General features: G+C 53.4%; 3 protein-coding genes, 4 non-coding genes and 1 pseudogene across 7 annotated transcripts; 7 read left to right on the forward strand and 1 right to left on the reverse strand.

The window, feature by feature from the left end:
* The first annotated feature begins 1838 nt into the window (after positions 1-1838).
* On the forward strand, positions 1839-5061 carry KLK4 (kallikrein related peptidase 4). Its single transcript, XM_065899168.1, is given in 5 exon segments — positions 1839-1899; positions 3247-3409; positions 3832-4079; positions 4167-4303; positions 4909-5061. Coding segments are annotated over 5 exon segments (762 nt in total).
* Positions 5062-17833: 12772 nt separating this feature from the next.
* KLK1 (kallikrein 1) lies at positions 17834-22269 on the forward strand. The gene is made up of 5 exons (XM_065899167.1): positions 17834-17917; positions 19495-19654; positions 20929-21215; positions 21362-21498; positions 22066-22269. The coding sequence occupies exons 1-5, from the start codon at positions 17872-17874 to the stop codon at positions 22219-22221; spliced, it is 786 nt and encodes a 261-aa protein (XP_065755239.1). The 5' UTR covers positions 17834-17871; the 3' UTR covers positions 22222-22269.
* Positions 22270-40275: 18006 nt separating this feature from the next.
* On the forward strand, positions 40276-40368 carry LOC136141567 (small nucleolar RNA SNORD88). Its single transcript, XR_010657743.1, has one exon. It is a non-coding gene; the product is annotated as a small nucleolar RNA SNORD88 (small nucleolar RNA).
* Positions 40369-41790: 1422 nt separating this feature from the next.
* LOC136141568 (small nucleolar RNA SNORD88) lies at positions 41791-41886 on the forward strand. The gene has a single exon (XR_010657744.1). It is a non-coding gene; the product is annotated as a small nucleolar RNA SNORD88 (small nucleolar RNA).
* Positions 41887-42784: 898 nt separating this feature from the next.
* On the forward strand, positions 42785-42873 carry LOC136141569 (small nucleolar RNA SNORD88). The gene has a single exon (XR_010657745.1). It is a non-coding gene; the product is annotated as a small nucleolar RNA SNORD88 (small nucleolar RNA).
* A 391-nt stretch (positions 42874-43264) lies between these two features.
* Positions 43265-43356, forward strand: LOC136141566 (small nucleolar RNA SNORD88). The gene has a single exon (XR_010657742.1). It is a non-coding gene; the product is annotated as a small nucleolar RNA SNORD88 (small nucleolar RNA).
* A 121-nt stretch (positions 43357-43477) lies between these two features.
* LOC136140982 (uncharacterized) lies at positions 43478-44547 on the forward strand (annotated as a pseudogene).
* Positions 44548-46629: 2082 nt separating this feature from the next.
* Positions 46630-51221, reverse strand: ACP4 (acid phosphatase 4). Its single transcript, XM_065899525.1, has 11 exons — positions 51120-51221; positions 50943-51047; positions 50783-50869; positions 49487-49633; positions 49084-49182; positions 48795-48890; positions 47958-48090; positions 47795-47877; positions 47247-47366; positions 46836-47044; positions 46630-46753 (listed from the first exon to the last, which is right to left on the reverse strand). The coding sequence occupies exons 1-11, from the start codon at positions 51219-51221 to the stop codon at positions 46630-46632; spliced, it is 1305 nt and encodes a 434-aa protein (XP_065755597.1).
* Positions 51222-69158: the final 17937 nt, after the last annotated feature.

A 69158-nucleotide genomic window follows, 5' to 3' on the forward strand; every position in this document is an offset into this window, starting at 1 on the left:
TCCACGCGGGATGTTTTTGAAACATAAATAAGATCGTGCCCCTCCTACCTCGTGCTTAAAATCCATTGCACTGAAAATAAACCCAAACTGTTTCCCCTGGCATGCAAATCCCTGCACAGTCTGCCCCGTTCCTCGCCTTACTCTGTCTCATACACACCAACTTTCTCTCTCTCTCTCTTTCTCTCTCTCTCTCTCTTTTTCCCCAGGCTTCCGGGATCTTATTTCCCCCAGGGATTGAACCCGGTCCACCTCAGTGAAAGCGCCATGTCCTAACCACTGGACCTCCAGGGAATTCCTCCAACTTCTCTCTTTTTCCTGCAAAGCTCACTGCCTCTCAGCCTCAAAGTCGACTCCTCTGAGACTCCCCGACCACCCCCTCATCTGCAGTCACCCCACCCAATCCGGGTCACTCTCTAGTATCACCCGTGGTCTCTGTACACACATTACTACCAGATATTTGCTTGTCCCTGTAGTTTTTCTGTTTGTCATTCTCCCCTGCTGGGACGTGAGCCCCAGGAGCGCCGGAATCTGCTTGTCCCTTCCCGCATCTCAAGTGCGGACAGCAGAGCTCAGAGCGTGACAGGTGCCCTTTGTTGAGCAATGCCTGCTCCCACTAACTGGGCGCCTAGGACACTCCTGGCACTTTGTCCGGGCGTTTTCCCTGCATTATCTCTTTGGATGCATTTTGGGAGAGAGGAAAAATGGTTACCCCGATTTTACAGATGAGAAAACGGAGGCTCACAGGGGTGCAGTCACCGGGCCAAGGCTCCAAAGGTAGAACATGACGCTGGGGATTTGAATCCGGGAAGTTTTGCTGGGGAAGCACAGCCGGGAGAGAGAGGAAGGGAGGGAGGATGAGAGAGATTTAATGAGAGAGAGAATAAGAAAAAAAGAAAATGAGAGATAGAATGTGTGTGTGTGTGTGTGAGAGAGAGAGAGAGAGAGAGAGAAAGAGAGAGAAGAAACCTGACAGAGATCCAAGAAAGAAGGGGAGAGTGAGGCCAGGGTCTCCCAGCCCCTCTGGCTCCCTGGCCGCAGGTGGGCACAAGGCAGCCTGAGAGCGCTGAGCTGGAAGCTGGGAGCGCCTGACCCCAGGAATGTGTCCCTGGGGGGCAGGCCGGCCCAGCTGGGGATGCTTATAAGCCCCATCGGGGCCCCTGTTGGACGTAGCAGGCAGGAGCTCAGCCCAAAGCAGGATCCGGGAGCCCAGAGACAGCCAGGTGAGTGGCCCCCAGGTCCCCACTCACTGCGCCCTAAGAGCACGCAGTCTTTGTGACCCACTGTCCCTACAGCTCCGTGTCCCTGTGACTCTCAGCATCCGGACCTTGTGTCTCCAGGTCTCTTCTCCAAACAGGTCTCTAGTTAGGAGTGTCTCTCCAGTTCTCTCTCTGTCTCCCCTGGTCTCTCTATTTCCCTGAATCTCTCTCTCCCTGCCTCTGCCTCTCAGTCTGTCTCCGATGATCTCTCTTAAGTACTCCATCTTCCCTCCATCCCTGAGAGTCCAGTCTCCTCCATCCTCCTACCTCGCCCAGTTTATAGACGGAGAGACGCTTTCTCCATCCCTTCCTCTCCACCTAGTTCTCTCTCTCTCTCTCTCTCTCTCTCTCTTTCCACTTCACTCTCCCTCTCTCTTTTTCTCTCTCAGCCTCTAAATCTCTCTAGGCTGTGGGTCTCTGGGCCATGATCTCAGACCCTATGGCATGTGTGTGTCGGGGGAGGGGTGGTATAGGTCCTTGTTTGCCCAATAATATCCTGGGAGGGCAGGAATGGAGAAAGAAAGAGACAGATGCAGGGCCCCCGGACTCACCTGAGGCTGACCCTCACGCAGGTGCTGAAGGATGTCCATGGCAGGAAACCCCTGGGGCTGGTTCCTGGGCCACCTCCTCCTCAGTGTCACAGGTATGTGTGTGTGTGTGTGTGTGTGTGTCTGTGTGTGTGTGCGTGTGTGTGTCTGTGTCTGAGGCACAGTGTTTGTTACAGGCATGACTCAGTATCCTCCTGGATGTGCCTGAAGCTGCGTGGGTGACAGTACTGTGTGACCGTTGCTCTCCACATGCACACTTGTGATTCCTGGTATCACAGGGAGTTTGCATGTGTGCTGCCTGTGTACTGGGTGTGTGTGGCTTTGCATGCCTCTGTGTGTGACATAGTATGACAGGGTGTGTGGTCATGCCCGTGAGAGTCGGTGCATGATTGGGTGAACAACTCTGACAGTCTGTGCCTCTGAATATCCTGCAGAGTGGCAATGCTGTGAGGACCTGTGGAGCCTGGGGTGCCGCTAAAAGGGAGATGGTGCTTCTGGGGGAGTCACCCGTCGCTGGCAATCTGTGCCTGCTTCCTGGGTCTCCGATCCTCGGGCCCCCAGACAGCCACATCACGGGACGGTGTGATAGGGTTTCTGTGTGAGCCGGCTTTTTGCTGCTATGGGGGAGGCTGAGCCAGGGAAGGAGAGACTTGGAGGGCCATAAAGTGTGGCACTGCCTCGAGTGTCTGGCTGTGTCGCCCTTGCCTCTGCCACCTTGTGTGAGGGGGTCTACTTGTGCTGGGAGGCTCATAGCCCCAGTAGTGCACTGTCGAGGCGCGCGCGCGCGTGCGTGTGTGTGTGTGTGTGTGTGTGTGTGTGAGAGAGAGCGAGAGAGGTGACATGTGGGTCCCAGAGATATATATGACACACTTACAGCTGAAAGTCTCCTCTTGACAAGTGACCCCACTTCCTATACCCTGATCTCCGCCTCGTGAATCCTAACCCACCCCCAAAGAATCTGATCCGTGGAGTAAAAGGCCTGCACTGTGATCCCACCCCCTTCTCACTCATTCTTGATTCCGCCCCTAAGAGCCTGACTGCCCTCAGGATCCCAGACCCCATCCCTGCGGTCCTGACCACACCGCCTGCACTGTGACCCCGCCCCCAAGTGGCCTAGTCCTGCCTCCTGAGTCTGTCCCCCAGCCCTGACCACGCCCCCCTGGACCGAGGTTTTCCCCCCACCCCCCACCAAGCTCTCACAAGCCCTGGTTCCACCCTGAGCCCATCCCCCTGACCTCGGAAGCCCTGATCTAGCCCCTGCACCGTGGCCACGCCCCTGCTCTGTGGCCACGCCCCCGAAAGCCGTGACCACGCCCCCAGGAGTAAGTGTCCAGCCTTCTGGGCCTTTTCCCCAGGCCTGACCACGCCCCTGCACCGAGCCCCGCCCCCAGAAGCCCCCGTTCCCCTCTGAGCCCGTCCCCCAGCCCTGAATCCGCCCTCAGGATCCCTCGCCTAGGGTGGAGGCAGCGACATCATAAACGGCGAGGACTGCCACCCGCACTCGCAGCCTTGGCAGGCGGCACTGTTCTTGGAAAAGGAATTTTTCTGCGGGGGCGTCCTGGTGCATCCTCAATGGGTGCTGTCAGCCGCACACTGTTTCCAGAAGTGAGTGCAGGGCGGGCCGGGGAAGGGGGCGGGGCCTGGGTCCTAGGGAGGACCCGGATGTACGGTGAGCTGAGGGGAAGCGCTTAATAGGTTCCATCTCTGCGTACTAAAAGTGAAAACCAGTGTGAAGGAAGGCTCTGCGAGGGAGGCGGGAGCTATGTGTTGCTTTGGAAAGACTCAAGAGTCCTGGGTTGAAATCCCAGCTCAGCTGCTGAGTTACTAGTGACTTAAGGCAAGTTCTCGTCCCTGGATTATGATCGTGCCTTAGGCTGGGTAGCGCTTAGCGCAGTGCTTAGCAAGGAAGATGGGGCTAGGGTAAGGGGCTGGAGATGGGGTTGTGATTGAAGGCAAGAATGGACATAATGGTGTAGTAGCCACAAAGCTATTCTGTCCCCACCCCACCCCCACCCTGTGGCCCTCAGTTCCTATACCATCAGGCCGGGCCTGCACAGTCTTGAGGACGACCATGAGCCAGGCGGTCAGCTGATGGAGGCTCACCTCTCCATCCAGCACCCAGAGTACCACAGACCATCTTTCGCCAACGACCTCACGCTCATCAAGTTGGAAGAATTGGTGCCCCAGTCTGACACCATCCGAAACATGGGTGTCTCACAGTGCCCGACCGCTGGGGATTCTTGCCTCGTTTCCGGCTGGGGTCGGCTAGCGAATGGTGAGCTCGGGAGTGTGGGTGTGTCCGGCCTTTCTGAGGGGGTTCTCTGCCCAGCCAGAGAGGCTAATCCGATGCTCTGCGTCCCAGGCAGACTGCCCAAAGTGCTTCAATGCGTGAATATGTCAGTGGTGTCGGAGGAGATCTGCAGTGAACTCTATGCCCCTGTGTACCACCCCAGCATGTTCTGCGCTGGCGGAGGCCAGGACCAAAAGGACTCCTGCCATGTGAGAGATGGGAGAAGGGAAGAGGGGAGAAGATCCAGGGAGCGATGGAGAAGGGAGGGGACAGGGAACCGTGGTGAGAAACAGAGATACGGGAAGATAGTGTGACAAATGGGGAGAGAGACTGAAAGAGAGAAGTCGACACAGGAATAAGGAGAAGCAAAGAAAGACAGAAACAGAAATAGAGAAAGACAGATTCAGTAAGGCAGAAACACACACGCACACCCACAGAGAAACGTATACACAGACGCGTAGAGATGAAATGCCAAGTGAAATAGGAAAAAAAACAAAAATAGAATATACAAAGAGATGCAGAGAGGCACAGAGACTCCAGGGGTCGTTGAGACAGAGAAATAAGCTACAGGGGGAAAAGAAGAAGGAGGGACAAAAACAGAGACAGAAACAAACCCAAGAGAATCTACCAGCTGTTAGGATATAGGGGAGCAGAATTGGTGCGGTCAGGGCTCTAGAATGGAACGTTTAAGGAATATGTTGCTATCTTTTTTTTCCCCCTCTCCTGCCATTGCTTCTCATTTGGTTCCTTTCTGACCTCACATCTATCTCCATCTCTCTGTGTTTTGGATTCTTTCTCTGTCTCTCCACAACAGGGTGACTCTGGGGGCCCCCTGGCCTGCAACGGGTCCCTGCAGGGCCTTGTGTCCTTTGGACAATCCCCCTGTGGCCAGCCTAACGTGCCAGGCGTCTACACCAACCTCTGCAAGTTCACAGACTGGATACAGAAAACCATCCAGGCCAGTTAACTCCAGGGACTGGGACCCATGAAATTGAACCCCCAAATATAAGCTGCTGAAGGAATTCATGAATCTGGGTTCCCAGTGCCTTCTCCTTCAGACCCAGGAGTCTAGACCCCCTCCCCCATCCCCAGTAGTCCAGTCCTGCTAAGAATATCTTCCTGTACACAGTGCCCCCTAGTGGCACAATGTTGACCCCGCCTTACCATTGGTAGAGAAAGTTGGGTTTTCACCGTCATTTGTTCCTTCATCTAAGCCCAGAAATAAAGTTTAAGAGAAGCACGGACTCGGCTCAGACTCTCCTCCGTACTTCCCTTCCCACCCAAGGGATTCCAGCAAATAGCTTTCCCTCCTTGTGCCTCAGTTTCCCCATCTGGGAAATGGGAGCCTTGACCAGGAGTGACACAGGATCCCCAAGGAACGAGACATAGCTGGAAGGTTAAGAGAACTGATTCTGTGGATGTTGTCCAATTTCTGAAAAGTCAAATCAGCAAACGGCAAATTAATGGAATTTACTTATTTAGTTTATGTAGCTTTCACTGACTTATTTTGGTTTGGTCTTCTTAAATGCATTTTAAGAATTCTCGATTTGTAGCTGCCTCAGGACCCTCCTGCTGTAGCTGAAGACTGGTGGGAAGAATCTGGGGGGCGGCGGGGAAGGGGGGGTCTGAGGACAGAGAGAGGGGAGACTGGGGACCCAAGAATATAAGGAATTGTTATTATACCATAATAATTGTTATTATACTAAATAGAATATACTGATGAGAATTTATATTCATAAATATATTCATAAATATACTGTGAATCTATTCTTAAGGAAATATTTAAATTTTTATGTATCTCTTAATGTATCCTCAAATATATAAAAAGTGAAATAACTGGGCTTCCCTGGTGGCGCAGTGGTTAAGAGTCCGCCTGCAGATGCAGGGGACACGGGTTCGTGCCCCGGTCGAGGAAGATCCCACATGCCGCGGAGCAGCTGGGCCCGTGAGCCGTGGCCGCTGAGCCTGCGTGTCCGGAGCCTGTGTTCCGCAACGGGAGAGGCCACAACAGTGAGAGGCCCGAGTACCGCAAAAAAAAAAAAAAAAAGTGAAATAACTAAAAGTAAGATAGACAAATCCCCACTCATAAAAGAGGATTTTGGGGATTCCCTGACGGTCTAGTGGTTAGGACTTGGTGCTTTCACTGCCAAGGGAGCAAGTTTGATGTCTCGTTGGAGAGCTAAGATCCCGCAAGTGGCGAGGCGTGGCCAAAAATTTTTTTTTATTAAAAAATGTTAAAAAGAAGATTTTAAGGTGACTCAAAAAAATAATAGAACAGACAAGATAAAAATGGATAAGGACATAGATGATTTGAACAATGTGATTAACAAACTTTACTTAATGGTCATATATAGAACATTTCACCCAGTATCTGAAGAACATACAATCTTGTCAAAACACAATACCTACCAGAATGGCTAAGATTAAAAAGATGGACAGTGGGCTTCCCTGGTGGCGCAGTGGTTGAGAGTCCGCCTGCCGATGCAGGGGACACGGGTTCGTGCCCCGGTCCGGGAAGATCCCACATGCCGCAGAGCGGCTGGTCCCGTGAGCCATGGCCGCTGAGCCTGCGCGTCCGGAGCCTGTGCTCCGCAACGGGAGAGGCCACAGCGGTGAGAGGCCCGCGTACCGCAAAAAAAAAAAAAAAAGTCTCAGAGTAAAGTAAGCTGTACTTGGGGCGTTCCCCCTGCTCGATGTCACACTCTTAAGCTGGGGCCTCACACACCTGTTTTCTCTCCCTGGGCCTCAGTTTCCCCATTTGTAAAACGGGGGTCTTGATAAAGGGGTTTCAAAGAGAGATGCCAAAACTGAGAGATGGAGAGGCTTTGGCAAGTCCTTATCTACTGCTGCCTGACTGTGTCCTCTGAGAAAGACCCCACAACCACCGCTCCCCAGCATTCTGGGAAAACAGGCCTGATAACGGCCTGGGATTACTCAGCACTGATTAAGTGTCAGGCACGAATTTCAGGCACTGACGCCTCAAAACACTCCTACGAGGCAGAAACAATGATTATTCTCATCTTACAGAGGAGGAAATGGAGGCACAGGAAGGCCGAGTGGCTTGCCTAAAGCCACACAACATTATGTGTTGGAGGCAGGATTCGATCCTGGCTGCCTGGAGCCAGAGTCCACGTCTGACTCATGTCCTGGGTTAACCCGTCTTTCACGCACCAGCCTAATTTCGATTTACACACCTGCTCTGTGCATATTACCTCATCCAACCCCACCCATTTCCACTCCTCCCCCACTCTAAGACCCCATCACGGGTGTGCACTGATAACCAGAGAGGTGATGTTTCACACTCAAGGAAGCACAGGACTTCCTGGACCATTCTCTTGTCCCTCCCCCCAGACTTCTGCAGCCTGGATGACCTTGAGCATGGGGGGCGGGGGGGCTCTGTCCTCGCCACCGTCTGCTCATGTGTGTGGAATTGTTTACTGTGTGCTCTTAGCTCCTTCCACGCACTAACTCTTACTCCTTGCAGAACTCTGTGGTTTTATCTGATTATTATTAAATAAAATTATCTGATTTTAAGGATGAGAAACTGAAAGCGCTTACCAGAATTTCCAAAACATCAAGTAGTAGAGCAGGGGTCTGAGCCCAGGACCCTGAAACTCCACTTTTGACTGGTTCCATAATGAAGGGGGAGGGGGGGTTGTGGTGAGATGAAATTAGAGGAGTTCCCTGGGGCATCGAGAGTCCAGTCACCCTCCCAGGGTGGGCAGGATGCAGTGACTGTCTCCCTGGGGCAAGGGTTCCAGATGAGGTTTGTTCCCTCAGGGGGATCCAAAGGGGCTCAAACACCAGGCCGAAGGCATTTGTCCAGGGGTGACGGGGAGTCTCCATGGAAGGGTTGTGAGCAGGGAAGGGGCAGGGTCATCTCTGAGTGTAAAGAGAGACCCTCTGAAGCCAACTAGTGGTGGACAGGAGGGGACAGACTGGAGGGTGGGAGGCCGCGGTGGAGGCTGGGGTGAGGGTCCAAGAATAGAGGGGAACACCTGAGCCAGACCGAGGGGACAGAGAAGAGGGACAGGGCTGGGTACCGCTGGGCTGTAGGGGATGAGGGGAGGGAAGGGGTGGAGACAGCGCCCTCGGGGATTTGGCCACATGACTGAGTGGACAGTGGGGGCCGTCCCTGGGATGGGAAACATGAGAGGAAGCGGGAGGAGAGTTTGGGGAAAGAGAGAAATGTGTTAGGTCACAGTGAGTGAGAGGGAGCTGGAGACCCCGGGCAGGGGTGGGTGTCTCCCGGGAGCAGGTAGCTGCCCAAGACTGGAATTCAGGGTCAGATGGAGGAGAACTGCTTGGTTGGTGGTTGAACCATGGAGGTGATGAGAGAAGGACTCTAGGGAGTGTTCCCAGGAGGAGGAATAGGGCAGGACTCAGGCCTTAGTGGAGGGGAAGGACGTCTGGGGAGATGCCCAGGAGGACGTTGGTCACCCAAGTCTAACTCGGCCAGAGTGGGCGGGCGGTGCGGGGGAGGGGCGTTGACACCGTGTCGAGGCGCGAGGCGCGGCGCCCTCCCGAGGAGCCTGCGCACAGGTCAGGTAAGAGCCTGGGCTGCGCTCTGGCATGATTTCAGAGTCCCATCCGTGTCACGGAGACGGTTACAATACCTGCCTGTGTGGGCTGGTGGGAGGAGCATGTGTGATCTTGATGGAAAGCGCTTAGCCTGGCACCCGGGAAGCCCTCGTTACGATCACCCCTCACCACCACCCGGCTCCAACAGAGGGAGGTACCTCCAGGGGTGGAGATGAACAGACCAACTAGGTGTTCCCAAAGACAGACACTGGATTCTTCCCACCCTCTGTCGTGACCTTTGCTGTGATGCCCCTCTCTGGGTCTCAGTCTCCTCTATATTAAGGAGGAAGGACTTCCCTGGCAGTCCTGTGGTTAAGACTCCATGCTTCCAACGCAGGGGCCACAGGTTCGATCCATGGTCGGGGAACTAAGATCCCACGTGCCAGCACTAAGACCCTACATGCCGGCACAGTCAAAAGAGAAAAAAAAAAAAAAAAGGAGGAAGCCATCCATAATAAACACCTCACGGGGCTGTCAGAAGGATAAATGAGATAATGCAAGGCCAACACTCCATAAACAGAGACTGCTCAATTGAAGCTGTGACCCACTGTGAGTCCAAAGACTTTGAGCACGAATTTGTGGCAAACTGAAGGGACAAAGTAGTTCTAGAATAGCTTCTAGCCTGGGAAGCCAAATTATCTGGGGGTCCCAGAACATCTGAAGATAATAGGCTTCTAGAATGTCTAGAGATCTGTGGTTTTAGACTATTTTACCGTCTTGGGTTCTAGAGCATCTGAGGACCTAGATTTCCAGAATATCTCAGGCCCTTCTATTCTAGAATCTGAAGGTCTGGTATTCTAGAGCTTTTGAAGGTCTGTGGTTCTAGAACGACTGAGACCCCAGGATTCTGGAATAACTAAGGGTCTATGGTTCTGGAATGTCTGAAAGACATCTGGGGGCTTAGACACCATCATTTTCCCATATTATCTGTGAGGAAGTCAAGTGCCAGGGACCCCTAGGCATTGGCCACTGATGTCCTTAACAGTCAGCCCCAATCATGCAGCCCCTTCCTATATATGTGATGGATTTCCAGAAACAGGGAGAAACTATGCTTATAATAGGTCCCATCTTTCACTGGGTGATCTGAGGTCAGTATTTCCTTCTACTGTGCCTCTTCACTATTTAGACAAGCCACGATAGACTCTAGACCATTTCCCAGGGCCCTCTATGGTCCCGAGACACTGGTAAACAAACTTAAATTCCCAAAGCGTTGGGTCATCTCAATGATGATCTCCAGTCTCCAGAAAACAGAATCCAGATTTCAAGCCTCAAGATGCAGAATGAAGACTGCAAGATCCAGAATAAAGACTCTAGTCTCCCGGTCTCTAAAGTCATGCTCTAGAGTCAAGAGTCTAGGAATCTCAGAATCATGGAAGCCAGGTCCCTGTCTCCTAGTCCAGTCGCTTAAATATGCAATGTAGTTTTTTGGGGGTTTTGGGGGGGGGTTTGTTTTTGTTGTTTTGGCTGCGCCAGCTCTCAGTTGCAGCAGGCGAACTCTTAGTTGAGGCATGCATGCAAGATCTAGTTCCCCGACCAGGCCCCCTGCATTGGGAGCGCAGAGTCCTACCCACTGGACCACGAGGGAAGTCCCCTCAATGCAGATTTGAAACTCCGTACTTCACATTCCAAAGTCAATCCATGAACCCTCAGAGTCCAGACCCAGACTCTAGAATCCAGGCCCCATAACTCAAAATCCAAAATCTACCATTCATATTCCAGGCCCCCAAACCTCAAGTCCTAGAGTCCAAACATCAGACTCCAGATTCTTAGTCTGGACTCTAGATTCAGAGGCCCTGGATCTAGAATCCAAGACTGAGACCTGTCACTCAAAGGCCAGAGTCCAGGATCCAGATTCCAGACCCAAACTCTAGAAGTCGCATTCCAAAATCCACTCCCGACTTCAAGTCATGAGTGGCCGATTCTAGGCCCCAAACTCAGAATCCAGAATTGGAGATCCAGAATCAAAGATGAAGATCCAGAAAGATCCAGAACCCAAAGTTGGGAGGTTCAGACTCCAAGATCCAGAATTGGGGTTATATATCCAGAACCCAAGGTCCAGAATTGGATATCCAGACCCAGGATCCACTGTCCAGAATCAGAGATCCAAGATCCAGAATCCAGAAGAGCGGGTTCCGAATCCAGAATCAGGATCCAGAATGGGGGGATCCTGGTCCAGCTCCAGAATCCAAGATCGAGACCCCTAATCCAGGCACAAGAAGTGTGACTCTAGAATCCGGTTTCTACACTCCAGACCCCAGATTCCAGGTCCCATGCTCCAGACTCCTGGTTCTATGTTTTGATCTCCTCCAATTTTCTGCTCTTGCCCTACTGTCTCCTCCCCCTTGACAAACTACCCTTGGTAGGGAAATTCCTCCTCAGAGACTCAGACAAAAGCTTCAGCCTAATAAATGCTCAGCAGGTCTTGTCCCCCACCCCAGCAGCCACTTAGGCATCCCTGCCTGTAAACCTGACTCTCAGCCACTTCCCACCTCACCCTATCCCCCTCCCCCAAGACCCGGGTGGGGCTGGGAGCTTATAAATTCTGGCATTCATGTGCCTGCTCGTTTTCTTCTGGCTTCCAAGCTACCCCAGATGCTGCTGGAGGATCTGGAGGGGGGTGAGATCTTTGAGATGGGGCAGGGGGTTTGGAGTGAGGAGAGACGCAGGTCTTCCCTGGTCTAGGGGAGACATGGGATGCCCTGGTTCCAGGGAGCAGACATGGACTGCCCTGAGGGATTTGCACGTCAAGGGCACCTGGGTAGGTCCATGTGTTGTTTGCTGAGACACGGAGTTGAGCCTGAACCAAGAAAACGTCCTGGAGATGCAAGAGGGAGCTGCAGCGGTGAGGTGGGGGAGGGCACGGAGTAAATCAGGAGGACGTCTTCTAAAGCACTTGTACCAGAGCCAGGAACAAGGTCAGGAGTTATCACGCGTGCAGGTCAGCTCAGCACAATCTCCCTGAGGCCTCCTGTGTGCCCGGCCCCTGGCTGGGCAGTGCTGGGGACACAGAGAGGACCTGACCTGAACACTCCTGGGGGTGGAACCAGAACAGGCACTATAGGACCCAGAAGAGATACCTGTTAGGTAACGGGGTCTCCCAGAAGAGGTGAGGGCTGAGCCTCAGAGGACAAATAGGAATTTGGAAGATGCGGGGGGGAGAGGGCTTTAATTCAAGCCCAAAGCTTGCCTAGCTCTGGGCAGTGCTGGGGATCCAGAGTGCAGTCAGGCTGGGCTCGCCCTCAGGGAGCTCTTGGTCTGGAAGGGGAGGCAGACACCGCTGACTCAGGGAGGTCAGAAAAGGCCTCCAGGAGGAAGTGGACCTTGAAGGGACTGGCATACCTGGAAGGAGGAACGGCCTGAACAAAAGTGTGGAGGCATGAAATTGCAAGAAGGAAAATGGGAAGAAATAGCCTAGACGCGCAAGGTCACGAGAGACCCGGCCAGAGGGGCTAGAAGGGGAGAAGCCACCCATGGCCTCGCAAGTGAGGCTGAGGGACTGGGACTTTATCCTGGGGGTGCCGGGGGTCTGCGAGGGCTGTGAGTGGAAAAGGGATCTGGTCAGCTCCGGGTGTAGGGGTGTCCTGTGGAGCCAGGTAGGGGTACAGGCTGTGAGGAGTGTGGGACTTGAGTGGAGGGACAGGCTTGGTAAGGACCCAAGAGGCCAGATAAGAGGCTGGTGTGGGGTTTGGGGAAAGAAGATATCCTGAGCTAAAGCTTTGGGGTAAGTGGATGGTGTCGGGCTCTGCCAGGCTGTGGGTGTACCTGGGAGTCTGGAGAAACAGCAGACCCTTGGGAGATGGAGAGCCCGGGAGGAAGAGCAGTTTGGGGTGGGGAACAAGGATGGTGAAAAGGGGGTTCTTAAGAGCAGGTGGGATGAGTTTGTGTCTGGAGGGATCCAGGTGGGGGCAGGAGGGTCCACCCTCACACCCGCTCACTCTCTCCCCTCCCCAGACATCAGCAGAGCCCTGGTCCCTCCTTCGCAATGTGGCTTCTCCTCACCTTCTCCTTCCTGCTGACCTCTGCAGGTGAGGTGGGCCCAGGTCAGGTCCGGGTCAGTGGGAGTGAAGTGCCACCTAATCCCCCAGCCTAACTGGGTCCTGCACTCTGCCAGCAGCGCCTCCCTCACTCGGGGACCATCTACTGATCCTTCCCCCACACCCACCTCAGCCACATGGCGACATCCCTGGGTCCTCACCCTACCCCAAGAGCTGTCAGGGGCCTGGGGCTGCTCTGGAGTCCCCATGACAATGAACATGGCCCTTGGGTGACACAGACCTGAGTTCGAGTTCTGGGACTGCCCCTTCCTTGCTGTGTGACCTTGAGGAAATTGCTTCACCTTTCTGGTCCTTCAGTGCCTTCTTTAGAAGACAGCACCCACCTGCAACAATAACGGTAAGGGCTCAATAGCACGATGTAGGTAAAGCTTATACTGAGCATTAAATACATGTTGGGAAGCTCAAGAACACAGACTCTGGGTTCAAATCCTGCCTCTGCCGCTTTCTAGTTACTTAACGTCTCTGTGACACAGGTTCCCTAACTGTACCGCGGAGATAACAACAGATGCTCTCTCATAGGGTTGTTGTGAGGACTAAATGCGGTCCCGGCCCACGGTACCGCCCTGTAAAGGTGTGTTAGCACTGCTGGGCACTTGGTATATTCCAGACACGGTGCTCAGCGCTCATCTAAACCTCTGTGGCTCAGAGAGGGGCAGCCACTGGGTCAAGGTGACCCCAGGTGGCAGGAGAGCTCCAGACCATGTTCAGCCACCACCCGTGGAGAAATTAACTGTAACCTGATGCCTCTACCCTGGAGAAGTTGAAGGTGGACTTTTATTAACCCCCCCCACATGACCCTCGCTCCTGGGGGCCCCTCAGACCTCCCCGCTGCTGCCAGCCTCCCCTCAGGCTCTCTCTGTGCTCTTTCCTCCCTGCCCCCACCCGCTGCCCGCTGCACCCAGCTAGGGCCTCCGCCCTCCTCCGGCTTGGACTGGCCAGGGGCGGCCTCAGTGCCCAGCTGTTCAACCCGCACCCTCTGTCCTTCTCTGTAGGACGACCCCACCCTTCCCTTGTTAAGCCCCTTATCCACCACATCCGCGTTCCCCCGGCCTTGCCAGGGCCCTTGGCCCAGTTCCTGACCTTGGCAGGTAGAGTGTGGGCATTTGGTGTGGCTGTGTACATCTTGCCCCACTGTGGGTGTCTGTGTGCCTGGCTGTGACCCTGAGGGGACATATCCACGTTGCCCAGTGTAGGGGGTCATTGTCCTATGATCTTGACGCATCCCTGTGCATGTCCTTGTGCATGGTGCAGTGTGGGCAAGGGGAGTGTGTGTGTGCAGAGTCCTTCGTGTCTACATCCCGCCCACATGTCTGAACCAGGTCCTCAACTGTGAAACTCAATTAGTGACCCTGAACACCAAGTGAGTGACTTGGGGGCTGATCTAGAGATGGATAAATAAGTCCTGGCCTGGCTGCCTGTGTCTTGAGCGATGTGTCTTTGACCTTGAATGCCACCTTTGTGTCCCATGTTTCCCTGGGTCTGATCTAGTGGGTCCACATCTGAGCTCTGGCCCTCTGGGTCGGTTTTATAACTTTGAATCTCCACAAAGTGACTTGGGAATGAATAACAGTTTTGACCTTGACGATCTTTACCTGGGTCTGCACATACGTCTGGCTTACTCTGGCTAAATATTTGTCCACAACCTGAACATCCACACATACGTCTACATAAATAAATCTATATGTCCTTTGTTTAAAATAACTGTTATTTTTAAAGCAGTTACAATATGCCAGGCATCATACACACACACTCTCTCTCTCTCGTGCTCTCTTTCCCATTTAATTCTTACAACAATCCCGTTATACAGATGAGGAAATAGAGGCACAGAAAAGTCTGTTTGCTCAAAGTCTCACAGATAATATGTTTGGATCCAGGATTTTTTACTCTATCGCTTCAGATTTAACCACCATACTATAGACCCATGTTGGTGACAAGTCTTTTGGGACCTGAGTGTGTATCGGCGTCTCTCCCTGTGTACCCTTACTAAGGACCTCACCCTGTTGTTCAGACCCCGTGTGCAAGTGTGCAGATCTGTGGCCTAGTATATGCAGATCCACGCTGGAGACTGTAACTTTAGGTCTGAGCTTCTATGTCCAAACCTGTTTCTGTGAATGTGTGTGTGAATATTCTGTGAATATACACACACATGCTTGTGCCTTAATTATCCTATTCACATACACATATGACGTTCTGTGCTGCGATTCTTGAAGCTGCAACCCATGTACAAGCAAATGAATTTCAGCTGAAAGTGCTGTCCATATCAGTTCCTAAGTTTGGAAGACTGGCTGTGCCTGTATGTTTGCCCATGACCTTGTGTGGCTACATCTGTGTCCTTGTAAGATACTGCATTTGGCTGAGATGTCCAGACTCTGGGGCCAAGAATGTGTGTCCCACAGATTGAGTGGCCGCACCCTTTTGGTGTCTGTGACAGCTCGGTGAACTTGAATGGCTGGTTCCAAGTGACCATCTGTCTGGACCTGTATCCATTGTCCTTGTCTCTACTCCCAATCCCAGAGGACTGCCTGCCCTCTGGTCCTCTCCCTGTCCTCTCTCTCCCGGAGTCCTATAGCAAACGAGTGGGGGCCGAGGGCAGAGGGACAGTTCTGGGGAAAACAAGCAGCAGTTGTAAAAGCTAGAGAGAAGGCGGTGCTTAAATTTCAACAGGAGGGACATCTTAAGAAGTTGGGGAAAGGCAACATGTGGAAAATGTGTAGTGAGGTCAGGGTACAAGGAAGGTGTAGGGTGCAAGGGAGAGGACTCTGTCCTCGGGGATCTTCCTCTGCCTCCTCTCTCAGTGGCCCAGGATGACAGTGACAAGGTGCTGAGTGGTGATGAGTGGGCGCCCCACTCCCAGACATGGCAGGTGGCCCTCTTCGAGCATAGACGCTTTAACTGCGGTGGTTCCCGCATCTCCCCGCACTGGGTGCTCTCTGCAGCCCACTGCCAAACGCGCTATGAAGGCTTAGGGTCCTGAGGGGCCGTGGCGGGAGGGTCTAAGGGATCTCACAATCATGGATTCTGAGGAAAAGAGCTGGAGCCTGGGGACTGAGTTCCAGGTGTGTACATGACTTTGGCACCTCGGTCTCTAAGAGGCAGAGGCTGAAACTATTGGCTTCGGGGTCTTGCGGAAAGGCTGATGGGATCTCCAGATTCCCAGAGGGTCAGGGGACCCAAAGTTGCCCACTCTTTGATCTTTCCGTCCACTCCTCACTCCATTTGCAGCTAACCACTCGCCCGCACAGCTCCACGAGAGTGCGCTTAGGCGAGCACAACCTGCACCAGCACGATGGCGCGGTGACTTCAGGGGACCCCTGGTCTGTGGGGATGTCCTGCAGGGCACTGTGTCCCGGGGTGATGTCCCCTGCGACACAACCACCAAGCCCAGTGTCCGTACCAAAGTCTGCAGCTACTTGGAGTAGATCAAGGAAACCATGAAGAGGAACTGACTATTCCGGGCTACCACCTGTGTCCCTGACTACACAGAAGCCCCCATGGCTGGCCAGCAGCCCCATCTTGACCTGGAACAGAACTGGGCCATCCCCCAAGGCCCCGTCCAAGACCCAGAGGTTAGCCAAGGACTTGCCCCTCTGAGGCCAGAGCTGGTGCTTCAGGTCACCTGTTTGGTACCAGAATAACAGAAAACACTGATGCAAGTTTCTCTGTGGAAGTTTCTGCAACTTACTTCTGGGGATGAAGGGAATTGGGGGCCACAGACTGGGTGGGGAACTCACGGCCACTATATACTGTTCCTTTTCACCCACTGCCCTGACGTTCATTCAGCATCTAGGACCGGCTATTTCATCTTGAGCGCAAGACCCAACCTCAGTCAGCCTGGGTTTCCCCCATCTCATGTTGCTTTCCTCAGAGGGCTGCTGTGAGGATTAAATGAGGTGATTCCTAGGAACTGATTTGAATAATGTCTGGCACTGAGAAAATACTCTGTGTTTCTGGACCCCAGTGAAAGAACGCAGCACACACTAGATGCTCAAGAATGACTTCATTTTCTTCAAGATCTAGGCTTCCTGGTCGCCATGGCAAAAAGGCAAAAGCTCTCCTTTCCTTAGGCAGGTTCCCGACCTACAGCAGAGGCTGGGCCCCCCATGAGCTGCTTTGATTTTACTGAAGAGCCAGGAGAATGGGTTGGAAAGCTTAGAAATGGATTGGGTTTATCATTGAGGCTGCAGGAATCTAGCTCCTGGCCCCCAAAATGTGATTTTTCAAGGTCACTGAACGTCAAGGTGCAGGAACCTGGCTCTTGAGACCTAAATAGTTTATGGAGGGGAGGGTGGATTGGAATTTGCAGAGACGATCTCGTGACCCTCTTTGGGACTTTGGAGGACATGACCTTGAGAATCCAGATTTGGGGGACAAGGAGGAGGTGGGTATTGCGGCCCAACATTGTTTAGGGAGGGCATTAGATTTTGAAATGCTAGGAAATTTACACTGGGAACCGTTGAAACTTCATATTCCTGCATCTGGGGATGCTAGGATTGGGTGACGGGTGCCTAAGATTTTATTATGAAAGGAAGAGTAGATTTAGGGGCCTGGACCCCAAATCTAGGAGTGCAAGAGTCAGGGCATTCTGAAAGCAAAGGCTTACATTTCAGGGGGTTCTAGAAGCTGAGAAGCTGGTATCTTTGGCCACAAGTGGTGCAGGGAGAAAGGAATCAGAGCCCCACTGCTGGTATTTGAGGGTATAATGGGTCTTGGGGGTACATAGCCTTACTTGGGGTTAAGGTAGATGGGGTTTTGTGTTGAAGGTCAATGGTTCTTCCACCTTTGCCGTTTCTGCTCCCGCCTGCCCCACCTCCACCTCCCCTCACTGGCTCTGTCCCCAAGAGCAAGGTCTCAGGAGCTCCAGGCCCTGCCTTGTCTGGCTTCAGGCCCCAGGAACGCTTCCAGTGCGACCGACCGAGGGCCTGCAGAGCAACAGCTGTTCGCTCTCCCGCCCCTTCCACAAGCTCTGGGTGTGGGAGAGGGTTGTCCGGCCCCCAGGAAGCAGGGGCAGGGCCTTGGCTAGCATCTGGGTGCCAGCAGGGCAGGGGTGGGGCCCCGGGGGAATGAGGGCTTTAAAAGGCTCCTCGGGGAGGCTCCCCGGCTCCAAGCTCACCGCCTGCCTGCCCCTGGACACCTCTGTCTTCATGTGCTTCCCGGTTCTGTGCCTTGCCCTGTCCCTGGCAGGGACTGGTGAGACAGTGGGGAAGATGTGGGAGGGCGGTTGGGCCCCGATTCTCATGCTGCCCCCCGGCTCCGCTCCATTACTCCTTGCCCTCCCACATGGCACTGCAGCCTGCACACCTGCGACCCAGTCTAGCCCAGACCTGGACACCAGCCTCTCTCTTATCTCTCCCAGCCCCACCCTAAAATCCAACCTGACCCCTCCTCAGTGTCATCTTGCTCGCACTAGGTCCCTGCTCCCTCGGGAATAACCAGACTCTTCTCCTCTTGCCCGCTCAGATCCCTGCCCCCAGACACTTTACTAAAGGGGCAGATCCTGGGCCATCTCTGTCTCTCTCTTCCAAGGAGTCCCCCAAACCCATCAGATTCTGGGACCCTAATCACCCCCTCCTATCCCTAGTTCTCTATGGCCCAGTGGTCCAGCTCTTGAGGCCCCAAATCCTACCACACCCTGGTGATTTTCCCCATCCAGCTGTCAGCTCTCAACTAGCTCCTTCAGTCCCGACATGTGGTCCCCCGCCATCCCCCCAAGACCCCAAATTTCACTAGACACCTATGCTTCTTCAAAAACAGACTTTCTGGTCTGTGACTAGGTAGGCCTCCCATCTGGTACCAGGGGTGGGTTCTGCAAAGGTCACTTCCTCACCTCTTTGCTCCAGAACCCGCATCCCACAGCCCCAGCCTTTTCCCCCCAGGAAAATTATCCCGAACCCACAATCACGTGCTCCTTTCCTTGGAGAATTTCCATCCTTCCCCAAGCTCCAGCTCTTTACCAACCAGGATCCCTCCTGTGCAGCTCTGGTTTTCTGGGAAGCCGCCCACCAGGATCCCAACACGTACCTTCCCAGCCCAGCTGTCCTGCCCTAGGCACCCCAACATCTGATTCTAAAACCCCACGTCAAGTGAGTTCTGTGTTCCCACAGCTGTTTGGCCCCTGATATGCCTCCTCGTCCATTCCTGTCCTGGCACTGCTCCCAAGAAAACCCCAGATCCCTCCAGTAGCCTCAGACCATGAACCCAAACCCCATGAGAATCACCCGATCCCAGAATAACTGTTATTCCACTCTCCCTTCTCCTGAGCTCCCTCGCAGTCTGACCCCAACCTGGTCCCGGGGCCCTCACTCTTGTTAGAATGCCATTCCTAGACCACAGGACCCCTCTCCCAGCCTAATCCTTTCATTCATCCTTTGATCTGGAACCCCAAATTCTCCCAAATCTCCCAGCCCCAATCCAGGAGCCCCCAAATTCCCCAGATGCTCTTCTTGGCCCCTCTAACCTAATTGCCCAGATCTGCATTCTTTCCAGAAGCCCCAAAAGCTCAACCCAAGCCCTAACCTCTTCATCAGCCTGAGAGCCCCTTAATCCTCCAAATCCTTCCTCCTGCAGCCTCTGACCTCGTCTCTTGGCGCCTCTATCCTTGGTTTCCCCTCTCAGAACCCATAGCCTCCTGTCCCGCGGTCCAAGAACCCAAATCTCCCAACCCCCTCACCAGATACCTGTTCCAGATGCTCAGCTCCCTCAACTAGCCCAGTCTCTTAGCCCCATTGCTAACTCCACCCGACCTGACCCAGCACCCCCATCCACAGGTGCTGTGCCCCTTATCCAGTCCCGGATCATAGGAGGCCATGAGTGTAAGAAGCATTCCCAGCCCTGGCAGGTGGCTCTGTACCATTTCAGCAGCTTCCAGTGTGGAGGTGTCCTGGTGGACCCCCAGTGGGTGCTCACAGCTGCTCACTGTATGAGCGAGTGAGTAGGGGCGGGGGATCTGGAGAGGGGGGCACACACAGGATTAAGCGGCCAGCACTGTCCCCTCAGATAACCTCAGGGGAGGCTGGGGGACCTGAGGCAGAGAGGGGAGGTTTGTGGTCCAGGGTCACAAGGAGAGGGACAGGGCTGGGACTGGATGACCCCAGGGAAGCCCTCTCCATGGTTGCCTGGGTCTCTTGGGTCTGTCCTGTAGTCTCTCTTTCTATGTCTGCCTCTGTCCTATCTCTGTGTGTGTCTCAGTAACTGGCTCTGCTGTGGGTCTCTCTGTGTGACTATGATTGGTGTCTCTCTCCCTCTCTCTTCTGTCTCCATTTCTCTGTGTCTCTCCCCCTCTGTCCATCTCAAGTCCCTGCTGCCATCTCGGTCACCTATGTCTCATCCTCCATCTCTCTGCCCTGTCTCTCTGTCTCTCTGGGTCTCTGCCTCACTCCCTCTCCCATCACTACTGAGCACACCTCCACCCCAGAGAAATGGAAGAGATTATCCATCCCTGGGCAGCCCCTCCCTCCAGGCCAATCATCCACTCCAGGGGGACACAGAGAAGGTCTAGTGTCAGCTGGAACTGGGTGGGGGCAGTGGAGGGAAGGAGGAAGGAGGAGGAAGGAGAAGAGGAGAGAGGGAGCTGGGGCAGAAAGGGGACGCCGACCTTGGGCTGGGGGCCAGGCCACCCGCCTGCCGGGGAACCAGCCTCGCAGCCCCAGCTGCGGCTGAGCTGGTCGCCCCGCCCCGCCCCTCCCCATCCGCCCCCCCGCCCCCTCCCCATTCCCCTCCTGTTCCGTTTTCTCTCTCTCTCTCTCTCACCCCTTTGCCTCCTCTGCCTCTATTTCTCATTCTCTCTCCTTCCTTTCTCCTCTCTTCCTCATTTGGTCCGTTTCTCACTCTCCTGCCTCGTTCTGTCTTTTCCCTCCCTTCCTCTTTGTTTAGTCTGTTCTTCACGGCCTCTGTCTCTTCCTCCTCCTGTCTCCTATGTGCTCCCTCTATCTCACTGTCTCCCCTCCATCTTTCCCACCCTCTCTACTGTTCTAAGCTCTTCTTTTACTCCATTTCAGTCTGTCTGTGACATTGTCACATTCTTTCATCTATTTACTCGCAGTCTCTTTGTTTTCTGTGACTCTGTACCTTCCCTCGGTCTCTCTCTCTCTCTCCCTCTCTCCCCCCCTTCCTGTTTCTCTTTCTCATTTTGGACCCTTCCTCATGCCCTCCCTTTCTGCCTCCTCTCTCATTCTCATCGTCTCCACCCTCTCCTTCACCAGCAATTACCAGCTCTGGCTGGGTCGCCACAACCTGTTTGAGGACGAAGACACAGCCCAGTTTGCCCATGTCAGTAAGGACTTTCCACACCCCGATTTCAACCTGAGCCTCCTGAAGAACGACACCCTCCCCCCAGGGGAGGACTACAGCCATGACCTCATGCTGCTTCGCCTGGAGGGGCCCGTCCAGCTCACAGAGGATGTGCAGGTCCTGGAGCTGCCCACCAAGGAACCCCAACTGGAGAGCACCTGCTATGCCTCTGGCTGGGGCAGCATCAAACCAGATAAGTGTATGCCAGGGCCACACCGTGCCGCCTGGAGCCCGGGCACCTGGGTGTAAGGGAGGAGGGGGCTGGGGACCTGGACTCCGGAGTCTGGGGAAGGAGGGCTTAGGGGGTGGGGTCTGGCCACAGCCGTGTTTCTCCCTGGCCTGTAGTCATTTACCCAGATGATCTCCAGTGTGTGGACCTTACTGTCCTGTCCAATGAGGTGTGTGCCAGTGCCTACCCCGAGAAGGTGACAGAGTTCATGCTGTGTGCTGGACACCTGGAGGGCGGCAAGGACACCTGCGTGGTGAGCCAGCCTGTCCCCCGGAGTCTTGAAGTGCTGGGGGAGGGGACTCAGATTCTGGACTGGGGTTCAGAGCTAAGCAGGCATCTGTCTCCATAGCTTCCCAGCTGTAGCTCCCTGCCCCCTTTCCTTCCTGTATCCCCATCCCGGTATCCTGCGTATCTCCCTCCTGCACATAATAATAGTTCACCTGCTCCTCTAACACAAGCTTACTGTCCAGTCAGAGAAAGCTTCTCCGGAGAGGTGACATCTGACATGAGCCCTGAGGGTGGGAGTGTCCTATAGATGGGTCCTCCCCACTGATCTGTCTGCAGGAACCATCCTCCTGCTGGATCCAACCCCGGGGAAGAAACTGGACCCTGAGGTCCCATCCCCATTGGCAGGACTCGAGCCACTGTCCCCTCTGTTGGAATCCCCGCTGATGTTCTGGGAGTGGACTCTGGAGACAATTGTCTCTTTCCCCAGAGATGAGGAGTCGCTGTCTGGATCTGTGCACCCAGGTCCAAGTGCTGGAGCCCCCCAGGCCCAGCTAACCTCTCTCACACTCTCCCCCTCCCCCTTGTGCTGTAGGGTGACTCAGGGGGCCCGCTGATCTGCGAGGGTATGTTTCAGGGAATCACGTCATGGGGCCACATCCCGTGTGGTGCCCCCAATAAGCCCTCCGTCTACACCAAAGTGTTTTTGTATGTGGATTGGATCAAGAAGACCATGGCTGACAACCCCTGAATGCCCCCGCCCTGTCCCCGACCCCCAGTAAAATCGAATATGCATCAACTCCTGGTGTCATTTGGCCTTCCAGACGCTAGACACCTGGGAACTCGGGACCCATCCGACCCAGACTAGAGCCTCCCCAGCCCTCCCCGTCTCTCTCGGCGGGAGACGTGCAGTTATGATCAGAGGGGAAAGGAAGGATCAGAGGCAGGTGTGGACAAAGAGGCAGAGAAAGGATCAGACCCCAAAGGACAAGGGAAGAACTCTGAGCCTCACTCTGCCCTGGGGTAGAGCACGAAACGGAGGCTCGGACTCTGAGAGATAGGGCCCACGTTTTATTGTGGCAGGGAAGCCAGGAAGGGGCGGGGGGTATAATTGCAAGCCACACCTCCCTGGGGAGGGGTCTGTTCCGCCGAGGAGCGTGGCTACATCAAAGGCTAGGCAGTGTCGTGTCGGCCCGGGTCAAGACTGGACATCCTGGGGCGGTGCTGGCCCTCGGAGAGGTGGGAATTCCTATGATGAAGTGCGGCTTCGGGCCGCGGCCAGCGAGGGCTGGACACCTGGGGGCGGGGCCTAGCTAGGCTCGGGGGCGGGGCCACACCAACAGGCCACACAGCACAGGCGGAGTGCGGAACTGGAGGGGGAGGTGTTGGACTTCCGGGGTGGGGGCAGGGTGAGGACTGAGCGGGAACCGAGCCGCAAAAGGAGGGCCCTGGCTCGAGGGGTGGGGCTTTGTCACCTGTTCTCGGAGGGTTCTTAGGGAGTGGGACCTTCAGGGAAGTCTAGTCTCGGGCACGTGGCCAAGATGAGATGGGTGGGCCCGGCACCTGGCGGCGGTGAGGCGTCAGTGTCCTGAGAAGCTCGGGAGCAATTGCTTAGAGAGGCTTAGACGGGGGTTCTTGGGGAGGAAGTGAACTGGGCTCCTCCTCGGTGCTCTTGGAGTCTGGGTCTGACCGCTGCTGTTCGGACATGGACTTCTGGGCGCTCTGCTGCGAGACGCACCGGCGGTGGCTCAGCCGCTGCTCCGTGGAGGGCCCCCTTTTGCCCCACATGCTCACGTAGTTTAAGTAGCTCAGGGCTCCTGGGGGTGGGGGCCAGATGGGCTGGTGGACTCCGAACCCCGCCCTAGGCCCCGCCCTGTCCCTCGAGGCTGACCTCCCCGGGGGTCCGCCCCAATCTGGCCAGAAGCCCTGCCTGGTATTCTCCCCGGGTTCCGCCCCCTGCCCTGCCGAGACCCCAACCCCTTCCTCCCGAGGCCCTGCCCTCACCGGCCCCCAGCGTCACGGCGCCGGCGCCCCAGCACAGGTAGGTGGTCACCAGGTAGGATACCTGTGGCCTCGGTTGGAGCGTCTCGCAGTTGGCTACAAAGAGCGTCAGGCTGAGGACAACCAGGAGCCCTGCACTGGGGGTGGGGCCAGAGATGGACACGAGGCTGGACAGGGACCCCGAGGCCCCCAGAAAGAGAAAAGAGACACATCCTCTCCCACCCTCCGTGACAAGGGCGCGCGCGCGCAAACACACACACAAGACAGAAAGATACCAGGAGGGGGCGGAAAGAAAGAGTGGGAACCAGGAAGAGAGTGAGAGGCCCAGCACCCTCACCCCGACTGAGAAGGATATAGAACTGAGAAACACACAGGGAGGGTGGGACGGAGAGCCCAAGAGGCATTCAAAGACAGAGACCCAGCAGGACAGAAACTCTGAGACACACAAAGCCAGAAAGAGAGCCCCGGGGAGAGATGCTGAGGTAGGGAGGGCACCCCTTCCCCCAGGGAAACACTTACCGATGCAAAAGCTGAGGGAACTGAAGATGAGGTCCGCCTTGTTAAGGCGGCGGAACACTGGCCAGAAGGAGAAGCCCATGGCCAGGAGGAGGACCAGACACAGGGTCAGGGCCAGGATCATGAAGCCCATGCTCATGTGGATGAGAACTGGAAGGAGAGGGGGAAGTGCCCAGGGTCATCCTCCCAACTCATCCCCACTCACAGCCCTGAGCAACATCCCCAACAGACATCCCCAAACTTTAGCTATAGACATCCTCGAAATCACCCCCACTGCCCTCGCCAAAGTCACCTCCTTGAAACCCCAAAATGACTCCCACTCTCACAAAGTCCACCCCGCGTACCCATAAAGTTAACCCAAAGTCTTTAAAAACCCACTTTCTTTAAAAATTGTGAATCACTATGTTGTACACCTGAAACTTAGTCAACTATATGTCAATTCTTAAAAAAGTCATCCCCACTTGCACCCTCAAAGTTGTGCCAAATCACCCTCTCTTACCCCAAAGTCAATCCTAGACACTCTCATGATCAACTCCACACATACCTCCAAGGTCACCCCACAGATGGCCCTTGAGTCACCCCCACTCACATCCTCAAGTTCACCCCACAGAATCATCTCTATTATTTCTAGAGTCATCCCCACAGTCACCCCTAAAGTTATTCATACTCCCAGACGATGTCCCACAGCAAATTACATTAATAACCTTCCGTACCAATCCCAGGCACTCCCAATAGCACTCTTAGTCACTTAATCACCTCTAAAGTCACGCTACTTCTCTCCCACTCTTACCCCAAGTCTCCCTAATGACCCCACTCACACCCCCAGACCTCCCCAGGTATCTCAATGTCACCCCCATTCACACCCTAGAGCCCCTCACAGACATTCTCCAAATCACCCTCCTGACATCCCCCAGAGCACACACACAGATGTACACACAAGAAAATTTCCAAATACTCTAAAACCAAAGTACCTAAAAGACGTAATCACACTCGGTTTAAAATTGATATTTATCCAATTTGCATTTCAGTATGACAAGAGTTTCGGCTCCTTCTGAGAATTACGCTTCTCCCTTTTAGCCCTTTCCTACTTTGCCTACTTTTGAGCAGTGCAAGACTATTTCAGCCAGATGAGCTAAGACTCCATTTGCTTTGTTTCTGGCAAATTGCACATATTACAAAATAGCAATAGTGCTCTCAGGATCAATCACATAATCCTGGTTGAGAGTTTTTCATGACATACCCTGCCCTCTGGGGCCACAGAGGTAGTCATGTGACTCTGGCTGAGCCAATCACAGTGCCCCATGACCCAGACAGTGGTGATAGGCTCAAACATGGGCACATGACCAAAGCCAACCAATCAAGCTCTTCCCGGGGACTTTTTCTAACTGAAGCTGTCAGGGACCAGCTCTTTCTTCCCTGATCAAGAGGATTATGAGCTTGGAGCTGCCTGAGCCTCGGACCCAAGCTCCTAGATGACAGGAGAACTGAGAGAGTAAAACTAAGAAGAAAAAGCAGACAAGAGGAGGAGAGAGAGAGAGTTGAGATGACACTCAAGTCCCTGGCTCTTGTCATCGCAGAGACAAGCCCACTCTGTAGTTTGGTCGGAAGGGACGGCCATTTGCAGCTTACCTCCGCACCATGCATTTCGCCTTCCTGCCGTTCCTCACTTGGAGTCCCAGTTAAAATCCAGTCAGTACGTTGCATCGCTCTAGTCACCACGCTTGGTTTGGGGGTAGGTACCTTGTGAGCCAGTCACACAGGACTTTTGCAGGAAATTTCTGCACTCTTTTTTCCTGCCGGACCTGAGGTCTGAGTTGTTAGCAGTTCTGCCAGTCATTCTTCTGTCTGCTTTCAGGTTCATTCCCCACCCTTCTCTGTTCTACATTACAAGGACTACATTTCCCAGCCTCCTTTGCTCACTGACTTATCTCTGTTTGGCTCATGGGAGGCACTGGCAAAAGACTGGCTCGAGGGGGATGGGACAAGCCTGGGTATTTATCCTCCCCTCTCTCTGCCTCAGTTGGTGTCTTCAGCCATCGATGCATTTCTTCTGTGATTGTAGCCACCTCTAAGCAAATCTCAGCATGAGTCTATGCCTTCCAGATGGCTCCAACTTCCAGGCTCCAGTAATACCACTTCTTCCCTTTGTTCTTCTGGCGTAGGGGCCTGGCAGCTTCCTGAGTTGCTAATCCCTGATTTGCCTCACCATTCCTACTCGGCTTCTCAGCTCTTCTATTACCCATGAAACCAATTCCCTATATTTACTTCCCTCTGAAGCACCTAGAATGATTGTTTTTTCCTGACTGGATCCTGCCTTGCCACTACATGGAGCCTTGAGAATGAAGCCCGCTCAAGTAAGTAACCGAGAAACAGACAGACAGGAACGTCTGATGCGGTCACTTGGACCGCTGAACGCAGCCATATCTGAAAGCGTTTCTACCCCCATACTTTTTCACTTAGGTGAGCCTGTAAATTCGTTTACTCAGGCTAGTTCAAGTTAGAGTTTCTACCACCTGTGATCCAAAGACTTATGACTAATTCAGGTCCCTTCTGTAGGCTCCTGGCAAGGAGCACAGGATTCAGCACTGCCTGAATACCACCCGCCAACATCACAGTCAAACCCTAAAACACACACACACACACACACACACACACAACCATCATTGAATGTTCGGCAAAGGTGGAGAATTTAGACTACATAAAAATCCTAAATTTCTGCACCTAAAAAATAATTAAAACCTTCACAACCTATTTGTTATTTCTTATGCCAACCACAAAACTTTGTATATTCTTAGCATTCAGTACATGGTGATTTACCTTTAAAAGAGAACTGTAATACTGCCATGTGTGCTTTTTAAATGATATATAAATAAATACATACCTACATGTGTGTGTGTATGTATATATATTCTGATGTGTATATAACCATAGCCATTTTCTCATATATGCAGAGAATATGACCAGCAGAACACACAAGGGCTTAAAATGGCTTAGTGACATCGGTTGCCCCCAGGAAGGGCAACTGGGAGGGACGGGGGACAAAAATGAGAGGGAGACGTTTGCGTTTTTTAAAATGTTGAACCACGTAAATATATTACCTGTTCAAATAAAATAAAAGTCATTTAAATTTTAAAATAAGGAAATTTTAAATCACACAGAGGGATTCCCTGGCGGCCCAGTGCTTAGGACTCTGCGCTTTCACCGCCAAGGGCCCAGGGTTCAATCCCTGGTGGGGGAACTAAGATCCCAAAAGCCGCGTGGTGCCGCCAAAAAGTAAAATAAAATCAAATAAAGTAAAGTAAAATCAAATAAAATCACAGAGTTAACATTTTAGAACAAATGAGGAACGTAATGAATATTCACCATTCTTTTTTTGTCTTCCCAGCACCTTTGAACGCCAGTCCTATGTTTGGGGAATTTCCCAAGGTTTGTATCCACACTTCCCAGCAAGGAAACCAGCCTCTTACTGCTAGGACCTCAGCATGCGACCAGGTTCCACCAATAAAATAGAGCCACGCTAAACTTGGAATCAGCAGCCGGGAGAAATAGTCGTGAAATCTATTCTAGTCGGGGCGGCTGCAACTACCTCCAGGGTCCTGGGGCAGCAGAGAAAGAGGTTCCCCAGTGGAGTCCAGGCCTGGAGAGACTGGGTTCCACACGTCAAGCTCCGGTGTGTGTGACCAGTCAGCCAGTCCTGATCACTCAGTCCCTGGAGCCCAGTTCCCCGGCCTCGCAGAGAGTCTATAAGCTCCGCAGTACCCTGTGTAAATCTATTTTCTGCTTAAACCGGCTTGAATTGGCTTCTGCTGCTTGTCATGAGGATCCTGACTTCCATATGGGGAGCGTATATCAAAGCCTTACAGAATTTCATCAGCCCTTTTGAAGCACTGCTATTCTGCTCTTGGGAATATATCCCCCAAGAGGAATCGTGCCCAGAGAAAGTACTGTGAATAGAGGGGGAAATTGTGCCCAGTTGCTTTTGCCCACCCAGCATCCAGTCCCATTCTTCTGGCAAGAGCAACTTGATATTGTTCGGAGGAACTCCCTGCCCACCCTCTGTCCTTGGGATTCTGACAGAAATGACCCCCTCCGTTGACTCTTTAAGAAAAGCATGTGATTCAGACCCAGGCAAACACAGCATGACATCCTCCTGACCACAGCTAATGATTCGGGGAGGAGTGACAAATCCCAGGGTAGTTAATCTGATCCCATCGGAGCTAATCCTGAGACCTCTGTGTGAGGGCCACAGAAGAAAACTTATTCTCTTTTCTTCATCGTTGCTTACAAGAAAAAAATGGGACCCGGGAGATGCTGAGAGCCCCACTGCCACTGTATGAGCACAGCTTGCCTGAGGGCCCAACACAAAAGAATCCTTCAAGGAGAGATGGCAAGAGACAGATACCTTTTGAGCACCTGGATCCCGAAGCAGGGACAATATATGCCTGCAGACTTTTCCATAACTTGAAACCAGCTTGAGTTTGAGAGGTATGAGAGAAAGAGATACTCAAAATAAATAAACAAGATTAATACCACACAATGTTCTGGAAGTTTTATGAGCACTTATTTGAGATCTGAAATGAAGGTAGGTACACTGGCTGGTGGGGTGGCGGATCCTTATAATAATAAGAAGAAGAAATCTGGGTGTAGCACTTACTATGTGCCAGGCACTCTTCTAATTCCTTTACGTGTTTTAACTCACGTATTCCTCAAACAGCCCATGAATTGGTACTACTATCACTGACATTATAGAAATGAGGAGACTGGGGCACACAGCGGTGAAGGAATATGCCCAAGGTCACCCAGCTACCACGTGTCTGAGCCAGGATTCAATCCCGGACCTCTGGCTCCAGGGCCTGGGCTGCCTCTGTGGCAATGCTCAAAAGCGCTGGAAACGCGGAGACCTACAAGGAGGCAAAATGTTTCTGGAGGAGCTGGAAGGCTCTTGTTATCTTAAAAAAAAAAAAACCCACCATTTTCAAAAGAGTGAGAGAGAGAATGATGGTGTCTAGCTATCTAGTCATGAGGCAGATTGGGTTTTGGCCAAGTGTAACGCCCATCTTCCCATGAGCAATGACAGTCCTGTTTCCTCATAAACCCACATATAACTCCAGGAAGCTCCCTCCTAAGGCCTTCAGAGAATCTCCAGAGACCCTCTCAAGAATTCTAAAGATCCCCCCCCCAACCAAGAACACCCAAAGAGACTCCCCCAGAGATTCTCTCCCCTGATCATCTCCAGAGACCACTCCGCCCCCAGAGCATCCCAAAGCCTGCCCAGACTCCTACTGACCGGTGACTTGGCCCAGGCTGGCGCACTTGTGCTTCCCGCAGCTGGTCCAGAGGCCCAGGTAGCCAGTGTAGGAGCCCTGCAGGTAGACCATACGCCCATCCAACACGCTGAGCAGCATCAGGGTCGCCAGGATGTTGAAGACAAGACACCAGCCCCGCAGGACAAACTTGCGGTCCTCCTCCCAGGAAGAGGCTTGATCCGCTGGGAAAGAATAGAGTTCTGGAGGCCTGGCTCTGCCTGCATCACTCTGTTGCATCCTAGTCTCCATCTTCGAACACAGCCACGTCTCCACCCCCACCCTAACCTTGCCTTTTACCCAGTTCTCAATCCCCTTCCCCCCACAGCCATCTTCCCATCCCCACCCAAACCGCAATCCCAATTTCATCCCCATCTCTGTTTCCTGTCCCATCCCAGCACCATCCACAGCCCCGTGCCATCCCCAATATTCTCCCTGTCCTAAACCCTGAACACAACTCCATTCCCATCTCTAACCCTAGTGCACATCTCCTCTCCCACTCACTACCCATCCTAAACCCAAACCAACCTGTTTTGTCTCCAACCTCATCCTCTGCTCCCTATTCCGCCAAGCCCAGCTCCATCTCCACTCTCAACATCATCCCCTTATCTCCATCCCTGTCACATATCCCAACCCAGGACACAGACAACTGTGACACAGGTTCCAAAGTGCGTTCACGAGGCCAAGACCCATGGTGCCAAAAGAGTGAACACGGGTGGCGCACCCGACATTCACCAAGGGCTGTGATCTGCCAACCTTCCAGCTGGCAGGGACCCTGACCCCGCACTGCTCACTTACCTCCAGCTACGCTGGACTTCACAGGGCCCCTCCCACACACCAGGAGACTACCTTGGGGCCTCTACACCCTGAGTTCATGCTCTGATTCATGTTTCTCCCTCTACCTCTCTGACCCAGCCATAACCCCTTCTTGACCCAGTCCTGACCCCACCAAGACCCTACACTGAGCCCACCCTGACCCAGCCCAAGCCCCCATATCTCTCACACAGGGCTAGGGTGGAATATGAGTCCATGGCCAACCTCCTGGAACCCCTCCAACTGTCATGGAACCTGCCCCCTGCCCCCAGGCCAGGCCAGACTGAAGCCCTGAGGACTGCCTTAGGACAGCAGGAGAGACCAAGAAACACAGAAGAGGGGACAGAGAGATTCAAACCCCAAGGGACAGAGCCTGAGCCCCGGAGAGACCAATGGACTTCCAGGTGGCCATGGAAATGCCTGGAAAGAGGGGATGAGGCAGTTGGCAGGTTGTTGAGTGCATCTGGGGACTGGCCTTGTCCCTCATCTCCACATGGCCCAGAGGTCCCAATCTGGCCAGCAGAGCTCTCAGCCAGAGTCCCTTCCAGTAGCTCCCAGCAACACCCAAGGCGAGACCCAAGACCCTCCGTCAACTACCTTCAGGCCCCGGATCAGTCCCCAAGACTCTCAGCCCAATGTTCAGGGTCGCCGGGTCAGTATCCAAGACACACCATCCATTACCTACAGTCGCTGTTTCCATACCCGAGGTGTCCCACCAGTTTTCCAAACTCGCTGCTTCAGTAACCAAAACCCTTCGTTAACTGCTCGCACCCCCCTGACCAAAGTAAAATCAGTTACCTACAATAGTCAAATTAGTATCCAGCCAACGACCCAGAGTTTCCACTCAAGTCTTCAAAGATCCAAGTCACCAAACCGGGCCAGAGTCGATGTCCCCCCATCAATTACTCACAGCCCCGAGGCCAGTGTCAAAAGCATCGAATCAATTATCTGGACCTCCCAGGAGAGTATCAAAGACACTTTGGACGGCTCCCAAATCAACCAACATCCTCCAGAAAGCAGCATTCACAGCTTACCATCAGGCAGCTCCATTGAGAGCAGTCCTGGCAGGTAAGAGGCAGGAGGAGTCCACGGGGTAGGCCAGATTTGGGGCCAGAATCCTGGGGGAGGGGCAACAGGCAAAAGTTAGGGACCAGAAGCACGGTCAGTATATGAGGCTAGAGGTTGGACTTAGGCGTGGCAGGGCTTGAAAGCTGGACCTGAAGGCTGGCCCTGGGTGGGGCTCGGCATAGAGGCTGGACCTATGATTCAACCTAGAGACTGCATCTGGGGGTGGCAGGGCCTGGAAGCTAGATCTGGAAGCCGGGGAGCCTAGAGGCTGTATCTGGGTGAGTGTGTCCTAGAGGTAGGACCTGGCGGATACAGGGAATGGAGCATGGACATAGGGAAGATAGAGTCTGAAAGTTAGACTGGGTGGGACTCTGACAGTTGGACCTGGGCTGGCTGGCTGGACTCGGTGCTGACCCTGGTGGTGGGCAATCTGCTGCAGGTCTCTGGAGACGCGTAGACTCAGCCATTTCCAGCTGCCCATGGGCTGGCGGTTGCTGCATGAGACCAAGAAGATCAGTCGCCAGATGAGCCTGGGGCTGAGCCTGGCCGGCTTGGTCATCGTCGGCCTCATCTGTCTGGGCCAGCCCTGGATCCACTTCCAGGTGCCACTGGCGCCCCCTGGGGACCCTGCTGGCTCCCAGACCATCCCCATCGATACCGTCTTCTTCGTGCGGTGCTCTGACGTCTCCTGCCTGCCTGAGTATGACCAGAATGCTTGTAAGGCCTGCCTTATACTCACCATTCCTGGGACTCCTCTTTCCTCTTTGTTCCAGACCCCTTTCTGCCTCCCCTGGGTTGGTCCTCCCTTCTCCCCGGAAGGGTCCTCGCTGCCTCGGGACCAGCCCCACTGCCCTATCCTCGTTCTCACACACATGCGAGCCGTCCTCACAACCTTAGCATCTTATTCACTACCCTGAGGCTTTTTCACCCCAAGGAATCTGTCCTCATCACATCAAGTTGGTTTCTCAACGCCCACCCCACTTGTCACTGCCCACCCCAACAACCTGTCCTTACTGACCTGGGGGATGTACCCTCAATGCCAAAGGCATCTGCCTCAAGATCCCTTCTCTAGAGCCCAGTTTCAATTTTCTTAAAAGGGGGATGAAGAGTGTTCGAGGGAGAGGGCTTAAGGATACTCCCAGACTCCCCGGAGACCCTCTCCCCCGTGCTCGGGGCCTGAGGGCCCATCTTGGCGTTCCTGATTCTCTTCCTTCCCCAGATTTGTTGGACTTGGCCTGGGCCTTCCTCCTCATTGCCAGCATTGCCAGCTTCGTCCTCTGCGTCATCCTCATAAACATCATCTTCTCCACCAGTTCCAACATGCCCATGCTGGACCTCTCCAATGTCGTCACGAGTCTCCTCACAGGCACGGCACTGAGATCCTTCCCTGAGGAACCAAGTCAAGGAGTACCTCGATCCCATCCCCATCCTGACCTTCATCCCCAAGCCCAAGCCTATCTCCCTCCAAGTCTCCAAACCATCCCAGTAAAAAAGATCAACTTCCAATCCAGCCCCATCTCCAGCCCCAATACCAGCCTCCACTTCACCTCCCATCTCCATCATCAACAAATCTCAAACTCATTCACATTCCCTCCTGTGATGTCCATCTCCATCCCCACCCCCATTCCAATTTTATCTTCTTTCCGATCTCCAAACCATCCCCATTACCATCTCCAACCCCTTTACAAACCTCAACACCCAACTCCACACCTGACCCTCCTCGAGACTCATTCCAAATGCAACCCACCCCTATCGACTATGAATCTCAACCTCAGACTCAACCCCAATCCATCTCTGATCCCATCTTCTTCTTAATCCCCAACCTCAACTGCAACCACATCCTTAACCCCTGCGGATCTCACTCTCAAACTCAACCCAGCGCATTCCCAACCGCATCTTCTTACCCATCTCCAATCCATCCTCATCCCCAACCACGACCCATGCCCATCCCCTAAACTTGTGCCTCGACCTTAATGTCCATCACTCAGACTCCGACTACCCAACACTCAACCCCATGTTCGGTTCTAACCCCATCCCACATCCTATCTCACCACCAGCACCAGCTCTGTGATTTTGTTCAAGCTACTTAATGTTTCTGAGCCACAGTTTTCTCATCTGTAGGATGGGGATAATAAACTTTCCTACCAAGTGAGAGGTAGTGAGGATTGAGTTAGAAAATGTCAGTACGTGATGGTAGCTATTTAACTCTGCACACATCCTTACCTTGATAGTACTCCCACTCCCTTCCAAATAACTTAAAAAACGATAGTCTAGTTTCTCATGTGCATGCCAAATTACACTTTTTAGAAAAAGGGAGGCAATTTAATTTGGAAATGCAGGATATTGTGTTCCTGTCTCTTGTAATAATTGTTCACAACTTTCAGTTGCATCAGAAGAACATTCTTGGGCTTCCCTGGTGGCGCAGTGGTTGAGAGTCCGCCTGCCGATGCAGGGGACGCGGGTTCGTGCCCCGGTCCGGGAAGATCCCACATGCCGCGGAGCGGCTGGGCCCGTGAGCCATGGCCGCTGAGCCTGCGCGTCCGGAGCCTGTGCTCCGCAACGGGAGAGGCCACAACAGAAGCCCGCATACCGCAAAAAAAAAAAAAAAAAAAGAACATTCTTGGAGAGTGATAGTAAGTCCAAGAAGAGAGAACACTCAACTTCCTGTTTTCTTGTTAGTAAATTGTATTTATCCAGTTTGTCTAGTAAATCTTCCCAATTGTTTAAACATAAGGTACAAAGTGTAGAAAACACCCCTGTTATATGTCATCTAAAATAGGACATTTTTTCTATAAGAAAATCATTTCTGGGACTTCCCCGGCAGTCCAGTGATTAAGACTCCATGCTTCCAGGGCAAGGGGCACGGGTTCGATCCCTGGTCGAGGAACTAAGATCCCGCATGCCGCATGGCATGGCCAAAAGAAAAAGAAACATTTCTGCCCACCCCCCCCCTTTTAATGAAATGGAAAACACCTCCTATATTATTTTTCAATTACAAAGAAAAAATTACCCAGTACTCCATTACCTGAGAGGGGAAAAAACGAGTCTTTTCCTTTTCACAAATTATCTTTAATGTTATTTCAAAATAAAATTAAAATATCCAGAATGGCTAAGCTTCTTGCCACTGCTTCAGAAGCCCAAAATTAAAGACCCAATATAGTGATGATGATCTCAATTTTTTTGGCCGCACTGCACGGCATGCACGATCTTATTTCCCCGACCAGGGATGGAAACTGTGCCCCCTGCAGTGGAAGCACGGAGCCCTAACCACTGGACCAGCAGGGAAGTCCCAATAATCTCAATTCTTGAGGACGCACTGTGTGCCAGGGAACGTGCCAATCTCAATAACTCCTCAAGACAGCCCAAGGAGATGGGTTCTACGATTATGCCCACTTTACAGATGAGGGAAATGAGGCTCAGAGAGATGGAGTGACTGCCCTAAGGTGGGGTAAAGAGGCTGCCCTAAGGTGGGATACAGAAACGCGACAAGAGTTCCAGTCTGTTAGCTCCAAAGCCTGTGGTTTTATTTTTTATTTATTTTATTTATTTATTTTTTTTTGCGGTACGCGGGCCTCTCACTGTTGTGGCCTCTCCCGTTGCGGAGCACAGGCTCCGGACGCGCAGGCTCAGCGGCCATGGCTCACGGGCCCAGCCGCTCCGCGGCATGTGGGATCTTCCCAGACCGGGGCACGAACCCGTGTCCCCTGCATCGGCAGGCGGACTCTCAACCACTGCGCCACCAGGGAAGCCCAAAAGCCTGTGGTTTTAGACATCAACATTGCCTGGTTAAATACCAAGTCTTGCCCTCCCAATCTCCTCCACCAAGACATTGTCAGGAGCCTGTTTTCCTGCCTGTGAGCAGAGGTTCATGGAGGTAAAAGCAAGTGGGAAAGTAAGGAACAAGACCCTGGCAGCCACACAACTATGGGCAGGGGTCCTCACACCCCTGATGCCCGGCCTCCTAACACCTGTACTCATACAGGAGCCAGCATGATATTGGGTATCCTCTTCTACCTGATGCAGGCCCATGAGTTCCTGCAAGAAGGCATGACCTACAAGCTGGGGTGCAGCTTCTACCTGGCATGGATCGGCGTCTTCCTCTTCCTGATAACTGGTCTGGGCTGGGGTGGGGTTGGGTTTGGGGTTTGGGCATGCGTTCAAGGATGCAGATGGGGACAGGGTGGGATAGGGTTTGGGATGGGAAGGGGACTGTGGACTGGGAGGACTGGGTTGAGTAGGGAGATGGGACTGGGGATAGGCCTAGGGCTGGATGTAGGGGCGGGGTCGGGTTTGAATTTGGGAATGGGTTGGGGACAGTGTAGAGAGTGGTGCTGGGTTTGGGGACAGTTTAGGGGCTGGGGCTGAGTTTGGGTTTAGACATGCATTTGGGGACATGACAGGAGGTATAGCTGGGCTTGGAGAACGGACTGGGGTCAGGCTGGGGCTGGTGAACTCTGCGCCTCACCCCCTTTGCTCTCTTCCTTCCTGCAGGTTTCTTTTCCTATCTGAACTACATGAATTTCTGGTCTCTCCTGGCGATCCAGGCCATCTGGACTTAAGACATGAGAATGTCCCCACCTCAGGCCTGCTCCCACGGCTCCCTGCCAAGCACCTGACAACCCTGCTCTCTAGCCCCCTCAGTCCCCTCTGAAACACCCCCCCAACTCAGATTAATAATCTGTATTTTCAAATAATCCGCGTTTTTCACCCAGAACATTCTTTTAAGTTCAGTATCTTATAAGTGTTCCCTGGAAGTGCCACGCCTTGCTGGGGCCATCCCTTGAGCCCTCTGGGGTACAGGGATAGGTGAGGGAGAGACTCGGGAGGGAAAGAGACAGGAGGTGTCAGCAAACAGGCTGGCTCCTGGTTCCTGGCATACAGACGATGCTCAATCAATGTGTGTTGAATAGCTGATTCTCTCCACGCTCTTTGGGCTTCATCCTTCACTTTTGTGACCCCCGATAATTTGCCCCTCCTGAGGTTAATTCTCCTTGCACCCACACTTCACCTCTTGCCTTTGCCAGCACCTCCTGCCACCACTCCCTTTCTCCTCCCCTAGCCCAATTCAGGTCTATTCCTTCTTTTAACTTATTTTTCTATAGCACCCCATTCCTTCTCTATTTATTTATTTTTTTTTTTTTGCGGTACGCGGGCCTCTCACCGCTGTGGCCTCTCCCGTTGCGGAGCACAGGCTCCGGACGCGCAGGCTCAGCGGCCATGACTCCCGGTCCCAGCCGCTCCGCGGCATGTGGGATCTTCCCGGACCGGGGAACGAACCCGCGTCCCCTGCATTGGCAGGCGGACTCTCAACCACTGCGCCACCAGGGAAGCCCTCTATTTGTTTATTTTAAAGGCTGTTACGTGTAGCCAATTTTTGCATATGGTTTGGAGGATAATGACAGCACAGTTGTTCCTCGGTATCCGGAGGGAATTGGTTCCAGGACCCCCCCCCCCCCTTGGATAACGCAATCCGGGGATGCTCAAGTCCCCTATATAAAATTGTAGGGTATTTTCATGTAACCTATGCTCATCCTCCTGTACATTTTAAATCATCTCTAGATTACTTATAATATGTAATACAATGTAATTGCTATGTAAATAGTTATAAATATAACGTAAATGCTATGCAAATAGTTGCTGGGACACACAGCAAATTCAAGTTTCGGTTTGGGGAACTTTCTGGAGCTATTTTTTCCCCCAATTTTTTCGATCCGTGGTTGGTTGAAATCGTGTATGTAGAAACTGGATACCGAAAGCCAATTGTACCTTAATCTAGTTAGAGTTTAGTCCATAGTATGTGCTCATTAATCGTTGTTACAATAACTCTTCCTCTGGTCTCCCACAAAAGGCTCTCCAATGTGTTCATTTTTAACAAAAAGTGAGCTGCAACTATGTGCCGTACGTGGGGTCTACAGGACTGACCCAACTGGACACAAATCCTAGTCTTTAAGGAATTGACAATTCAGCAGGGAGCCAAAAAGAAAAAAATACATGCCCACAAATAGATATGTTAGGAGATAAGAGCTATGAAGAAAAATAACAGAGGGTAAGGGAGACCAGTCTGGAAAGGAGAGGTCTGTCGTATAGAGCAGACGGGTGAGGGCTCTACGCTAAGGTGACATCTGAGCAGAAACAGGACTGAAGAGAGGAAGAGAGTTATGGGGATTGATCGGGGGAAAGAGTTCCAGGCAGAGGAATCAGCAAATGCAAAGGTCCTGGGGTAGATATGTCCTTGGCAGCTTCCAGGAAGACCTGGGAGGCCAATGTGCTAGTGTAGCCCTGAGCAAGGGAGAGAGAGGAAGGAAATGAGGGGAGAAAGGGAACAGGGACCAGGTCACTCTGGGCCTTGTGGGCCACAGTGAGGACTTTGCATTCCTCTGAGGGAAGCAGGAATCAGGGAAGGAAATGCGTCACTTATGTGCAGAGTTTAGGTCTCTTACTTCAGACCACAGGCTTCACGGAGGAGTCTCCTCACTAGAAGGAAGAAAACAACCCCAATGACCCGGGGAACCAGCTAAACAAAGCGTGTTCTAGTCACACAAGGGAATTGCTTAAGGAATGAGGTCACTCTGTGTACGAGGGGGAGAGACTACTTATGAGACTACTGGAGTTAAAAAAAAAACAAGCATCTTTACCCATAACGTCTGTGTGTATATCATAAAGCAAAAAGTCCACACCAACTTGTTGACAATGGCGACTCTGGACAGTGGGTTTGAAGTAGAAAAGTTTCATTTAATATCTTTGAAAATAACTTTTACAATCATGTCAGTTGAAAGACACTCCTCAGATCTCCAGGCGAGTCCGGGCCTCCAATACCCTCCTCCCTCGACCCAGGAGTCGGGCCTTCCAGCCCCAGAGTCCAGCCTCTGGCCCCGCCTCTCACTGCGCAGGCTCGGCCTCTAACTCTGCGCCACGCAGACCCTTTCCCGGAACGCCCCCTTGTCAATCTCCTCACTGGCCCCGCCTCCCACCCTGCGCCTGGGACTGCGTCTGAGTCGGCCCCGCCCCTGCAGCCAGGGCTCACGCCACTGCCGCGCTGGCAATTCCTTCTGGCCCCTCCCACACTTGGGGTCCTTCCCCTTCACCGCCCGCCTCTTGTGCTGTTCACAGAATTGCCTGACTCTCATGATAGGAAAAAGGGCCCCAATATTTCCTTGCTCTCTTTTCCTCCGCCTCCAGGGACAATGTATCATCGCCTGTTCGGAAGTATTCTAGAGGAACCAGGCAGTATTTCCTTCCCCAAGCACCAAAGTGGGGTTTCCGACACCGGTGAATATGCTGGATGCCTCAGGGCGGAGCCCGACCTGGGGCCGGGGGGCGGGCCGTGCGAGCGGCGCGCGCAATAAAGCGGAAGGTGCAGCAACTGGCACACGCGGTGGAGAAAGTGAGGGTTGGGTGAGAGTTCTTTGCATTTTGGCTCCTTTTTTTTTCGCGGGAGGGCGTGCGTTGGGACCTGGGTCGCGCGTGTCGTGTGTGCCCGGGGCTGCTGCGGGGACGGCCACGCTGTGGCGTGGACGGGGTCAGGGCCTTTGTAAGGGCCTGGCACCCGCGCTCCGAGGCGGGCCTGAGTGCTCTCTGCGGGGCGGGCAGTGGCGACCGGAGAGGGTGGTGGCTCTTTGGGGGTTCTCGGGGGGTGGGAGAGGAGCACTGCCGCCGAAGCGAACTGGGGACACCAGAACTAGTCCTCCTTTGTCTGCACCGCAGCCTGGCTGCGCCATTTCTGTTGCCCACGTCGCAGGGCTCCGCCATTTTGTCCGTTTCGGGGTGGGGGTGGCTTGTGACATTGAGCTTTTCTTTCTGAGGTTTTCCACACCTGTGCTAGCTACACGTACTTTTCTTCGGAAATCGTTCTTGTGTATTCCCATTTCACGTGGCTGGCGTTTTTGTGCAACGTAGAACAGAGACTGTGGGGCAGGTAGAGACAGAATCTCAAGGGTTCCTGAGGAAGAAGTGCGAGTGGGGTCTCTAAGTGAATTACTGGGTTGTGTCTGAGAACCAGATAGGAGTAGTTTTAGGAGAAAGCAGATGGGGCCTTTGTTCACTTTCAGGAATCATTCTGACACGGTCACTTAAATATCAGTTTCGTGATCACTCAGAATATCAGAGTTTTGTGTTAAACGTTAGTTCTGGGCTAACCGGACTTTTTTGGACATCGTCTCCCTGACTCCCGAGGAATACTACGGCTCTGCCAAGGAGATCCAGCCCAGGAGCAGCTAGCTGATTTTCTCTCCCCACCACAACCCAGCAAGAATCCTCTCTAGCTGAGTTTCTCCCTTCAGTCAATCATCCAGAAAACCGTTGACTTTATCCTAACGGTTGCCATGTCACAAGTGGGAGGATATTCATCCATTCATCATTGGAGCGCGCCCCCTTTTGCCATTGTCCCATGTATTCCTTTTTCGCGCCATTTTTTTTTTTTTTTTTTTTTTACTTGTTAAAATCCTCAAACATGCAGGGAAATAGACATGTTTGACAGAACATTTCCCCACGTTTACTTTTGTGTCTTTCACGTTTTGAAAGTAAATTTCTTGGTTCATCCAAAACAGTTAACACGGTGTCTCTAAAGTAACATTTTTCTACTTAATGACACTGCTGTTGTCGTCCTCAGTGAGATAATTCCTTAATGAGGCCATCTCCTATCTGCTCTGTGTCCATAGTTCCCAAGTCATCTCCAAAATGTCTTCCACGGTTGATTTGTTCAAAAATGGTTGTGTTTAAGGGTCTCTGGTCATTGCTTACGCTGCTTGTATTTTAGGTTTCTCTTTTCCTCTTCATTTACCCCAACAGTTTCTTTCAAGGGATTTGCATCTTAGCTTTAATTGTTTAGGGTCAGTAGCAGGTATAGCCAATGCTGGAAATCTGCAAAACTAGGCAAGGAGGTTAGCAGGTTCTCTCCATGTAATGGGTTTGAGGACAGTCCCTTGTGGGGACTGGGGAGTGACACTGGGGAGGTGAGGGCATTTTGGTGTCACCACAGGCCTGGAAGGCTGTGGGCATTTGTACGTCCGATGCATTTTGTGTTTTCCAGTCTCTAAGCACTGTTAGCTTGCTTGGCCTCTGTCCCTGAAGGTGAGTGGCCTTGGGACCTGGTTGCAGAGGGACTGGAGCTCCCATGATGTCTAGCACTGGGCTCCGATCACCCCTGAGGACACAGTGTGCCCCCCAGGACCTTTGACACCTGGGGGTCTGAGGGGCCCTGGTTTTGATGTTCTTTGGACCCCCAGGCTGTTTCTTCCCCTACCCTCACCAGATCCTTCCTGTGTTACAGGTGTATCTTCAAGCTGAGGGCCCACCCGCCTTGGTAAGAACCCTTGCTCCCAGTCCCTGACCCACCCAGGTCTAAAATATCTCACCCTCACTTGGAGTGACTTCACATCAGATATCTCTGGGACCTAATTTTATATGCCAGCAATCATGCAAATCCCAGCTCTGTTCTTGGGCTCAGGGATGTTAGTCAAGTGATTGGTCTCCTGAGCCTCAGTTTCTGTGTCTGTAGAGTGGGCACAACGCATCAAAGGTAAGGGTTGAATATGACAGAATATATGGGCTGTAGAAGAGGAAAATATGGCCAACGCATCAAAGGTAAGGGTTGAATATGACAGAATATATGGGCTGTAGAAGAGGAAAATATTTAGTCACTTTTTGGTGTCCGTGGGGGAGTGGTTCCAGGGCCCCGCGGATATGGAGGGCCCAGTGTATGTTTTGGGGTTTCAGGGAAGAGGACTAGTCAGAAATCTGATTTTCAAACTCGGCAGAAGAAAAGAAACAGAAGGGCTGGAAGCATTATCACTCACTGCAGGGCGGTGGGGGTGGTTTGTAGACTAAACACAGTGTACCTTCCAGCAACGGTTAGGCAGCTTCCCATGCATCATGTATATGTAAACTGCTAGAGCTGTTAAGGTTACCCTCAGTTTATACAATACTTGTCAGAGAACATGGTATATCTGGAGAATGTTTCATAAATGTTTCACATTGGAGAATGTTTCACAGATGTTTCAAAGAGCTAAGTAAATCATCAAATGGGCATGGGTATGTGTGTTACCCAAAAAGAAACAAGTGTTCCCAGCTCTAGGAGGGTTTTTTTCTCTGTTCAGTGAGGTCTGGGCCTAAATCTATATTCCCATTAATAAGCATGACTTGATACCGATACAGGTATGTCTTCACCTGTATTTAGATAACTTTCTACATACATAATGTGGAGAACTGAAAGTGTAGCCTGTGGGGTTCTTAGAGGTTTAGGTTCTCGCCAACAGGTACCTTAGGGGGCGTGGAGCTGCGTCCTGTGAAGGGTTAGCTCAGAATGCAGACCATCTGAGCATCTTTCTGGGGGGCTGTTCTCTTCATCTGAGGTGTCCTCTGCAGAGCTCTGAAGGTTTGCTGTGGGCTGAGAGGGAATTTCTGGGATAATGTGGAGTAGAGAGTGTCACTTGGGCAGCGATACGTGAGGGGGGTGAGAAGAGGGAGCACTGACAGCAGGACAGGGAAGCCCTAAGGGATGTGTAACATCTGTCGATGTCTGAGGCACTGCTGGCCAGCAGAACTGGCAAGGTGGAAATGTTCTACTCTGCATTGCCCAGTCCGGGGGCAGCGGAGTTGGGGTGTGGGGTTTGAGGACACTGGGACCCCCATGATGTCCAGCACTGGGCTCTGATCTCTGTTGAGGACACAGTGCCCCCCGGGACCTTTGACACCCGGGGGTCTGAGTGGGGGGGTCCCGTCTCTGGGGAGGGACGGATGGGGGCCATGGTTGCCCTGCACCCTATAACCTCTCCATCCCCCCATCCCTTCCTGTCTGCAGGTGGTTCCCGCAGGAGTTGAGCAGCCCTCGGTAAGAACAGAAGAGACTCCCTTACTATTAATGCTGTAATAATCATATTAAACTTGTTATATTATAAATGTATTGTTAATGCAATTTATGGAGTATGGCAATAGTAACATAATAAGGACAGGTGCTGAGTACTTGGTCTGAGCCAGGCCGCATTCCTGAGCACTAGATTCACTTAATCGTCGCAATAACCCCATTATTTGAAATCGGTGCGGTTTTGTCCGTATTTCACAGGTGAGATGGAGGCACATAGAGGTGGTGGTTTGCCCACACTCGTCTCCTTGTGGTGGGGAGGGGGCTTATTTCTGCAGCCTCCATCCATGTTCAGGTGCAACAGGGTGATGGGGGCTTTCTCTGTACCCCCCCCCTTCTTCCCTATAGTTGATACAGGACTAGCGAGGTTGGTTTTGATCCCCGGTTCTGCCACTTTTGACCTTAGGGCGTGATTTGTCTGCGCGGATCGGGCTGAGGGGTAGGTTCCCTGGTGTGTGTGCTGTGGGCACCCCCCCCCCACCCCGCCCCAGCAAGGGCCCAGCCCCTCCTGGGCTTGTAGAGATGCCTCAGCTGGTACTGCTGGGGATCACCGGGATCACTGAGCGCCAGCCTTGCGCCCCCGCCCCCCGAGTGCTGCCCTGAGTTCTGTGGCATCCGCTGCAGAGATGGGGGTGGGGCGTGTTAGAGGAGGTGGATGCGGGAGGGGCGGGGATGAGAAACAGGCCAACCCGCGGTGGAGGGGGCATGGTTTGCAGTGAGATGTGCTCAGTTGGTGCCTGAAGGGGCTGTGCTTGTGACCCCTGTGATGTCCAGCACAGGGCTCTGCTCTGTGACGACACGGTGCTCCCCCGGGACCTTTGACCCCCGGGGGTGGGAAGGGTCCCTGGCTCTGGGGACAGATGGATGGGGATCGTGGTTGCCCTGCACCCCACCAGCCTGCTCTTCCCCCCTCCCTGTCTGCAGGCAGTTCCTCCAGGAGGCCAGCAGTTCCACCAGGCGTCTCGGTGAGAACAAGTTCTTATTAATACCATAATTTATTAAATTTGCAGTTACAGAGTGGAGAGATTATGGTAATGGTATATGTCCAGGCAAAGGCTGAACACTTAACTCTAAGCCAGGCAGTCCTAAGCACTAAATTCATGGAATCTTCACAGTAACCCCGTGATGGGAGCGCAGTGGGTGGTGTAAGGGGAACTTGGTACAGGAGCGGCTTGGGGTGGGGTTTGCGGGGAGACATCCAGTATGAGGGAGGGCTCCTGAAGGGGCCACGCTTGGGGCCCCCATGATGTCCAGCACTGGGCTCTGATCTCCCGTGAGGACACAGTGCCCCCCCAGGACCTTTGACACCTGGGGGTCTGAGGGGCTCCCCACTGTGGGGAGAGGCTAGGGGCTTGTGACTATTTCCCCACCCAATGCTCCTCTGTGCCCTTCCCGCAGCTCCCGTGGCCGTGCCCCTCCAGCCTTCCGGCTCTTCTCGGTCCGTGGCCATGGCGGGGCAGGGCGACCGCTACTACATGTACACCGGGCTCCTGGCCATCGCCCGGCGCTTCCGGCAGAACCCCAACGAGCTCATGATCACCTGGATCCTGCGGGTGTATGACCAGGGCGGCCTGGCCCTGGCCCTGGCCTCCAGGGAGTTGGTGATGCTGGGCGACCTGACCGGCGATGCCCGTCTTCAACTACCGCTGCAAGGCCCTGCGGGGTGACGGCAAAAGGCTCCTGGCACCAGCGCTGGGAGTCCTTCCTGCACTTGGAGGGCACCGAGCTGCCCTTCCGACCCTGGACCACCATGGAGGAGGGCATCCAGCTGGTGCGAGAGCTGGGCATGCTCGACTGGATCTGCCGCGAGCCGCCGCCGCCGCTCCCCGAGCCCGAGCGTCTGGTGCCTGAGGACGTGCCCTTCACGCAGGGCCTGCAGCGGCGCCTCCGAGCTGCTGCTCTCGCTGGTCGGCCTGCTGGTCAAGGGCGTGACGGTGCTGGAGGCGGTGATGGTGATCCAGACCGTCGCCGACACGTGGGCCTGCTCTGGCACCAGAGCCAGCCGGGCTGCGCCAGGCTCATGCTGGGGCCCAACCCAACGCGCAAGGACCTCATGGGCTGGCTGCTGAGCCACGGCATGCCCAAGGAGCGGGTGGACAGGCAGCCCACCAAGATCCTCCTGGAGCTGTACATCCAAGAGGCCAGGCGCAGCCACACCCGCGATGCGTTTGGGCCAGGAGAGGAGCAGCCCCCGTGCCCGCCGTACTCCGACCAAGCCTGTGGGGCGGAGCCACGACTAACTAGGCCTCCCGGGGCAAGGAGGCAAGGAGCAGGACATCGTAGGGGAGACGCAAAGCCTTGGTCGGCTCCAGCCGGTGTTCAAGGAGCCCCAAAGAGGGGTGTCCTTGCCCCCAGCCCACCCCGTGGGTGTCACCAGCCAGAGCTGGTGGAGAACAGGCAGCTGGCTGATAGCTGCTGTTGCTGGATGCCAGACAGTGTGTTACGTTTCAGTCTGTTACACTTTGGCCTGATGGGCGTGGTGGGTGGGCCCCCGCCGCTGTGTCACATGGGCTTCTGAAGCACTACAGGCCAAGCGGGAGACCCCGCAGCCCACGCCATGAAAGCACCTTGAAGCTTGTACCCTTTCTCTTGAGCCTTTTTTTAATGCAGTATTTTTACCTGTTAACTTCATATAGCACTTGGGTTTTATGGTTGCTCGTTTCCCCTTTTGCCAAGCTTTTTCTGTTAAGTGTTTTTTTGCAATGCCTTTCTCTTTTAAACTTGGATTTTGCGCTTTGCTTGCCTGCGAAGGGGGCGGCCAGTCCCTTCCAGTTTCTGTAGCTGTGTGTGTGGCTGGTACCTTTGGGCGAGGGATGCTGGGCCCAAGAATCCCAGCTGTGAGGATGAACACCTGGCAGGCGGTACCAGGCACCCGTTAAGTAGCCTGCACGTCACTGCGTGTGAGCTGCGGCGTCTGACTGGGTCCAGGCGTGGAGCTGGAGCCAGAACCCTCCCCGGGTGAGGGTGGAGGGAGTTGCATGGCAGCCCTAGCGAGGCCCCGCCACCCTCCCAGCAGTCTGCTGAGGAGGGGTCTAGGCTCACAGCTGCGGGGGCGGCTGGAGCTTCCTTTGGGTCTAACGTGGGTCTGGAGGCAAAAGGCTGCACCACTGCAATTCCAGCCCCGCCCCCCAGGCAGGACCAAGAAGTGAAGTGCGGAGGGCATTCCTAGGCCTTCCCTGAGGCCCTGTGACAGCCCAGTACCAGCAGGGGCAGTGGTAGGCTGCGTGCTCATGACAAGAGGCTCCCTTGGGGCCCAGGGCAGATGGTGCCGGGCTTGTCCACACGTGTGAGGATGGGGCTGCTGACCCCTGCCCTTTCCCTCCCATGCCCACGGTGTTCTGGCAGCTGGGGGTGGTTCTCGCGTCTGGCTGCCCAGCCCCACCTCCGATCCTCCAAGCCTCCCCCATCTGACAGGCACCCAGTGGCGGTTACAGAGCACCCACTGCACACCAGGCTGCCCACCGACAGCCTAGTGGGGTGTTGACACGTTTGCCTGATTATGCAGACGGGATCATTGGTGCCCCAGACTGCTGCCTGGTGTGTGGCGTGTGGAGAGGGCAGAGCCGCCTCCTGGGTTGCAGGGCTGAATGCAGCAGCGCAAGTACAGGCCTGGGACGGCCTGGTCTGTGACCAGCACCACGTGAAGCTGCTGTGTGGTAGCGTTACCTTTCCTTACGTTCAGGGCTGTCCCGTGGAAGCTCCCTGTCTGCGCCACCCGTTAGGGCATGTGTGGCTAATGAGTGCTGGAACTGGCTAGTTCGACTGGGACCTGAATTTCACATTTTACCTACTTACACAATGCGAATTCAAACAGCCACGTGGCAGCCAGTGGCAACCATACTGGACAGTACTTGGGTGGGATCCTGGGATCCCACCCCCTCCAAATTGTAATTATAGCAAATGCTATGTTAGGTAGCCCAGAGGGGATGCTAGCGCCCCCTCCCTCTACTGGCTCCCCGGAGGCTAGTTAACCTGATGGAGGAGTCGTGTGTGCTAGAGGAGATGGTGGTGCAGAGATGCTTAGCCCAGAGTCAACCTCCAGGTTGGTCCCAGCAGGCTGGCTGTGCAGCTAGGCTCTGAACCCTGACCTTAGCTCTCCCACTACCAGGCGGGCACCAAAGCCAGACCGAGTGAGCTGGACCCCGACAGTGCATGACCCGCGGTGGGGAGGAGGTCACCCTGCAGGCTCGCACACATCATGTGTGCTGCACCTACAAACAGAGGTTCCCGCACGTACGCCACGTGTTCCCAGGCGTGTATAGAAACCCGCACGTAAACGCGGGTGCACGTATCACCCACGTGCAAAGGGGCACGTAAGCATGTGCGTGGACGTCGAATATGTGTATACACAGATCCGTGCGGGAGCATATGCATGAATAGACAGCCACACGTATGTGCACGTGTACACAGACCCGCGCACGTGCGTTCACACACATGCACGCTTAAGCCCACACATACATAGGACAGCTTGTGACTTGGCCTGGGAGCTCTCCCTGTGAACCCCGGCGCGCGCAGTAAGTCACGGAAGCCAGAGCAGCGGGTGAGCTGCTGTGTTGGGATCCGGGGTCAGCTGCGGGGGAAACGGTGCCGGTTCCGTGGCTCACACGGGGCACCTCCAGTCCCGCAGGCAGCCGGCTCTGCAGGCCAGCAGGCCCAGCCCCATGCTGAGGGCTGCCAGCACAGCCACAGCACCAGCCAGCAGAGGCACCACGGTGGCGGCGGGGAGAACGTGGCGGGGGGGGGGTGAGTCTCCAGACCTGAGCCGCCCCCCTCCCACCCCAGCACCGAGGGCCGTCACCTGTGGGGGTGGTGGGCTCGTAGAAGCCATGGCAGGGGACCCAGTGAGCCGGAGGCCGGGCGGGGGCAGTCAGCTGGCGGAAGCAGCCTAAGGGGCAGGCCGCCGGGCACCCGGGGAGGCCGAGGGTCAAGGGTAAGCCAGCAGAGTCGTTGCGGTAGAAGAGGGAGATGGTGACATTCCTGGAGGGAGAGAGGAGGTGGTGGTACCCAGGCCCCTCCTTGCCTTCCCTACTGCTGACCTGAAATCTGGAGGAGAGCAGCTGGGTGGAGAACTGGGCTCCTGACTCCTTCCCGATGCCGTCCCCAGTAAATTCCCCTCGGAGCCTGTGCCTGGGCCATGCCCTCTACCTGGCACCGCATCACTCCTCTTGAGAGTTCTGGTCCTGCCCATTCCCGGGTACCACCCCATCCTCACCCTGCGTCGTCATCCGGGTCCCCAAGGCGCCTCCGGAACTCAAAGCCGAGGCAGGCGGCATAAGGCGGTGTGTGCCCATCATAGAGACCCAGGGCCGCCTGGAGAGCCAGGCGGGTGCTGTTGTGCTGCAGGCGGATCCAGGGCTGACTCAGGGCTCCTCCAGATGTCTCCTCTCCTGAGCTTGTGCATCCAGCTGCCTCCCAATGTCCCTCAGACCCCTTAGAACCAGTCCCCCCGAACCTGCTCACCCTGGAGGCAGCCCCACCAGTTACAGGTGGTCACGTAATAAAGATTGGTTAAATAGACACGAAATGTGACAGCTCAGTTAAAAAGCCAGTCCTTGAAGAAAAACTGAATTCTTTCCCATAACACCATCACCTCCTTCCTTGCAGATTCTATGCCTCTAGTGATATGGTCCAAGAATATGGTTTGGAGATCTGAGTTACTCAAGGCATCAGGCTGAAGTTCCATTGGAACCACCAGTCCTTTCACACCCAAATTGCGCCCCCATCCCTGTGCCCACGTGGCACTGCCTCCCTTCCCAGAGACTCACAGCCGAATACATAACCATCTTGAGGGGCAGCCCCAAGTGCTGCACCCGAGAGAAATTGGCAAGGATGGCATCCAGCAGGATTCCTGACAGGACGAGACAGAGTGCAAAGAACTTCCCAGAGGAAGGCGCCTCAGCCTCCCAGCCTCCCATCTCCACACCTCACCCCCAGACATCTGGGCCTTCTCTGCTGCCCCGGGTGGGCCCGCGTGTGCCCCAATATCCAAAGCCGAGATCTGAGCTAGTGTCTGCAGGACATCCGGGGAGGCCCAGGATGGGAGGGGGAGACCGTGGGCTTGCTGGGGAGAGAGAGGGAGGGGACAAAGTGACCGCAACGTCCTGAGCTCTTCATGCCCCCCTTAGGCCCTCCTGTGTTGCCCCCATCAGCTGCAGTCCTCTCTCCCGACCCTCATGGGCTAGGTCTGGTCAGGAAGTTACGGGGTGGGTGATAGCGATTATTAATTAAGCATAGGAATGACCATCATTCCAGATGGCCTTATCCAAAATCCTTGGGTCCAGAGCTGTTCTAGAATCAGACGTTTGGAATTTTAGAAAGGTACAGTGGTGAGGATACCTTATACCTCATAACACATCTAGTGGGGTCTGGGGCAGCCCCCTTAGACATACATTCCCGTAAAGTGGGGTAAGAAAAGACTACCAGCGTCATGCAGCTTCGGGTCAGCTCCTGCCGCCGAAGCCGTAGTTACCGGCGCTTTTCCGCTTATGGAACTGGGGGATTGGAGTTGCAAGCACACAGATTGAAAGGCCTCACTGTGTGCCAGACGCTGTTCTAAGGCATCACGTGAATTAACCCGTTTTGATCTAAACAGCAACCCAGGGGGTGTTGATACGTGTGTCGCCATCCCCATTGTGTAGATGGGGAAACTGAGGCACTAAAGGTTAAGTGACTTGCCTGAGGGAACACAGGTAGTGAGCGGCAAAGCTGGGATTTGAACCCAGGCGCCATAAACGACTTGGCTGGGTGGGTGAGGCAGGGACCCACCTGGCAAATAAGAGTGTCCAGAACTTTCCACGCCCTGCGGAGCGGCTCCCCGACCAGCGACAGCCCCGTGAAGTTCTCCAGGTGAGTCAAGAAGTCCTGGATGCACCGGACTGGGCTGGGTGAGCCTGACAGACCTCCGAGCCCGGCGGGTCCCACGAGGTCCTGCCGGCCCCGCCCCGCTCCACTGGCCCCGCCCTGCACCGCAGGTCCCGCCCTATCCCGCCAGCCCCGCCCCGCCCCGCCCCGCCGGCCCCGCCCCATCCTGTCCCACCACACAGGCCCTGCTCACCGTCCAACCCTCTAGGGCCGTCTGGTACTCGGCGGCCTCCGTGGCCTCCCTCAGCAGCTCCTGGTATCGAGGACAGCTTCGTGTGGGGAACCTCAGCAGCTGGAGAAAACGGAGGCTCAGCGGGGACAGCAGCGTGACTGGGGCCCGACTGCAGGCGGGGGGAGTCGGGCTGTGGGGCCCTGTCTCCGGTCCAGCGTCTCTCCCAGGTCCGGCTGCACAGTGTCGGGTAGGCGGCTCACCCCATCAGGACAGCTCAGCCCCAGGGAAGGTCTGGGTGTTCTGGCTCCCGGGAACCACCCATCCAGGCCCCGAGCCTCCTCTCTCAGCCGCTGGCCCTCTCCATCTCTGGGGTCCCTGTCTCCCTCCATCCCTCCCACCTCCAGGCCCTGTCCAGCCCCCTGACCTTGTCCTCAGTGACGGGCACCGTGTGCACCGGGATCGGCCTCCAGGTGGCCTCGGAGCGCCCTGGGGCGGCCTCAGGGAAAAGCCCCGCTAGGTTGGCCTGAGCGCTCTCCAGGGTCCGGTCAAAGTCTGTGCTGAGAATGTACACCTGGGTGCGGTGGGGAGAGGCCAGGCCAGGGTACCACGGTCAGGGTCAGAGGTCAGCTATAGCAGCAAACCAAAAGCTTCAGATTAAGTTCAGAGTCGAAGTTCAGGTGTTGGGGGTCAAAACTCAGGGCGGGTTCAGGGGCTGGCCTTCAATTTTGGAAGCTGGGATCAAGGGTCAGAGGTCAATGTCAGGAGCAGTTGGGTTGGGGGTCAGGAGTTGGGTGGACATTGAGGATTAAGGGGGTCATTTGAGTCAATGAAAGTCAGAAAGGAATATCAGGGGCTTCCCTGGTGGCGCAGTGGTTAAGAATCCGCCTGCCGATGCAGGGGACACGGGTTCAAGCCCTGGTCCGGGAAGATCCCACATGCCGCAGAGCAACTAGCCCCGTGCGCCACAACTACTGAGCCTACGAGCCACAACTACTGAGCCTACGAGCCACAACTACTGAAGTCCGCGCCTAGAGCCCGTGCTCCACAACAAGAGAAGCCACCGCAGTGAGAAGCCCGTGCTCGCCGCAACTAGAGAAAGCCCGCGCGCAGCAACAAAGACCCAACACAGCCAAAAGTAAATAAATTAAATAAATAGATTTTTAAAAAGTAAAGGAATATAAGAATCGCTGGAGGCTGGAAGTTAGAAGTCAAGATGAGGAGGGCAGATTGGAGGTCATGGGGTCAGAGTTCAGTACATGTGAATCAGGGATCAGAGGTCAGGGGTCAGGAGGAATGATCCTAACTGGGGATCTGTCAGGAGACAGAGGAAGGTATAGGAAAGTCAGGTTTGAGGAAGGGTAGAGGTCAAAGTTTGGAGTCAGAAGGGCAAGTAGAATCAATGAGGGTCAAAGACAGAATCAATCAAGTTTCGGAGTCAGAGGGTCTGGTTGGAGTCAGGGGGAGTCAGAACACAGAGGTGGAGGACAGAAAATAAAGTCAGAGATGATGGAGGCCAGAGGTCAAGATGTGACTCAGGTTGAGACAGAGTCAGAGGTCAACGTGGTTTAGTCAATGGTTCAGGGGTCAGAGATCAGACATAAGGTGCAGGTCAGGTTGATGGGGGTCAAAGGCCAGAGGTGGAGGCCAAGGGGAACACTAGAGTCAGTGGAAATCAGAGGTGGAAGGTCAGGAGGTAAGATGGAGGTCAGTAAGGCAGTACCTCCTCCCGCCGGTACTCAGGGCTCAGAAAATCCTCGTAGCGACTCCTCAGGAAGCGGCCCAGCTCCAGCTGCTGGCAGACCCCTTCCTGGGGACAGAGCAGGCTCAGCGGACCCCTCTCCACACTGCCCCACCCCTTGCTCCCATCCCCAGCTTCTCACCCCGGTCAGCTGGCCCAGGCCACGTGGCCACAGGGTAGATACAGCCTCCTTGTGTGGGTCAGTGGGATAGGAGGCCAGCGGGGCCCGGTCGCCATGGCGGAACACCTGGGGAGGGGACCAGGTCAGGGCTGCCCTGGGGGACATGAAGGGCCGGGCAGCGGGGGTGGGGCACCTCACCACAGCCACAAAGACCAGGGGTCCCTCTGTCAGGGCCTGGGGTAGCGGCAGCAGCAGCAGGAGACGTCCAGCAGGGTGGCCCCGAAACCCTGGCCCGGCCATTTCCACACAGCCAGACGCTGAGCTCAGCCCACTGTCTGTGCCGCAGCCCCACCTGCTCATTACCCCCGCCTCAGCAACGCCCCACCGAAGAGCAGGTCCCCGCACGCCTCCCCGCAGAGCCCGATCCCCCAGGGCCTTTGTCAGCCTTGGATTCACCGTGGACTGACCCATTTAATCTTCACCACAACCCCAGGAAGTGTTGATCTGATTATCACCATCTCCATGGTGCAGACGGGGAAACCGAGGCACAGCAAGGGTAAGTAATCTGCCTGAGGGAACACAGCTAGTAAGTGGCAAAGTTGGGATTTGAACCTAGGAGCCCTTAAAGTGGGCATAGATGGAGGGAGAACCCCACCCCGCCCCACATTCTAGACTCTGCCCTCCCCTCCTTCCCCACTCCACCAGCCACGTCTGTTCTTTTTCTCACCCCTTAAATGTTGGGGCTCTTTGAGGCTCTCTTGGACTTCTTGGTGACTTCTTCCAGTGCCACCCACAGCTGGCCAAAGCCAGCATGGCCCAGAGGTTGAACACCCACACCCTGGAGTTTGGACAGGCTGGGTTCAAACCCCAGCTTTGCCATATATAAGCTGTGTGACTTTGGGCAAGTTACTGCATCTCTCTGTTTCCTCATTCATATAATGGGGACAAGCATAGTCTGTTCCTTGGAGAGTTGCTTTCAGGATTAATGAGTTCAAATATATTCAGCACTTAGAACAGCATTTCTCAGGGTAAGTACTAAACAGTGTTGGTTATGTACTGCTGCGTAACAAATCACTCTAAAACTTAATGGGGGCTTCCCTGGTGGCGCAGTGGTTGAGAGTCCGCCTGCCGATGCAGGGGACACGGGTTCATGTCCCGGTCTGGGAAGATCCCACATGCCACGGAGCAGCTGGGCGTGTGGGCCATGGCCGCTGAGCCTGCACGTCCGGAGCCTGTGCGCCGCAATGGGAGAGGCCACAACAGTGAGAGTCCCGCGTACGGCAAAAAAAAAAAAAAAAAAAACTTAATGGGTTAGGACAGTAGCCATTTATTATCTCTCACAGCTTTTGTGGGCCAGGAATTTGGGAGTGGCTTAGCTGGGTGATTCTGGCTCAGGGTCTCTCATGAGATTGTAGTCAAATATCCACCAGGGCTGAAGTCACGTGAAAACTCGACTGGCACTGGAAGAGCCACTTCCAAGCTTACTGATGTGGCTGTTGGCAGGAGGCCTCAGCCCCCTCACCACACGGGCCTCCCATAGGGCTGCTTGAGCATCTTCACAGCATGGCCACCAGCTTCCCCCAGAGTGACTAACCCAAGGCATAGCAATGTCTTTTATAGCCCAGCCTCAGAAGTCACCCTCTGCCATTTCCACCATATTCCACTATTTACACAGGTTGACCCTATTCCATGAGGGAGGAGACTACATGGGATATGAACTCCAGGAGGTGGGACTCACTGGGGGCTATGCTGGAGGCTGGCTCCATGGCAATGTTCTTTATTTTATTTTATTTTTGGCTGTGTGGCACGTGGGATCTTAGTTCCCTGACCAGGGATCAAACCCACACCCCTTGCATTAGAAGCATAGAGTCTTAACCACTGGACTGCCAAGGAAGTCCCCATGGTAATGTACTTTAAATAAAGATGTCTTGTCAGCCCACTTCCTGAGTCCCCCCCCCCGCCGAAATTCATGTTTTAACCCGAACCTCCAAGGTGACGGTATGAGGAGGTGGGGCCTTTGGGGTGATTAGGATGAGGGTGGAGCCGTCGTGAATGGGATTAGTGCCCTTTTAAAAGAGACCCCAGAGAGCTCCCTGGTCTCTTCCACCACATGAGGACACATCGAGTAATTGGCCATCTATGAACAAGAAAGCAGGCTCTTACCAGACACCAAATCTGCCAGCACCTTGATCTTGGACTTCCAGCCTCCAGAGCTGTGAGAAATATAGTTGTGTTATTTATAAGCCACCCCATCTATGGTATTCTATTATAGTAGCTCAAACAGACTAAGACAAGTCCCGTCTCAAGATCCTTAATGTAATCACCTCTGCAAAGTCCCTTAAGCCAGGTGAGAGGAATACTCACAGGTTTTGGGGGTTGGGGTGTGGCCAGTTTGGGTCTATTACTCAGCCCGCCACACACGTAAATACGGGGGTGGCCCACTCCATTCTCTGTCCAGCTCTGTGCCCTTGAGGAAGCCTCTGTCTTCATCTCCATCCTGGCCCCCGTGCCCTCTGGATCCCCGTTGGGGTCAGCCAGGGAGGGGAGCAGGAACTCCTAGGATGAGAGGTACTGGCTGCAGTATAGCTTCCTTCGGGGAACCCCCTGTCCCTTGAGGTTCTGATGACATGGATCTCACCCCTTGATGCCTAGCGGTGTGTATTGGTTTGCTAGAGCTGCTGTAACAAACAGCCACAAATTGGCTGGTTTAGACGTCGGAAATTTATTGTCTCCCAGTTCTGGAGGCCAGAAGTCCGAAATCAAGGTTTCAGCAGGGTCGGTCCCTTCTGAGAGCTGTGAAGAAGGATCTGCTCCCTGCCTCTCCCCAGCTTCCAGCGTTGCTGACAATCCTTGGCTTATAGAAGCATCACTCCAGACCCTCATCAAGTGGCCTTTGTGTGTGTCTGTCTCTGGGTCTCTCCTCTTCTTATAAGGACACCAGTTATGACCTGATCTTAACTTGATTTACATCTGCAAAGACCCTATTTCCAAATGAAGTCACATTCACAGGTACCGGGGGTGAGGACTTGATCTTTGGTGGGACTCAGTTCAGACCCAACTGGGTGGCAGCAGCTCCCCAAGTTTCCTAAGCCCAGTGCTGCGCTGTCCTGCCAGCTCTGAACATGGGCCCTGCATTAAACTCCCTCCAAGTAAACCTTTTGGAGCTGCGCCTGCCGCTTTCTGCTGCAACGCTGAGACAGCACATCCTTCCAGATTTTTCGACACACACGTTCTTTTTTTTTTTCCTGCCGCACCACGTGGCACCTGGGATCTTAGTTCCTCAACGAGGGATCGAACCCGTGCACCCTGCAGTGGAAGCGCAGAGTCTTAACCGCTGGACCGCCAGGGAAATCCCCACATTTAAAAAATATATGTACTTTTTACCAAAATGAGATCATATCGCACATGCAACTTTGGAACAATCTCCTCCTTTCCATGTCAATAACACTTTCATCTAATACCCACTCTCCTTTCAGAGGTCCCCAATATCTCCCCCAATATCCTTTACAGCTGAGTTATCTAAACCAGAATCCAGTTCAGGATCACCCATCGAATCTGGTCTTATGTCTCTTATGGATTTGTTTAAATAGAGCAAGTCCATTTGCCTTGGTTTTTTGGGGGACACGGACTTGTTGGACAGACCATGCCAGTTGCCCTGTTCAGTGTCTTGCCTTCTGGAGTTTTCTGGCTGGTGCACTCAGGTATCATTTCACGGCTGATTCATGTCATTTCCAGCATTTATGTTGCATAAAGTCACTGGGAACGCGGGATTAGCAAATACTGAATCATTGCTTCTAGGGAAAATGTGTGTGTGTGTCACGTAGATTATAATCTTAAATCCAAAAAACTACTCATCCTGGTAGATCCTTTTTTTTTTTTTTCTTTTTCTTTTTTACAAACTAGAAAATTTGCCTCAGGCCACCCCACTCACAGGTGCCAGAGCTGGGATCCAAACCCATCCCTCTGGCCCCAGAGCATGAGCTCCTCCCCAGCACTGCCCCCTCCTGTCTCCGGCCTCCGGGCAGCTCTCTGTTTGAGCTGAAACAAGAGAGCAGAGAATTGTCACCTTGATCAACAAAGGAATGTGCGTGTCGTCAGACTCAAACTTGTAGCCACTCTGGGCAGAGATGGAATCGCAGATAATGAGGGCTGACTGCACTGGTTTCCTCTGTCCTCTGTGTTTCTGGTGACCCCAAAGTTAGTTCTAAAGGCGTGATGGACCCAAAGAGATTTAGGTCTACAAACTCTCAGGAGGGCTGGCGGAGTAAAAGCCAAGGACCGCCAGAGGGCCACGGGAGTCCCGGGCACATCACTGTCCCCGTGGCCCAGAGATGGGAAAGCTGCTGCCTCTGCCACAAGTTCTACCATTATAACTGCTGCTTCCGCCCCCAAACTGGTGACCGGGCTCTGGAAGGCTCGGTCCTCCCCCTGCTGTGTCTCTAAATCTTGCAACTGACAGATACCATTGGAGGAAATTTTGCCTGGGCCACCTCATCTGCTCTCTGGCTTCCAGTCTCTTCCTGTTCCAAGATACTTCTTTTTTTTTTTTTTTTTTCATTTTTTTCTGTTTTCATTTTTCTTTTTTTTTCTCCAAGATACTTCTGGCACCCAGAGCTCACCCCATCCCACCCCTGCTCGCGGCCCTCTCACGGCTCCCCAGCACCCTCCAGGGTTGCAGGTCTGGACTCTCCCATCTCAAATGTCCCCATTCCAAGTTCACATACTCCATGTGACATTCTGTACCCAAATGCCCCTCTCCCCCAAGCCTCTGCCACAAGGTCCCCTTACCCAGAATGCCCTTCTCTTGTCACCATGGCCACCATTCTGGTCTCCCAGACGACCCTCTGTCAGGATCTGCTGGCCCATCTTCCCTCTCTGGCTCACAGGCCCAGGAAAGGGAGAGAGAGGCCAAGCAACCCTGCGGCTGAGACCTCTGGCCATGAATTTTCAGGAAGTGAGGAGGGGTCCGGCAGGGGGAGGGAGGCCCGGGGTAGGGGTGTGGAGAGGGAAGGGAAGGGATGGGTCCTGACCTCTGACCCCTGCACCCAGAATGTGACCCTGGCCATAGCCGTATTCACCATCCTCACCTCCATCTACTTCTTCAACAAGGTGAGTGGGAAGAGGGCGGGGGTAGCAGGCTAGATCTCGGGCCTCTCTTTCTGTCCCACGTTTCCGTGTATCTCTCTGTCTCTTTTCCTCTCTTAGGCTCAACAATGAGAAGACACAGGACCCCTAATCCAAGAGCCCTGCCTCTGCCCTGACCGTGACTTTGGCCTCTGAGACCAAATAAATGTGACTGAATCAGCACACCCTGCTCTATCCCACCACCCCGGCAGGCACACAGCCTTGGGCCAACTCTGTCTGAGGGCCAGCCTTCTGGGTCAGAGAGAGGAGGCCCGCACTCCTGGGTCTGGGGAAGGTGGAGACTAGGGGGATAGACTGTCAGGTTTGAGGCTAGGTGCCCAGAGACTGAGCTGTGTTTTGAAGGGGGAGTAGTCTGTCAGGAGCGTTTAGAGAGGGGGAAGGACATTCCAACTTTGAGTGCAAAAACACAGATAGGAGAAGCAGGGATGACTCACCACCTGGTACCAACACAAACTGCTGTGTACTTCAGATTTATTCCTTGTCTCTGAGTCTTGGTTTTCTTCTCAGTCAGACAAAGGTGAAAATCTTGGACCAGTGGGCCCCAGAAGGCCGTGGCAAGGACAGCCTGAGATCAAAGATGCGAATGGAATTTGCAAGTTGCAAAGGGTCTGTAGTGATGTCTTCATTGCTATATTGTATCAACACATCTTTCTCTTTTCTTAGCAAACTCCTATTCAGCCTTCAATACCTACTGTAAATGCCCCTTACTTATAAAAGTGTCCAGACCTCCAGATATACAGTCAGTTACCAGCTCCCTCACTAACCGCCTCCTTCCCACTCCCTGTCTCCATCCCCAGTAGGTAGAATGCCATGGGTGACACCCCAGCCTTTGGTCAAGTTTCATCCATTTTTCTCATCAGACAAACAATTTCATTTCACCTCAAGATCTAAAAAGGCAACTTCTGAGTAGGGTGACTGAACATCCTGGGTTTCCTGGGAAAGGTCTAGAAAATTCCAATTAGAAACGAATTCATAGTTTCACTATAATTTTAATTTGTAATAGTGTCCTCTTTAACTCTTCTAAGCGTCCTGATTTAGAAGACAGTCTTACTTATAGGAGACCTTGGTTACAATGCTAACAATAACCACACAGGGGCGGTGTTGTACTATGTTCCCAGCCAGAAGTGGTTCGGCCCAGCTCTAGCAGGGAAGTCGATTTCCGCAAAAGAAGAATTCTGAGACCTGAGCCGGGTAAGCGGTCCTTGAGGCTTCGTCCCCTCTCCCAGGGGCCTTCCTCTCTCCCTGGACCATAGCCGCGCCCCCTATCTCTCTCCTTCAGTCTTCACAGGGGTCATTCTACAAGCAGAGGTGACCTATCCTTCCCATGGCTCCCGGCACCCCTGGGACAAGAGTCCCAGCCCCTCAGCCTGGCATAGGAAGCTGTGTTTTGGGGTTTGTTTTTGGCTGCGATGTGTCTTCTTTGCTGCATGTGGGCTGTGGGCTTTCTCTAGTTGCTGGAAGCCGGGGGTTCCTCTTCATTGTGGTGCACGGGCTTCTCACTGCGGTGGCTTCTCTTGTTGCAGAACACGGGCTCTAGGTGCGCGGGCTTCAGTAGTTGTGGCACGCGGGCTCAGTAGTTGTGGCTCCCGGGCTCTAGAGTGCAGGCTCAGTAGTTGTGGCACACAGGCTTAGTTGCTCCGCAGCATGTGGGATCTTCCCGGACCAGGGCTCGAACCCATGTCCCCTGCACTGGCAGGCGGATTCTTAACAACCGTGCCACCAGAGAAGTCCCGGAAGCTGTGTTTGACCTGACGCCCTCCCGTCTTTTTCTTTTTTTAAATCGCACCCACCTCTTACGCGCCCTCTGTAGTATATCTTAATGTATATAACTCACAGATGGCTTAAAGAAAAAAAAGCCGCACCCCAGGGTCTTTGCACATGCTGTACTCCCTGCCCGGAGTGCCCTTCCCCTCCCCTATTGTGTGTCAGCTCCACCTGGAAGGCTTCCTAAAAACCTCTCCCAATCAGAGTCAGCCTCCCTGCCTCTCTTCGCGTCCCCCCCACTTCCTCCCCACCCTTCTTGGCTGTGACTGGGAGTCTGAGGCACGGGGTGCACAGAATAAATCTGACTTCTGCTGGACCCCCAGCTTGGGTCTTGGCTATCAACGTTTGGAAAACAAACAAATATTGACAAAGAAATCGATCTTTGCGTCCCTCCTCCCCACTCGCACCTCCAGGGTTTTCAGCCATTGAGTGCTGGGTTTCTCAACCCCCTGGGAGCTACCAAGGTTGCATTTGCACAGCCACAGGCACTTGGAGATGGATGGGGCTCAGCCCGCTGCCCGTGGGACTTCCTGGCAAGCTTTGGAAACTCCCAGAGCCCAGCTCTACCCTAGACCACTTAAACCACAACACCTGGGGATGGGCCCTGGGCATTGACTTGGAGTTTGAAAGCTCCTCCGGAGATCCTGATGTGCAGACAGGGTCAAGAGGCATCTACTATAATGCATTTTCCAAAGACGGAAGAGATAGATTCTCCCCCTTGGAGCAAAAATTAACCTTTAGTTTGGAAACATTTGGGAGTTTGAAAACCAAAGGTGACCGACAACATCCTTTCCCAGGGGCGAGGGCATGGTTAGGAGGCGCGTGCGTATTTCAAAAGGCAGCAAGAGAAGACGGATGATAGCTAGTGTCCTGGAGACCCAGAACATCCGGTGGCCAAGTACTGTCCTGTGTTACTCGGTTCCACCTGCAGGGACCACGGCATCCCGGCGTGCATGAGACTTTCCCAGTTTTAGCTCCGAAAGCCCCATAGCCTAGATACTGTATTGCTAAGTCCTGGCATAACCAGGGTGGTTGGATGCAAATTCCTAGCCCATGTCTATAATCGTGTCTTTAGATCCAGGCCCATGTCTGTCTGTATGTCTGTCTGTCTCTCCCTGTCCATCTGTCTCTCTCCCCACTCATTCTCCTCTCCTTCAGTCAGAGTCTAGTTCCTTTCCCTCTCCTCCTGGGTCTTTGTCTCCGTATCTTTTCCTGTCTTGTCTCCCACTTGGTCCCTCCCGGCAGCCTGACCTGTCTCTCGCGTCCCTTCCCTGCCTCGGCCTCCGTCTGCCACCACGTCTATGTGATGCTGTCACGTCTGCGTCGGTGCCCATTTCTCCCTCTCTGCATCTCTTCCTTCACTTGGCCTGCTTTCTCTTTGAATCTTTGTTCCCCATTCTCTGGGGCCCTGCCCCCCACCCCGGGTCCCTGTCCCCCTCTCTAAATTTCAGTCTCTCTCAGCATCTCACATTCTCTGGAGTTTGATAAGGTGGGAGACCGCCCCCCACTACACTCCCCCTAAATGTTCCCAGCGCCCCACCAGGAATTTCCCACCCGGTCACCGCAGGACACCTGGGCCTCCCTCCCCAGTGCCAGACCCCACCCATCTCCCCCTCAGACTACCCCACTTGGCGGCACCAGAGGGCCCGCCCAGCACAGGTGCTGCCTGAAGGCCTGGTCCTCTCACATCCCCACCAGCATCAACAGAAGCAGCAGGGGGAAGGGAAACCAGCAGAGAAACAGCATGGCCCCCGTGGCTATGGCACCCCTAGCAGCCGGGGCCTCCCTGTGAGCCTCGCCAGCTGCAGCCTGGCCTTCAGGAAGCTGTGAAAGGCACTCAGCACCGCCAGTGGCACCCCAAAGCTGAACGCCTGCTGACTCAGTGCAGGGCTGGAGGATGAAGATGGCTGGGCAGGCTCCCCGGCAGGCGTCTTGTAAAAAGCGTCGGCCCGGTTCACCTGGCCCCTCAGGGTTCACAGGGCTGATGTGCCCAGGACCAGAAGAAGGAGCCCAAAACCCCCGGCCCAGAAAACTGCCCTCCAGGCTGTGCGATGGTTCTGTGCCCAGGTGGGCTGGAGCGCAGAGGTGTAGCAGTCGGTGGCCGCACGGGCCAGCAGGCTGCCCCTGGCGTAGAATGCCAGGAAGACGAGGCCGGGGTCCAGGTGGTAGAAGATGCCACCCAGGGGCCAGCCGGGGAGCATCCAGGTGAGGGGCAGGGGCAGGAGAACAGTGAAGGCGGCATCGGCCATGGCGTGGTAGCCAAACCAGTCTGCGGACAAAGGGGGAGGCAGGAGGGGCCCTGCCCCTTGGATCACCAGGAGGTAGGAGATGAGGGCGGCCAGGGAGTAGAGGAGGAAGAGGGTCGTCCCCGGTGGGCACAGGGCCCCAGCGGGTGACGGCTGCCAAGTCTCCAGAGGGTCCTCCAAGGGCTGGATGATGCTGTTGGGACCCACAGGCCTCCACGTTAGCAAGTCCCACACCCCGCCCCCCACCAACTTCCCCATGTCCTCCATCTCAGGGACGGCCCCCCCCCGTCCACCCAGAACTGGGGCGCTGTCCTCTCTCCCTTGCTTCCCCTCACCTCTCACAGTCTCACTCTGATCCTCTCTGCCCCGTCCCCGTCGCCCTGGCCCCGTGCAGGCCTTCACCTCACCTGGCTGGACTCTCAGCCTAGCCTCCCTCCCAGCCCTCCCTGCCTCCAGTTATCCCATCCAGTACAGAGCAGACCTACCCCTCCCCTGCTCACAGGTCTCCCATGGCTCCCCAGTACCCCTGGCCAAAGTCCCCGCGCCTCAGCCTAGGGTGGAGACCCTGGGTGGTCTGACCCACCCTCCTCTGCACCCCTTTTCCTGTCCTTAATGCATCATCACATCAAACCACTCCCAGAACTAGAGGCTTGCTCCAGCCTTGTGCACTTCACCCCTGGTATTCTCCAGCCTCTCAGGAAGCCCGTATCTTTCAAGGACTGCAGGATCCTGGCTGTGCCAAGCCCCACGAAGTGACTACTCATTTTTTAAAATTTTTATTATTATTTTTTATTTTTGGCTGTGCTGCGTGGCATGCAGGATCTTAGTTCCCTGACCAGGGATCGAACCCATGCCCCCTGCATTGGGAGCGTGGAGTCTTAACCACTGGACCGCCAGGGAAGTCCCGAGGTGGCTACTCTTAACAGCTCCACTTTTCAGATGAGGAAACTGAGGCTCAGAGGAGGAGATTCACTTCCTCAAAATCAAAGCAGACAAAAGAGAGACCAAGCCTGGATTTGCACCTGTATCTGTGACCTCAGAGGCCAGGATGTTAACTCGGGGGTCCTGATCTGTTTGCGGGCCTCAGTTTCCCCACTCTGTTTCCTCGTTATCCTGAGCCCACCAGCAGGTGGGAGGCAGGCGTCTTCCAGGGTGTCTGAGCAGGAGCTGGAGGCCTGGTCTCCCCTGGAGGACCCAGGATGGGGAGGCTCACAAGTGGATAGAAATCAGAGAGCTGGAAATCGGAGGGACCACCACACAGGGTCTGAGCATGGGCCTCAGTTTCCCCATCTGTGAACCGAAGGATCAGCTTGTTTGCTTGGGCGCTGTCTTCCCATTGCCCCCAGGATGAGGTCTGAGCTCCTCAGCCTGGCATTTGCAGCCCTAGCTTTTGGGGCTCCACCCACATCACCAGTTGCCTAGCTCACCACTTCCCTTCCTTCTGCTCTGGAGTTCCTAGAACAAGCCACATGGTTTCATGCACACATGCACACACCCAGCCTTTGTCCTTGCCATTTCCTCATTCTGGACTTGACCCTATTGTTCCAACAAACTCCTACTCAAGCTTCAGAACCCGACTGAGTGCCACCCTCCCCAGAAACCCTTCTCTGACTATGACACACCCCACCGGACTAAATCAGGTATCACCTTCATTGCATGGAGGGTCTCTGAGAGGTTCCTGCTAAGCCAAGGGCAGGAATGAAATGTCAACTATGTACGGGGCAACGTGCTATGACCTTCACAGGCATCATTTTAATTTATTCTTCCAAGAACCCTGTGAGGGCGATACTATTGCTGTCCTCATTTTATCAAGGGGGAAAGCTGAGGCAAACTTAAATAAGTGAGCCATTCAGTAAATGAAACATCTCAGAAAAGAATCCAGGTTGACCGACTCCAGGATCTGAAGTCTTAACCATTGTATTATTTTGCCTAAACAAAAATTTTTTTTTGATGTGGACCATTTTTATTGAATTTGTTACAATATCGCTTCTGTTTTATGTTTTGGTTTTGGGGCCCTGAGGCATGTGGGATCTTAGCTCCCCGACCAGGGATTGAACCTGCACCCCCTGCATTGGAAGGTGAAATCTTAACCACTGGACTGCCAAGGAAGTCCCAACAAAGACATATTGAATGAATAAATGCACGGATCATCCTTGAACAACCAACCCACACAATGCCTCAGGACACGTTTGTAAAATGAATGAGTGAATGAATGAATGTATTCCCATCTTTACCTGGCAAACTTTACTCATACATTAATTCCCAATGCAAATGTCCCCTCCTCCAGGAAGCCCTCCCTGACTTTTCCAGGCCTAGTCCTTCTACAGTCCCTCTTCCTCCCTTGGATCCCCTTAATCCCTCCAAACTGGAACTGTCTGTGCCCTATTTATCTCCTATACCAGCCTGGGAGCCCCTGGAGGGCTGATTCACATCTGTGTCCCCAACATCTCCCAGCTCAGGACCAGGTCACATGAGACCTCAGGACATATTTGCATGCACAGCTCATGGTCTGGTGACAGATCAGGAGGAAGAAGAGGCTAAAACCCAATGATGAGGAAGACATGCAAAACCTCAGGGTGGTCCTCCAGAAAAGACATGGCTGGAGCTTCAGGACCTAGAGCAGACTGAGTGAGCACTATACCAGGAGTCCAAAGACAACCCACCTCTTCGTATGACCAGATCCCTCATCTCTGAGCTCCGGTTTTCTCAGCCGGAGAACAAGGGTCCATGGACAAATTGGGTAGTGAATGATGAACACATCACAGCCTGCCATGTTGGATCCTCCCAAGGGCTCCCCATCACCCTCCCCCCCCTTTCCTCCCACCTCTAGGCCTTTGCACCCGCTGTGCCCCCTGCCTGGAGCGCCCTCCCCCACACCTCTTCCTCACATCACTCAGGTCTCTGCTAACGGTTGCCTCTTTCAAGTGTCTAAACCCCTCAACACTCCCTCTCCCCTTAATCCTCCTGCTTTCCTCTCCATAGCACCGATGGTCATGCATTGATTTTTAAAATTGTAATTGTTTAATTGTCTGTCTGCACCCCTCCCCGCACCCCACCCCAATGCTGTAACAAAGGAATTCCATGAGAGTAGGGATTTTCATCCTAAGACAGTGCCTGGCACATAGTAGGTGCTCAATAAATGTTGTTGAATAAATGTGAGTAGGGAACCCCATGCTCACTGTGGTAGGCAGATGGATGGCCCCAAAGATGTCCACGTCCTCATTGCGGAACCCGTGGGTATGTTACCTTACATGGCAAAGGGGAATGAAGGTCTCAGATGGAGTTAAGGCTTCTAGTCAGATGACTCTCAAATAGGGAGAGGAGCCTGGATTATCCAGGTGGGCCCAATATAGTCACAATATAGGGATCCTGATGTGTGGAAAAGTGAGGCAGAAAGAGATTTGAAGATGCTACCTGCAGGGCAATTCCCTGGCAGTCCAGTGGTTAGGACTCCTTGCTTTCACTGCCATGGCCCGGGTTCAATCTCTGGTCAGGGAATTAAGATCCCGCAAGCCACGTGGCATGGCCAGAACATAATAATAAATACATATATGAAGATGCTACCTTTGGGATTTGAAGATGGAGGCAAAAGCCATGAGCAGTGAAGCGGGGACAGCCTCTAGGAGCTGGGAAAGGAAAGGAAAAGGATTCTCCTCTAGAGCCTGGTGACACCCATCTAGGACCTCTGACCTCCAGAATCATGAGATAGATGTGTGTTGTTTGAAGCCACTAAGTTTGTGGGAATTTGTTACACCAACCATAGGAAAATAATACACCCATTTTATAGACCAGCCATTTGGAGGCTCTCTGAGGGCCAGGCACCCAATTGCTGAGTTTGCCCCCTCAGTAAGAGGCTGTAGGAAGTTGGGGACAGGCCTCAGAGAGAGGAGCATCTGGACCCAGAATGGCCAAAGGAGAGGCATGGAGGGAGGGGTCAGGCTGTGGTGGGAGGGATGGGGCTGACTGTGGGGAAAGAGGGGATGCGAGTGTTCTGCTCTGCCAAGCTTTATCTTGTGGCTCCTGTGGGCTTCCAAGTACCCACGACTGGGAGGCGGAAGGAGTAGCAGGGGATCCCACATTAGAGCCCACTACCAGCCTCTCCCTCCCTTCACTCCCTCCAGCCCTGTCTGTCCCACTCTCTCTTCTCCATACCCACCGCCTGGTCCTTACTCAGGCCTCCTCCTCTTTCCCTGGACCCCTCCCCACTCCCAGCCTTCTTCTGGTCTCTGTCCACACCCAGGGGGGCCCCAGAGGATTCTTTCTACACCCAGGGTTAACCCTGTCCCTCCCCTGCTCACACACCTCCCATGGCTCCCCAGTGCCCCCGGACAAAGACCCAGCCCCTCAGCCTGGCGTTCCACTGTCACCCATCAGAGCCCTCTATTTCACCTCCCACGCCTTCACCCTAAAGCTCTGGGTGCCACACACCTGGTACCTGCTCTGTCACAGCCATGACCACCTTGGTTCTCACTGTCTGTGTCCGTCTCTGCCACCAGTCTGCAGCGTCTTTGAGATCAGGGCTCTGGTCTTACTCCTCCGGGGTCCCCAGCATCACCCACCACAGGGGAGGCACGTGGTGGGGGGTCCCCACTTTCGAGTGAATCATTTAACACTCTAGAAACCCAGGTCTTGGTCAGCATGAGTCTGAGGGGTATAGAGCAGCACATCATTTATTACAGTCCATGTCCCAGGCAGGGAGGACCCAGAAACAATGACACAGACAAGGGTGTAAGGCTGTCACGTTGCCTTCCCTTCATTTTATTCCACACAAACAAGGATGGGGAGCGGGAGATCCAAGCACAGCTCACCGTGACATCCAAGGTGCTGAGTTTGAATCCGGATCCTGACACCTTGACCCCGGCTGGGACTCCGGGTAAGTCAGTCTCTACCCCAGTAAGGCTGCGTGAGAATTTGAAAGCGTGCGTGTGCTCAGTCAACAGGAGTAGAACCTATGACTTTGCAGTCGCAGGGGGAGGGTTTCAGGTGTCAGGGGGTGAGGCGTCTCATGACAGCTATTTTCCGACATTTGATGACAGTCTGTCTGTCTCCCGCGGCTGGGAGCATCTCAAACCAGGCCAGGTTCGGGGCACCGCCTTTCCTCTCTCCTTGCTGAGACAAACAGAGGTAGTGATTAAGAGCGCGTAATTGCCTCCCTCCTGCCTGGGAGGTAAATACCTTTCTGTAGGGTCCTACCGTTCAGGACTGTCTTTCCTAGGCTGTGAGCTGCGTGAGGGCGGAGGCTGTGTTTTTGTCAGGAACGCTTGAATCCCTACTATATGCTCGGTCAGTACTATGTAGGGACAGAGTACGACGTGGAGGTGGAGGCTGTGGACCCTGAAGGCTAGAGAACGTCAGCCCCTCCCCCCGTAATGTTGGCCCCGTCCTCTCGAATGTCGGCCCCGCCCAAGGAATATCTGTGCCTCCAAGGTGGGGGTCTTTGTCTCCTTCACCTTTTATCTTTAGTGACTAGAACCACGCCCTTCACCTGACAGGCACTCAATAAACGTAATTGGATGGATTAGTGCAGTCAGACCGCTCAAGTCTTGACTACCACTCACTCGCTGTGTGACCTTCGGTAAGTGACTTTACCTCTCTGAGCTTCAAGTTTCCTCATCAGTGGACATAATCGTACTACCGCCCTCATAGGGTCGAGATGTGGAGTTCACACGTTTATAAAGCTCTGGACAGGACCTGGTGGCCAGGACACGATCAATACTTGTGAGCTGTCCTTATGGGATGAATGAAGGGGTGAATCGCCTTCTTAGATTCTCATAGAAGTCATATTAGAGAAGGATTTTCAGTCCCTAGTTGGTAGAGTAAGAATCCGAGGTTTAGGGCATCGTCCACCTCCCCCCCCCACCCCCTTCACAGAGGCTGATCAAGGAAATGCTGATTCCCGCGCTGGGCCAAGCGGAGAGGCTGCTGTCTCTCTGGGTCTTAAAACCCCCCTCACCAACCATGCGAGGCTCTCCCCAAAGACTACGATCTCCCCAGGAGAATCCTGAAGCGGCTGTGAAAACCACAGAGTCTCCTTGAAAGACTGCTTAACCAAATTCATTAGAAAATCAATGCAAATTAAAAACCTCACCCGGATCCCACTATTCACCTCTGAGAAGGCAGAGATCAAAGAGTCTGACATCGCGGTTGCGTTGCGTTGGCGAAGCTCTGGGAAACCGCCTTTCGGAGCTCCCTGTGGAGGAGTCTAGCAACATCTAACACGCCCTCTGACCCTGCCAGTCCCCGAGGAAAGATCTATTCTAACAGATGACAAGACTGATAATAGCAAATACGTCACACCTCCGAGGTGCCAGGTACGAACTAAACGCTTTATCCACATCAATACACGTAATCATCCCAGTGACTCTTTGAGGGAGGTGCTGTTATATCTCATTTCACTTAGGTGGAAACTGAGGCATAGAGAGTGAAAGCAACTTGACAGGTGTCACCTAGCTATCAGCAGCTGTCATGCCATTCTGCCTTCTTGGAGAGTTCACCAAAGTACACAGGTACCAATGTAAAAGGTTACTATTGTTGGAGAGACAGAAGAACAGCTTCTTTATACTATCCACTTTTTTCTTTTTTGTTAATTTCCTCATTAAAATCTGTCCATGAGGACTTCCCTGGTGGTGCAGTGGTTTAGAATCTGCCTGCCAATGCAGGGGATGGGGGTTCGATCCCTGGTCCGGGAAGATCCCACATGCCGTGGAGTAACTAAGCCTGTGCGCCACAACTACTGAGCCTGCATGCCACAACTATGGAAGCCCACGTGCCTAGAGCCTGTGCTCCACAACAAGAGAAGCCATTGCATGAGAAGCCCGTGCATTGCAAGGCAAAGAGTACCTCCCGCTCACCGCAGCTAAAGAAAATCTGTGTGCAGCAACGAACACCCAATGCAGCCAAAAATAAATAAATTTTAAAAAAGTAAAAGTACTTTCCTTTAAAAAAAATCTATCCATGCTTTCTTTCAAATTTTAGTGCACTAACTTTATTGTTCTTTTTCTAGCCTCTTGAATTGTTTTGCTCATCTCCTTTCATGTGAGCATTTTTCCGAATTAGCATCTGAAGCTACAGCTCTTCCTCAGAGTATAGCTTTGGCCCCAACTCACAAGTTTTTGTTGTGTAGTGTGCTCATTTCTAAATGAATGGCACTCCAGTTTTATTCTTCCATTTAACCCAAGAGTTACTTAGAGAGTGTTTTGAAATGTGCAAAGCAATCTGAGTGTCTGGGGTTATTCTTTGTTATTAATTTCTAATTTTGAATGTGGCCTGTATTATTTCTGCTTTTGGCAATCAACCTGTACTGTGTTTCTGACCCATAGTCTATTCTTGGAAAGTGGGGAGAATATCATTGCAGGACTCTGATTTTTTTTAATGCTATAAAGTTCATTATTGGGACAACTAGGAAATTTTGAATTTGGATTGTTTATTAGATAATATCAATGTTGAAGTTCTTGAGGGTGGTAATGATATTATGGTTGTGGCACAGAAATGGCCTTGTTCTCAGGAGACACAGATTAAAGAATTTACAGATGAAGTAGCATGAGGTCTGCACCTATTTTCAAAAGGTTCAAAAATTTCTAGAGGTGCTTCTGACCACTGGGTCCATCAAGGGACAGCGACTGTGCTGAGGGCTCCTTCCTTCAGCCTCCCAGAACTCACATCTCCCTATGGGTCTGTTCATCATGGTGGATGTACCATGGTATGTATGTTTGTGTATGGAGAGAATAGATAGATAGATAGGTGTATATTTAAACAGAAAAAGAGAGAGGATACACAGATAAGTAGAGAAAAAGAGAGAGAGAGAGAGAGAAAATATATGGGAATGGGCAAATATTAACATTTGATAAATTTTGTTGAAAGGTGTATTTTATTATTCTGGTAACTGTAGGTTTGATATGTTTCCCAATGCAAAATTTTAGAGGAAAAAGGCAAGGCAAGGCAAAAAAAGAGAGATTTACAAGAAAAGTTAGGATAGAGGTTATCTCTGAAGGAGATGGAGGAGTCATTGGGAGGGGGAGGGAGAGGAGTGCTGGGGTGGCTGACAGTGCTCTATTCCATGACCTGCAAACTTGCATGGATATTCGCTTCATGATAAAATCAATTCCTCCACTTCTGTTTTTTGTTTTGTTCAAAATGTGGGTATATGGGATAACTTTAAGTTTCAAAAATAGCACTGAAGCATATTCAAAGAAATCTAAATGCTCATCAGTAGAGGGTTGATGAAATAACTTTGGGTACAGTACATCCAGACCAGGAAACACTTGACCACCAGCACTGAAAAATAATGTCATACCTCATGTATTTATATGCAACCATCTCCAAGACATAATTTTAATAAAACACACGCACACACACAATGTTAGATAATGTATATACATGTTCTGTTTGAAAAATGCTTATGCATGCATACCTAGGATATCTGGAAGGACACACAAGAAATTGACAACAGTCTCTAGTGAAAAGAAGTTGGAACGGAGGAGCTGGAAGGAAGGGGAGAATCATTTTCTTTTTTACTCTGTGCCCACATTATCTTAAAGTTTTATTTTTTGATAAACTAATTTCCTAACTTATTTTTTAAGATGCTTCTATCCTTCCTGATACTCAGTCATTGTATCATTTTTTCTCTCCTTATCCATGAAAGATGAAGGCATTTGGTCTTATTTTACAGAGTCGAGAGAACTGAGGATCCAGGTGGGAAGTCCTCAGGGCTAATCAGAGTAGGACCAGAGCGCCTTCTTCTGATTATGTACAAGTTGGATGATAGCTTTTGATTAGGATGAAACAAATGTTTGCCTCTACCCAGAACCAAGGGAATGTTCCACTGTGACCAAGGACCACCAGGATTTCTGTTCCCAGAAAGGAGTATTTATTATATGTATCAGTAGGGCTGCTGTTGGTTTCAAGTAACAGAAAACCTGACTCCAAATGGCTTCAACAATAAGGATATTTATTATGTTGCTCACACAAGTTCCGGAGGTTGGCAGCATAATAGTTAAGGTATTAATTCAGCTGCCATAACAAAGACACAAAAAACAACAGTGCTTCAATGAGCTAGAAATTGAAATCTCTCTCTTCACAGCGT

This window comes from Phocoena phocoena, chromosome 20 (assembly GCF_963924675.1).
Source record: "Phocoena phocoena chromosome 20, mPhoPho1.1, whole genome shotgun sequence".
Lineage (NCBI taxonomy): Eukaryota > Metazoa > Chordata > Mammalia > Artiodactyla > Phocoenidae > Phocoena > Phocoena phocoena.

Bases quoted from the DNA above. Each gene is read 5' to 3' on its own strand.
- KLK1 (XM_065899167.1), top strand. From the start codon at position 17,872: ATGTGCTTCCCGGTTCTGTGCCTTGCCCTGTCCCTGGCAGGGACTG. The intron at 19,655-20,928 runs GTGAGTAGGGGC...CTCCTTCACCAG, and splicing joins GCTGCTCACTGTATGAGCGA to CAATTACCAGCTCTGGCTGG. The intron at 21,499-22,065 runs GTGAGCCAGCCT...CTTGTGCTGTAG, and splicing joins GCGGCAAGGACACCTGCGTG to GGTGACTCAGGGGGCCCGCT.
- ACP4 (XM_065899525.1), bottom strand. From the start codon at position 51,221: ATGGCCGGGCCAGGGTTTCGGGGCCACCCTGCTGGACGTCTCCTGCTG. The intron at 49,634-50,782 runs GTACTGCCTTAC...CACCGCACCCAG, and splicing joins CTGAGTACCGGCGGGAGGAG to GTGTACATTCTCAGCACAGA. The intron at 47,045-47,246 runs GCAGGGTGAGGA...AGGGAAGGCAAG, and splicing joins TTGGGGACCCGGATGACGAC to GAGGGGCCTGGGTACCACCA.